This window comes from Mytilus galloprovincialis, chromosome 8 (genome assembly GCF_965363235.1).
Source record: "Mytilus galloprovincialis chromosome 8, xbMytGall1.hap1.1, whole genome shotgun sequence".
NCBI classification, from domain to species: domain Eukaryota; kingdom Metazoa; phylum Mollusca; class Bivalvia; order Mytilida; family Mytilidae; genus Mytilus; species Mytilus galloprovincialis.
In genome coordinates, this window is record NC_134845.1 from 77135631 (window position 1) to 77197368 (window position 61738).

At 31.5% G+C, this 61738-nt stretch overlaps 3 protein-coding genes, 1 long non-coding RNA gene and 1 pseudogene across 4 annotated transcripts in view; 2 read left to right on the forward strand and 3 right to left on the reverse strand.

The window, feature by feature from the left end:
* Window positions 1-9155: 9155 nt before the first annotated feature.
* On the reverse strand, window positions 9156-11658 carry LOC143043533 (BTB/POZ domain-containing protein 6-like; annotated as a pseudogene).
* A 12962-nt stretch (window positions 11659-24620) lies between these two features.
* LOC143042610 (uncharacterized) lies at window positions 24621-39752 on the reverse strand. Its single transcript, XM_076215013.1, has 6 exons — window positions 39494-39752; window positions 37115-37219; window positions 35925-36099; window positions 32956-33042; window positions 25466-25546; window positions 24621-25119 (listed from the first exon to the last, which is right to left on the reverse strand). The coding sequence occupies exons 1-6, from the start codon at window positions 39571-39573 to the stop codon at window positions 24850-24852; spliced, it is 798 nt and encodes a 265-aa protein (XP_076071128.1). The 5' UTR covers window positions 39574-39752; the 3' UTR covers window positions 24621-24849.
* On the forward strand, window positions 25570-30492 carry LOC143042611 (uncharacterized). Its single transcript, XR_012968066.1, has 2 exons — window positions 25570-27208; window positions 28143-30492. It is a non-coding gene; the product is annotated as an uncharacterized LOC143042611 (long non-coding RNA).
* Window positions 30781-32435, forward strand: LOC143042608 (uncharacterized). The gene has a single exon (XM_076215012.1). The coding sequence runs from the start codon at window positions 30906-30908 to the stop codon at window positions 31719-31721; it is 816 nt and encodes a 271-aa protein (XP_076071127.1). The 5' UTR covers window positions 30781-30905; the 3' UTR covers window positions 31722-32435.
* A 6091-nt stretch (window positions 39753-45843) lies between the features above and the next one.
* Window positions 45844-61738, reverse strand: part of LOC143043781 (uncharacterized) — a 21656-nt gene continuing 5761 nt past the window's right edge. Inside the window, exons 4-9 of the mRNA XM_076215959.1 lie at window positions 59134-59192; window positions 55438-55554; window positions 53455-53556; window positions 52163-52426; window positions 48296-48385; window positions 45844-46069 (exon numbers count right to left, since the gene is read on the reverse strand). Coding sequence (XP_076072074.1) covers window positions 45844-46069; window positions 48296-48385; window positions 52163-52426; window positions 53455-53495 — 621 coding nt within the window. The 5' untranslated portion in view covers window positions 53496-53556; window positions 55438-55554; window positions 59134-59192. The remainder of the gene's footprint in view (window positions 46070-48295; window positions 48386-52162; window positions 52427-53454; window positions 53557-55437; window positions 55555-59133; window positions 59193-61738) is intronic.

Consider the following 61738-nt stretch of genomic DNA (forward strand, 5'->3'; position numbering starts at 1 on the left):
AGGTTCAATCCACCATTTTCTACACTTGAAAATGCCTGTACCAAGTCAGAAATATGACAGTTGTTGTGTATTCGTTTGATGTGTTTTATCCTTTGATTTTGCCATTTGATTATGGAAATTCTATTTTGAATTTTCCTCGTAGTTCAGTATTTTTGTGATTCTACTTGGATACATTTTCATTTAACACTGTCAAGGACATTGAAAAGTCACGGAAATGTAAAATACTTATCTGTTTAAAACTAGATTTCCTTCCTGTTCAACTTTATTTGAAAAAAAATAATTATCCTATTTTAAATAAACTTATTCTAAGATTTGACCTATAAAGCACTGTAACTACATATGTATCATACGTTCATTTATATATATGAAATAAAGTACTAGATTGAAACCCATTTGTAGCCGACAGGTTTTGTTGATGTGTCAATGGCATTCACACATAACTGATTTCAATGCGGGGTTCGATTCCCCGTGAAGGCATATACAAATTACAAAAAGTAAAATCTAAGTTTTAAAGTCAGATCTATAAGCATTATAAGTGAACAGATATTAGTAAATAAGCCAATTCAAATTTAATGAAATAGGGCACACAGAGGAATCCAACGCTATTATTTGGTGAGTCCATTTCAGCATCAAATAACGGGAGCATTAATTCTAAAAAAAGAAACCACAGTTAATGACTAGGCTGACGTCACGGTAATGGTCTCAATGAAAATAGTTGTGTACGTGTAGAAAAGCCTAGCAGACCTTCGCAGCATTTACTTTACAAATGTGTAGACTTGTTGAATGTAAACCGTCGAAGCATTTAAATGACGGTTCGATCCATCTGTGCAATTTACTACTCGATATTGTACTCTTTATATTATGTCTTGTAACGAAAACAAATCTCATATAGAAAATACTTGGATAGTGGGTATCTATTCATGACTCAAAATCAGTGTCTACGTCGAAAAAAAGAGACAAAAAGCAAAGAAGCAGCGCTTTTATTGTTGTTCTTCATCTCAAAGACCTTCAAAAGGGAGAAAAAACACCTCTCATCTCACTGCAAATTTAAGGCGGCCCCTAGCATCAGTTTCAAAATCATAAAGCTAATTTGTAAACATCACTGGTCGGCGAATGGTTGAAATAAAAAAAAGATAGTTGATACGTTGACTATACAACCCAAAAGATCTTTTCGAATACATGTAATCTTAGACTACTTCATCTTGCAATAGAATTAAAACATTTGACTTGCCAATGATTTACAAAAGTTTCCCCATTTCAAACTATAAGATAAATTGAATGAGTTGTCCTTGCTTTGTGCGTTTCCGGGACGTGTTTTTAAACAAACAATCGACATTCTTACGGGAACCAACTTTGTCCCTTTTCTTGACGACTTGTTCCTTTATTCATAAACGTCTAAATTCATACAGGAACTTCTTAGGAAGAACGAAAGGAAAATATATAAGCGGTATCCTTTCACTTCACTTTCCGCTACATAGATGATGTTTTGTCACTAAATAATCCAAAAGGACTAGGTCCGGTAAGAGCCGATTTTTGGCCTCAAATTTCATGTTCATTTAACGAAAGATTTTGAACACTTTTTAAACACTTAAGTGTCTATTTCATTAGATGCAATTATATTGTGTGAAAGATTTTAACTGATTTAGTCATTAAAAACGCTCCGATTCAAACTTAAATATGAAAAATCTATCAAATATGCCACAAAAACGTCACTTTTCAGATGTTTTTTGTCAAAAATGAAAGTGGCCGCATCCGTGTTCATCCACAACCTTTATATATGTTATGTATTATCATCAAATACAACTTACATTTCAATATTATGAATGAACACGAATGCTGCATTCGTGTTCATTCATAATATTGAAATTTAAGACGAAAACCTACAAAAAACGTCTAAAATTTAACTAAAATTGTGAAGATTTCAGTAATTAAGCATGACTTAATGATGCTAGTACCCAATATATGTGCGTTGTATTGTCAAAAACAGACCATATCTATGAAGCAGAAGCATTCTACTTTCCAGTAAATAGCTAAAAGATTACATTTTCACAATTTTGTAAAACTGCTATATTTTGGGGCCAAAAGGGGGTCTTACTGAACTTACTCCTTTGGTGATTATATTAGACGCATCTATCACATTGAACTTAAGATAACGGATACAACAGACACAGTTAATTCTGCCTCATATATTGACTCGCATCTAAAATTCGACAATAAGGGTTAGTTGAAAACTAAATTTTATGTCATTTCAGCTTCCCAATTGTAAACTTCCCATTTTTATGTAGAAAAATAACAAGCAGCGCCTTAATACGGAGTATATATCTCCCAGTTGCGACGATACTCCATGGCTTGTATGTCTCATCGAGATTTTCGTGATAGAGAGTTCGTGTTTACAAGTAAGCTATAAAACCAAGAGTTCTAGGTGGTGAAATTGAAATCATCCCTGTGTTATTTTATCGAAGCAATCACCATGTTGTCATTGTATTTACATTTAAAAAATAAAGGATCTTATAAATGTTTAATTGTATAGAAAACCGCTAGCAAAGACCTTATAGAGATGAAGATAAATACTCAGTGTCAACTTTACAAACGTTTCAGTGATGGATTATATATGCTAACGGTGTTGTTTTATTTACCTTTGCAGTTTTCCCTTTAATGTCTATGTATTATCATGTCACTTTTAGACGAGGCTCGGTATTTATAACACGGCTTTCAAATGTTTGGCTTTCAGTGTTTGCCTGATTAAGGTAGACCAGTTTGGCGCCACGGCGTATGATATTTTTATAGTAATAGTTGCATATTGTGTATTCTCGTAGCATGGGTTCGAATCCCGGCGAGGGAAGAACCAAAAATTTGCGAAAGCAAATTTACAGATCTAACATTGTTGGGTTGATGTTTAGACGAGTTGTATATACATTATGTACACAGCCATGTATCACCATCATTGATGGCGATCCGATGGATACATCTGTTGTAGAGTTGTAACTGACTCAGACGTACTTATAAATATAATTATTTTCTGTGACTGTATATTACATTAATTTGTAGGATCCTTTACTATAGATAATTTAGCTGATCTGTAACAATAACATCTTCATGCCTTATATATCATGTACTGTAGTACGCCGCTAGATTAAAACTGACGAGGAAAGGTAACACACGGCCAGCGAAAGCTCTTATATTGAGAGCCCAGGTGGTCGTGTGGTCTAGTCTAGCGGGACGGCTTGTTGTATATATATACATTATCGAGAGGTTATGTAAATGCCATAATATTTGACTATACAGCAACAATTTACTATCAATTACAAACACTTAGATATTTCCGTCTTTATCAAACATGTCAAATGTAATTGTTAGTTTGCTGGAAGTTTTTAATTAAGTAAAGTTGTGTATCTGTGATGTGATCGTGTCTGATTAGGATTGCTCATGCGATTTTGTCAATATACCTAAAACTATTTGGTGTTTCACGAAATTTATATATTCAACAATAAAACGGCAATTTGTCTCATGTAAGATGTCATTCATCAACAACTGTCTTACAAATTGGTGATTGACGCCTGGAAACAATTTATTATGATGATATTCAAACAAGGGAGATAACAACATATATTTTAGGGTTCGTAGTATAGGAATATTTTCAACAATAAACATGTATTTTGCTGCAATTCTGGATAAGCTTCAGAACTATATCAAGTCCATTGTTTAAGGGTGTATTGGAATCTTCTTGACAACTGTGATTTTGAATTAACATGAATGTGCGGCCATAAATAAGTAATTCGAAGGATGTTTAAGTACTTTAGTGATTTTATTTTGTTTTAATCAATCTATCCAAAACTCTACATCGAAGAAATTGATTGAGGACTCATCTTTGAAATTTACGCCATATTGGTTTGTTTTACCGGAAGTGTTAACTTTGTATTTAAACATTTACAGCTGAATAGAATCAATGGTTTTGAGGATAACTGAAAGCCAAAAGATAAATGACCAGCACAAAAAAAAAAGTTTTTTTTTACATTTTGAAAAAAGTTGAATATCAAAGTAAAAAAATATCAATATTTTTATGTCCGCTATATTGGAAATCACTGGACAAAAGGGGTTTTAAAGACATATGTCTTATATGTTGTATCTATTAAAAGTACCAAAGAAAGGTTCCTGCGCAAAGTAAGGATAGTAGCAATACGTTAAAACACATTTCAACTACCCTCCCTAAAAAAAAGCTTATTTTAGTACAATGTCCACCATGTTGGATTTTACCGGAGGTTTGGTTTTTAACATTATAAGCTAGCTATCTAATCTATATAATATATCCAAAAGTAGTACATAACAAAGGTGTGTACCAAATATTATGATAGTAGCATGATAATAACACCTGTTCACATACTAGCCTTCATTATTGGGCTGATTTATGTATGATGGTCGCCATTTTGGATTTTACCGGAAGTGAGACATTTTTTTCTATCTGAAATAAATGAGTAATGGTTGAGGAAGGTCTATGCCAATGTTCATGCTTGTAGCAGGATGTGCACAATTTTTCACAAAGCCGCCGTACTACAAGGGTTACACTCAACTCCCCTTATCTCCACCTTTGGTGGAGAAAGAGGGAATTTAGGTTATAATTTTCATTTTTTGCATTTGTTACTGGCTAAATCGAATCAAATACACTGTTTCTAAACCACACCGGCAAAATTTGTTCGGACTCGATGGTATCTAACATCCGGCACAATGACGGAACATCAATAGACAGAAGAAAGATTGGTTTCTCCTTATTTTCTTATTGTTTTTTATGATATCGAAGAATATATATACATATACAACTATTTTCTATTTTGATATGCAATACTTTCTACAACCGTTCTATATTAACGGAGAAATATGTAAAAATGCACGTCAAAATGACGAATTGAGTGAACCTTGCCTCAAAATTGTTTAATTTCTCGTTTAATTGTTCACATTGTCTGGAAAGAAAGGTACGGGAAGATAGATACTGACACGGAGATTGCAAAACTTGTCATTATGGACATCTCAATACTTGTATTTTTGTGTATGAAACGAAAGAAATGGGTCATGTCAAATTAAAATACACCGGTTTTGTCATTGTTGTTTACTACGCAATCACCCGGTTTCGTCTATATATATCACCCGGTTTTTTATATTTTTTTAAAACCAACAATTTTGAAAAGCAACGTTAACACGGATCTGAACATTGTCTTTCGAAAGAATTTAAATATATATTTATTGTAAAGTAAACATGGCGTGTTTAAATTTATTTTAAACGGGCACTTTTGGACATAGGTAATTATAGTAATACGCATTTTCCTAATGAAAGGCGTATCCGTTATTTCATTGATCTTTAAATGGAATATAAATACTCAATAGCAAACACTGATATCTTATTATTTCATAACGTTATGATATTTCTTTTATATAGGTTTTGAGATACATCGCAGTATGTGTCCCCCCCTCTTTTACAAAAAAAAAACCCCAACTAAATAACGCTTAATAAACAAAATTTAAAACATCACCAAAAAATATTCAGAAGTTGAGATTTATATTACTAAGAAGTGTGTAAAGTTTGATGCAATAATGATAAATCGTTTTTGAGATATGGCGCGACATGTTAAAAAAAACCCACACTCCTGTTTTACTTACAAAGTCCTGTAACTCAAAAAGATTTAATTTGATTTTCACTAAAGGGTTTACAGAACGTTTGACCATTACAAGAAATAACTTTGATAAGTTTCATGAAAACTGAATAAGCTCAAGTTACGGTGCGACATGTTTACGCTGGACAGAAGGATAGACGGATAGATGGACGGACGGACGGACAGAATGACTGATAGATGGAGAAACGGACGGATGGAAAGAAGAACAGACGGTCGGAAGGATGTATATAATTATGACGGGCGTGTAAAAACGCAATGAAATAAAAAAAAAAACCCTCTTAATTAAAGGTCAATCAGTTTTATAAGGATATCGGCCAAGTCGATTTATTTGTATATCTTGACTTCCTAAGTCATTTTTGCTATATGACTTTTATATGTTTGAAAGTAATAGATAGAAATTGATAAAAAGAACTTCAAATTCGTAATTCCAAACAAAATTACACCGTTCTTGAATTAAATAAAAAATGTGTAACAACTGAACATTCAGGAACGAGATAACTTGATCGGCGTTTTTTTTTCAATAAAAACAATGAGACATATTATTTATATTTAAGTGTACGCACTGACAGGTCACAAATGCTTTGAATGATCGCAATTCAATTTATTACGAAGGTCTAAGATAAAAAAAAATGGTCACAGAAACTTAACCGATTGTTTATGGAACCATTTAAGTCGATGTCTAAAGAATCCTGCCAGACGGACATGAACACATTCTAATTATTAAAACCAACAACACAAAACCCTTAAAACGTTTACCAATCAATGAAGGAAATAAGTTCACGGTCACATGAATCGTCATGTGCATGGCCAAAGGAAAAATAATATAGAAATGAGGTCAAGGACAAGGGCAATGGACATATGGCAAATAGGAAAAAAGCGTTAGATCTGTGTTCCGTACTAGTATATGTTGCAGTCAAACTTTTGACATATGCAGCTTTATACAAATAGTTCAAAACGCTATGAATTCGAATCACTTAGTCTCGCTTGTTTAAAAATATCAATGAGAATGTTTATAATAAACATAATCAAACTCACATAATCCGATTTCGCTGGTGTCCTTGTTTTCTTATGTTTTACAATATTTTAATTCGTTATACACTTTATAACATAAATGGCGAATCTAGAAGACGTATAGGTTGCACGCCCCCGACCCCACCTTTAGTTGCCAAAACTGTATTGATTCATGTATTTAACGATTTTTTAAAGCAAATAATAGTTAAAATATTGTTCGACTCGCTACGCTCGACGGTATGGAAAAGCTGTTCGAATTACGTCCACTTTGAAATAAACTGAATCCGTCTGTCCGTATATATTGTCAAAATATATTGACCAACGTCAGTGTACGATCACCATTACACAATGTCGACAGTACATACCCGTTTTTTATAGTAAGGTTAACCATGGAAGTAATAGGTTAAAAAATATTTATTATTGAATTTTGTCGATGACCTGAGACTATTATACTAATTTATACATAATAGTTTAGTTACAATTAGTGATAAAAATTAATGCATGGTAGTTGTAATCCTTTACTTCCTATAAACATTCATTTTCTATGTCGATTATGCATGCATATATACATTTGTCTTATCATCAACGTTTATCCTTAAGAAGATTTATTTGTAACGATCATAGAAAAGATTACATACATAGAATGTTTATATTACTAATAAAGGTGTCCATTCTATTGTAATAGAAAATCATATATCAAGTGTGTGTTTCGATTTTTTAAGATCTATGCCTGGGATAAGAAAAGTTTTGTTAACAGGAAATTTATAAAAGGGACCACATTATTGATATTCATGTCAAAAAGCGGCTATAACATGATCACGCGTAAATGTAGAAAATGCAGGTATATACATTCTACATGTTGATTGTGCAACATGTCTTTAAGGTTGATTATAACGAACGAAACCAAAAAAAAAAAAAATGCCCATCTAAAACTAAGAAAGATTTTATCTTTCTAAAACACAAAATGCATTTAACTTTTATATATCTAGTGGATGCTAGGCATTAAAACTTCCCAAACAGCACAGGTAAGTCTGTACACAGAGTAGTTTTTGAGTTGAAAATACGGCTATATTTGTCCATTTGTTATGATGAACCTTAAGGCCCCCCTTTTTGTCCCCCTAAAAAACCATTAACATACGAACATGTTTAGAACGATTAGTAATACATATAATTTATCAATCAACTAATAGAAGTCTCTGTGTTTGTTTCTTGCAGAAATATTTTCGTTTTCTATTTCAATAACATTAACATGATTAACGGTACCAATGTTTCTGCACCAGTTTGTAAACTCTACACGCTTCTGTTTTTTTTCACATCAACACCGACAAGAGTTCCAGCGGTACTTTATAAAGCACAAATTACACGTTTAAGAGGGTCATATGAATAACAATGAAATGGGATAACTACAATATAATGAATTATGCGGATTGGGCGTGACTTTAATTAATTGATAGATTGTTAAACATTGTTATAGCAAATGTTTGCTTATTCTGCCAAGGGTGTAGAGCAGGGGAGTGGATCGTAACCCTTGGCGAGCGAAGATGGTGAAAAACTGACAACAGAAGAACCATGTAAAATTATGACTGATAAAGAAGTCATGTAATCCTGAGTAGGAAAAGGGGGAAAATAATTTACGGTCAATTTAGGCTGTAACACATAATTACGTATGAGAATGCATAGAAGCTATAAGAAATAGAAATCTGTTTCCTTTCGGTTATTTGTACATGCAAAGGTGACATGATGTATTTGAACCACTTAAAACTGTTTCCTATGAAGGGAAACATGTACAACAATCACTGTAAAGTGCTTTTCATGCAGATTTAGTGCACTTTTTATAATGGACTTCAACTTTTATGTACATAGCTCCTTACAATTCCAAACATTTCACATCCTTCAAACAGGCCATTAGACCAGGACCAGAAATACCAAAAAAAACCCAACATTTTGCATGCACATTTATTCAGTGATAATCTACTTTTCTCATCTTTCTCTCTATTCAGGGTTTACATGTGATGATAGAAACTTACAATAAAGCATAACCTCAAATATCGATACACGAAAACCTGCCTGCCAGAGAGAAATTCAGCTAGCTTATCATGCATAGAAATGAAAAGGGCTAAAAATGATTATTTCAGCCATATAATTCTAAAACTAGACATTTTCCCAGAACTTTTATTTGATATAGAAGAAAATTCTTTAATTTCAATTCAGTTTGACAAACTAATACCCCCAAATCATTCAGGGAAATATCAAACATACAGAATCTACACACAATGAATTCATCTCTTAGTTAGACAGCTTCAGCCATACTATTTTTTTACCTTTTCAAACTGAACAAAATCACTACTTTACCTTTAAATTTATCCCTCCTATTTTTTAACATCTAATTTTCTAACTTTAACTCACTATTTCATGTATGAAATATAAAGAAATAAATTTGGAACCTGAATGATTTTTTGGAAGAATTACACTGTTCACAGTCTTAGGACTCTTAGAAAAAATGGACGATAACCGTGTCCCCGGACCTAATAATCGCTTACTTCTTCAAATTCTTCATTATAATTCAATATTGCTCAGTCAGGAATCTTCGATATGGCTAAATAATAATGGCTCCCTATTTCTAACATACTTCTTCATATTGTTCAGCATCTTCTTCATATTGTTCAGCATCTTCTTCATATATTTCATTGTGAATATGTTTTTTCCTGTGCTTTGAGATAAAAATGTCAGTTTGTTTGCCGTTGAAGTGTTCATATACTCCTACCTTCTCCTTGTCGGTAAGTATTTCCTGAGATGAAACTTCATTTGTGAAATATTTTGGTGTCATTATCGGAAATCGGATGAGGTAAATCAAATCACCGAGAGTCTTCCTAACATTTTCATCAAAAGTCGGCATAGATTGCTCCTCGCATTGCAGTTTCGCCCATTGTACCATTCTTTGGTAGATTGTTGTTTCATCGCAATACAGTTGGTCGGATTCTAGAATCAATTTAAGGCAGTCACCGGATAAATATAAGAAATCGTCTGACACTAAACTAGCACTTCCGTTCTTGAAAATAAAATCCAGTGCTTCTTCTTTCAGATCGGTCATGTGGAAGTCATGTGCTGTTTGAAATACGGTACATGCGTGATCTTTATCTACACTTGAAGTTTAGAATTTATTACATTCATCTTTCAGAGTTTGTAACATATACTTTTCTGATCCATACAGAAGTCCTTTGATGTTTCTAGCGTCGATTTCTATTTTTTCGGTGTATATGTACCTGTTAGAAAAATATTATTAGTTACATAGTGTGCTAGTGACCTAATACGGTATATATGGGGTCAGTAAATTCCATATGGGGTGAGAGCGAAGCTCGAATCCCCATATGGAATTTACTGACCCCATATATACCGTATTACGTCACTAGCACACTATGTAACGAATTTATCTTACCGACTATCTTAACGTGTGAAATTAAGACTAGTGATTCTCAAAATGAGAAAGTCTACTAAGAAAATACTTCCATTGATCCTACAAAAACAGATGCCAACAATAACGACTTGTAAGGTTTAAATGTGTTTTATGAATTTTTTTCAATCTTAATCATCAATTTCTTCGTCTGTTGGAACTTTTAAGATTTTTTCTCAGTACCGTTTTTTTTAAAGGGACATAACACCTTTACTAACCGTGTATGAAATAAGCCCCGCCCCCTTCTTACCTAATAAGGAATATAAAGGGACGTAACTCCACTACTAACCGTGTATGAGATAAGCCCCGCCTCCCTACTAACCTAATATCAAATATACACGGTTTGCACGCGGACGCTTTTAACCAATCATATTCCTGGAAATGTATAGGAGGTAAGATAAGTTGTTATATCATTCTTTTTGCGTTACATGTAATACAAAACAATATAGTCTGATATAGTTTGATTTTTTAAAATACCCTCAACACTAAAATTTGTAATTGATGTATAATTATATAGTAATATGTTTGAAAAGTTGCTCAGTCAGGAATGTTCGATATGGCTAAAATAATGGCTCCCTATTCATTTCTATTTCTAGAATGATTTGAAAATTAGGATTAAATGGTTATGTTTAAAATGCATCGGTCTTTAACAATGACTAGATCAAAAATAGGAATTTGTGTTTGAAAATTGACGTGTCATCGTTATTCTCTTTAAAAGATCATAGATAGCATACAACTAAATTTATCTACAAGTTCAATAAAAACATGCGAATGTCTATACAGGTTTCTTGGTTCGAAAACATATAGCAAATGCGTCTACAATAAGAATGTTTTACATTATGTTTCTTGTGATAAATGAGTTGTTTCATCAATATTTTTTAGGCTGTGGAACCATGCCCACCAGTTGTATGTACCTACTAGTTGTTTTAATCAAAAAGACTGCAAAAAACAGAAAAATCATTAAATTTCAAACGCCAGTAGTGAACATGAATTATGACCTCCTAATACTGCAGAATCCAGTATCAAAATTAACATAAATATAAAAACATTGCGATCTCATGAAATTGGTATCTCATAGGTCTGTTTGATTTCATGTTATAGATTTAAAAATGTTAATTGACGTTTTTACCTGAATAAGAATTATTTTTTTCTGGATCAAATCAGTCGACGAAATGATTTACCTTTGTTTCCCTTTTAATATTAGAATTCTTTTCCCTTTAATGATTGAACATGATTATGCATGCAATGTTAAAATTACTGTAGAAACTTACTGTAACATCATATTAAAATATGCTGGTGTAATGTCTACAATATCAACATCACCCTTTTCTGATAGGGGTCCTTCAAACATCCTGTAGAATACAGGACTAGCAATCGCCAGCATGTACTTATGGGCTTTGATTGTTGACTTGTCTGATCCAACATGTAATGGGACGTCACACATTAGCTGATTATCTAACATGTATTTCATTCGATCTGACAGTGATTTTCCTATCTGCCAATCAATTTGAGCTTCCATTGTCATCTTGAATAATTCAAACAAATCAAACTGAATTTTACATACATGATTAATACATGCATGTGTTTACGTATTTTAGCCGAGGTCTCCGGTCATAGTGATAATTAATACAAGCTCGGGTTTTCTGTGCACTATTCAGACTCATTTGTGTAAATGTGATGCCTACTCGATGAAACAATTTGATATATAGTTGCGGCATCTTTGTTCAAATTTAGATATATATCTTACATATGAAAAATTAACACTCAGATTGATCTGTTCAGTTGTTGCTATTTTTTTAGACCGGCTAGTATATGCATAGAGCAGGAGCACAAAGTCATGAAAGCCAAGACTTTATTCATATGTATAAAAACAAAAGTAACAGACACATTTTACAAGTTGAAAAAAAGTGTATTCATTTGCAGGTACTGGTATTTTACAGATGCTGTCCCGACTATGCATTTATTGGACAGTCATGGAAAGACTGTACCTGGTTCTCTAATTCTGTTAGCAATTATAATTCACAGTTGTAAATTCTTTATTAAGATCTTTTATTAAGATCCAACCAGATAAAAAGTATTTACATCCTCGTGTGATGTATTTTCGTACTGATAACAATTTTCACTGCCTACTGGTTATTACTCTTGAGTTTTTATTTAGGTGTTTACTCAACTTCTTAAAGCATAATCTGTTGAATGATTTTGTGTGTCTAGATTTTTTTGTCCAAGCTCACTACGTTTTCTAATGTTTCTGATTACTTAGCGATTTTCTTATGTCAACAAAACGCTGTCATATGTTTTCGTATGAATGAAAAATTGGATCAATACAGGAACAGGAAATGGCTATAAAATCCGGAAATGAGTATTTTCTAAAGTCGTGGTTCTGGTAGTCGCTTGAATCATATTTTGTTTTTATTAAATACTTTTTAGTACCACAAATAACAAGTAAATAGTTTAAGGTTGGTGTTTTATGTGCTGAAATTGAAACATTATGATTACATTTCAGATTTGCACTGGGTTTCTACAAAGGACATTATTATATTATAAATGCAGTTTTCAATATTTGGGATTAAATGTAAAAAATAAAACTGTTTTCATCTTTATGTATCAAGGGTGTATACAAAGAATTGTCCATAGGATATTGAATAAATGAATTTTGAACAAGTATTTTATATAAGAACCATATAACTTTAACTCACTGGTTTGTAATGAAAATGATAAAAACACGACATGACAGTCACATGTATTGAGGACCCGGTGTCTGTAACTCCTCAGAATGTTTCTCTTCAACTTTTCTAATGATGCATATTTTGACATTAAATGAAAATGGCTGAACAGGTAAGTTTAGTATAATTAGTTCTAACATCTTTAAAAACTACTGTAAATATGTCATACATTTATACATTTGTCATGTTCTAGCGTTGTTGTTGTTCCAAATATAGAAACCGAAAAACACGTGTGCAGTCTAAACTGACGAAATGTGGTTGATACGAAAACATATGACATACGAAAACATATGACACGACGATTGTTTGTTCTTTGGTTTTCTATGTTGTGTCATGTGTACCATTGTTTGTCTGTTTGTCTTTTTCATTTTAAGCCATGGCGTTGTCAGTTTGTTTTCGATTTATGAGTTTGACTGTCCCTCTGGTATCTTTCGTCCCTCTTTTATTAACAGTCAACTCCTCCCCTTTTTTATTTGTTCGATTTTACTGTCGAACAGAAGAACATAGAAATAAGGAAACGTGCTTGTCATTTGAATAACAGTTACTTATACATTTAATACATACACACAAAGACAAATACTTGATTGATTGATTGTTGGTTGTTTAACGCGTATACTTGACGATAGAAGTTCACGTGAAGATATTGTTATACATATTTCCACTCAGAAGTCATGTAAGTTTGTAAGGTCAATAACGAGAACAATGGAATTGATATGAATTAATTATAAATATCCTTATTTTAATTACGTTGGGTTTCATTTTTAATAAGCACACTGTTTTGAAGTAAAAACTTTAAGTTAAATGTTAATCATTTACTCACCTTAAAGAAAACAAGATAATTGTGACAATTATTCAAACAGGAAGTAAAAAAATATTTTGTCACGTGTTTGAGTTTAAAATGGTTATAAATAGTTGCAATATGTATAGTGAATAAAAAATATGAAACTAATCGTGAACAAAATAAACGCAGGAAAAATACCCATTTCAATGAATGATCAAAATACAATTTTTCAATCGACGCCGACGACAAATAACGATAATTTGATTTATTAATTAACTACACTGTTATTGGACTAAATATGATGAAATCTGCCTATGCAGTATAAGGTGTAAACTCGACCAATACAGCATAACTCGGCCAATATAGATTTTTTTCTGTAATGGCCGAGTTATTCTATATTGGTCGAGATGACACAAATACAGGATTTCGGAACGTCTCTAGTTTTTATACCGAAAGTCACGATAAACACAAACTGAAAGTAAACAGTTGTTTGGAAGACACAGTTTTCCTTTAGTCATCATAAACATGCTGTAAAGTTCAGTATGGCATATATTTCAGGATAAAGACGGTCACATTAGTTTAAAAAGCATTTTGAAAGCAGACGATGGGCTTATTTCAGGTTTGGGGAACGAGTAGATTATCACACAGTTCATTTCTTGGCGACCTCATAATTTCACGATGGTACAAATACTTGTTTACATTCGCTTTTTTTTTGTAAACTGTCATTTATTTTTAAACCAGAACCAGGCATTTGCATTCTGTTATTATGCACATCTTCGTTCTTTGGTCATTTGGCTTATGGATAGTTGTATCATTTTCAACTCCTACATTATTTTTTTTAGAATATATTCAATTAGTTTCTGCATGACACATGCAATGGCATTACCTTTCCAATTACTATTCATGTGTTGACTCTAAATTAAAATTGTAACACTTTATACATGTTATAGTGACTGGAAAGTGTAGAAAATGCTGAAGACACCACGAAACAGCACCAGATCATTATATATTGCATCTAATAAAAAGAAACTGAGATTTGGATAGTTCCACTTCAAGGTAAAATATTTCTCTTGTGAAATGAAATTAAAAAAAATATTGTAACACTGTAGTTAATTAATAAAGATACTGTATTGGTCTTCGGTCAGCTGTATTGGACTTCGGCTTCGCTTCAGGCCAATACAGCAAGCCTCGGACCAATAACAAGGCCAATACAGAAATACTTACGTAATAATATCATATATAGCTGATTCGAGGGATGTATAGGGCGTATCATTTCAGTTTCTAATTGGAAAATAAACAATTGTTTTGCATGAAACTATTGAAAAAAATCAATAGATATTCTGTTTTGGTGCCCCTTTTCTAAAACCCTGTGTCTTTCCTTGTATAGATCACTTGATTTCGATAAGATCAGAAACTTACTGCAATATATTTTCTTTTCGTACAAACAATATAAAGTTTGGTTTTGTGCGTTTCGTTATTGTAGGGTCTGTGATTTATCCAAAACAATTATGAAACGTTTTAGATTTTTCATAATATTTCCGTTTATTCTCGTATTAAAGCAACAAACAAAACAAAAAAACGACCGATGAAAAATAGATTACAAATCAACAGAATGATTTCCAGGAACTGAAATTCTGACACAAAAATGTGGACGACAAATCATTAAGATTGTGAATATACAGTCAATACCTGAGAGAATTTCCTTCGTAATGAAAGATTTGACAGTCTTAAAGGATCATAAACAAAAACGTAGGACTCAGTACAACAAATAGTCACGCTTCAATCTTTTGCCACTGTTGTTATTTTAAAGAATTTTCCAAATAATAACATGAATAAATTATACCTATATTCATCTAAGAACCCTAAGGAGTCATCTTTATATTTAAGATCTATCTTTATCTTACCTACTATACATTTCCAGGAATATGATTGGTTAAAAGCGTCCGCGTGCAAACCGTGTACATTTGATATTAGGTTAGTAGGGAGGCGGGGCTTATCTCATACACGGTTAGTAGTGGAGTTACGTCCCTTTATATTCCTTATTAGGTAAGAAGGGGGCGGGGCTTATTTCATACACGGTTAGTAAAGGTGTTATGTCCCTTTAAAAAAAAACGGTACTGAGAAAAAATCTTAAAAGTTCCAACAGACGAAGAAATTGATGATTAAGATTGAAAAAAATTCATAAAACACATTTAAACCTTACAAGTCGTTATTGTTGGCATCTGTTTTTGTAGGATCAATGGAAGTATTTTCTTAGTAGACTTTCTCATTTTGAGAATCACTAGTCTTAATTTCACACGTTAAGATAGTCGGTAAGATAAATTCGTTACATAGTGTGCTAGTGACGTAATACGGTATATATGGGGTCAGTAAATTCCAGATGGGGATTCGAGCTTCGCTCTCACCCCATATGGAATTTACTGACCCCATAAATACCGTATTAGGTCACTAGCACACTATGTAACTAATAATATTATTTTCAAACTGACGAATCAAAAAGCCATGTTTCATTATCATAATATGAAGAAACGTATGATGTATGTGATTTTGATTTTTTTTAACTGGTATTGAAGTTGTATAAATGAGATGTAAATGATGGATTACATTTACCCTGCAATTAGCCTTCTATTCGACAGTTGTACAAATAAATTTTGCTTTATTTGTACATTGTATAGTATTCAAATTATGCATTATGCCTCGCTCACATGTTACCGAAACTATTTTGTCATCATCTTAACCTTGCGTGACCCCGATTGACAACTATGTAAACAAAACGCCGCTATCGTTGACTGGTTCGAAACATTTTTTAAATTGCAAAACGTTCCGACTGCGGAACCAGAATAATACTTTTTTTTTTTTTGTTTTTTGTTTTTTTTTTTTTTGTTTTTTTTTTTTTTGTTTTTTTTGTTTTTTTTTGAAGGTATATATATTTTATTGAAATCTTTACATTTGTTAGTTTAAAACATCGATTACCGGTACCTTATCCCGGCCTCGTTAACATTAGTAATGATATTTATATATAAAGGAGTTAGTGGTTGTTAGTAATATTCACCAAATATATATATATAATGTACCAGTATAAATACATGTAAGTTAGATGCTAACAAATATAAAGATGGTTCAATATAAATGTCTTATAAAACAAACAAAAAATAAACAGTTCTTCATAAATGACATATTATTTAGTTTTAGATTTTAAGGAATCAAACAAAGATTTTAAATCCATAGTAGTTTCATTTCTTTTTTCTCTTTCTCCTCTCTTCCCTCCCTTTTCTAAAGCAATAAATGTTTAAATGATTTTATTAAATTTTAACTCCTCCCTCACAAGAAAAAAAAAAAAATATAAATAAAAAAAAATTAAAAATAAATAGCTAAGATAAGCTTTAAAACACACTGAAAGTAATTAAGAAAAAGAAAAGCAACAAAAACCACAAAAAAAACCAAAATGGCCCTTATAGCCCCTAGTCCTTTATGAATATATAAATAAATATCAGGAAATAACAATGTAAAGAGGTAAATAGAAAAAAGAAATGAGAACCACTTGCATTCACTTTCACTTTCTCTCAGTCTCTCATACACACATACAATTCTTACTTACATACACACATACATTACTTAATTATGTACATAATTATTGTTCACAATTACATCAAAGAATAACCAAAATCTAATCAGAAAATTTGCTCACAGATTAATATCATACTCTATGGTGGAAATATATATTGTAATGGGGTCCAAAATTTTTCATATACCTCAACATTATTATATTTTTTTGCAATATAATATTCATATGACTGATACTGTTTTATTCTATTTTTAAAACCAAAAATATTAGGAGTAAGTTCCTTAAACTTACATTTATAAATATAGTTTTTTGCTACTATAAATAAAAGATTCATGAATAAGCTTTCTGAATAGAAACCAAGGAATATCTGATTTTTACTGATGGCAAAATCCCTGCTATACAATCTTATTTGCTGTAATAATGATGACCAAAATTGATATGTTATTGGACAATCATAGAAAAAATGTACAATAGTTTCGTCATCAAGTTTACAAAAAGTACATGAACTAGAATCTTTCTTCTTTATCTTGTACAAAAAAGAGTTTGTTGGAATTATTTGGTGCAGTATTTTGTATTGGAAGCTTTTTAAGTAGGTATCTTTGCAAGACTTCCTTAGTAGCATAAAGTATGTTTGCCAATTTTCAATTTCTGAGTCTAACAACTGCTCCCATTTCTGAAATTTTTCAAGGGGAGGTTGAAATATATGATCGATAAGACTCTTATACACAAATTTTGGTTTCTTATTATTAATAATCTGAGTACAAAAAGCATCAGAGATTTTGACATTTTCAATCTGTTGAGAACCACAATATTCTTTTATGTGATCTTTAATAAATTTTGTAATATTGGAGATTAGACTGTAATATTTCAGAAAATTATTTGTAAGAATCTTATGTCTAATCTTTTCAAATGTAAAGAATTCTTTGTTTTGACAATTTACAAGGTCTTTTATATACTGTACACCAAAGTCCTTCCATTGCATATAAATAGTGTAATCTGAAAGTGGCACAAAATTTAAAATATCTAGCGATAGTATATCATGTGTACAAGCCTTAGTATCAGGCTTTGCAGTATGTAAGCAAAATAAAACATCTTTCCAAAAAGGATTCTTAACATAGCCATGAACTTCTAGTAGTTTTTCTTTTTGTAAAGAAAAGACTCTGTCACCACCAAATTTGGTTAATTCAGACAATAATAAAGTCTGCCATGACCCCTCTAAATTCAAAAGAAGTCTTCTAACCCAGCTTATTTTTAGATATGTACTAAAAGATGACAAATGCACCATGTTCAAACCTCCCTGCATAAAATCCCCAATTAGTGTATTGCGTTTTATACGTTCTAATTTCCCATTCCAAATAAAGTTATAAAAGAGAGTATTAAACTCTTTAATTTTAATCTGGGATAGATTTGGTAAAGCTGTTAGCAAATGAACTATCTTTGGTAATGCCAGAGTCTTTACAACAGTAATTTTACCAAGTAATGTAAGTTTTCTGTGTTCCCAAGCCTTAAGTATTGATGACATTTCCTTGATTTTCTTTGTGAAATTTATATCTAACATAGCTTGTAAATCTAATGAAAAATCTATTCCTAAAAGTTTGAAATTTGACTTTGTCCATTGAAGATTATAATTAGGACAAAGTATATGGTCTGAATATTTTTTGGTTCCAATCCAAACAGCTTTGGTCTTGGATGCATTCATTTTTAGCCCAGAAACCCTGTGAAAAGAATCAAAACATTTTAAAGTCTCCTCTAAAGATTTTTCTTTTCCATCTAAAACAAGAAATGTGTCATCAGCATACTGGCTCAACAATAATTCTTTGTTGTGAATAGGAATACCATGGATGTCAGATGTAGATTTTAGTTTTAGCGCTAATAATTCAACACCTATAATAAATAAATATGGGGATAGGGGGTCACCTTGTCTACAGCCTCGCTCAAGATTGAAGAAACTTGACAAATTACCATTATTTATTACACAGCTTTTAGCTTCTGAATAGAGAGTCTCAAACCATTTGCATATAGATGGTCCGAAATTAAAGCTTTTTAGAGCTTTTACTATAAAATCCCACTCAACAGAATCAAATGCTTTCTCAAAATCGACAAGTAACAGTAAACCAGTCATATTATGCTCTTCAAGATAGTGCATAAGATCATATAATAAGCGAATGTTTTCCCCAATGAACCTATCTTTAATAAACCCATTCTGAGTTTCACTTATAATAAATGGTAATACTGGTTTGAGTCTGTTAGCTATAGCTGCTGAAGCTATTTTAATGTCAGTATTCAGTAAACTGATGGGTCGCCAATTACTCATATATCTCCTATCTTTTCCATCTTTTGGAAGGCAAGTAATGACACTCTGATATTGAAAACTAGAAAAATTTCTATGCTCATACCCAAAATATAAAGATCGATATACAAAAGATCTCTCCAAAAATTTTTATAAAAATCAACTGTAAATCCATCAGAACCTGGACTCTTACCATTTGTCATATGTTTCAGTGCCATAGCACATTCATCAAATGTCAAGTTACCCTCACACAGATCACTTTGTTCCTGTGTGAGTTTAACATTATGGTTATAAAAAGAGTTGTCTTCCCTGTCAGATCTTCTGCTTGAATACAGAGTTTTATAAAATTTCTGTTGTTCAAAAAGAATGCTTGACTGTTCAGAAATATGTTTACCTTGGTCATCAATCAATTCAGCCATTGTCTTTTTAATGAAATTACTCTTCTCTAATTTGCAAAAGTATTCGGAGCATTTTTCTCCATTTTCGTGCCAGTTTGCTCTTGATCTGAGGAGTAAACCTTCAATCTTTTGTTCCCTTTTATTTTCTAGTTCTAGTTTCTTCCCATATAAAGTAGCTTGAACATTAACATTTGGTGACATATTCATAATATTTTCTAATTGTTCAACCTCTTTTTCAAGCTTAGATGTATGTTCTCTATCCTCTCTATTTTTTCCAATACTATAAGAAATGGACAAAGTCCTGATCTTCATCTTCAGGATTTCAAAAAATAATTGATCATTACATGTAAGTTTAACATCGAGACAATTTTGAATGTCACCTGAAAGATAATACTCAGAAATAGTGTCTTTTATACATGTCTTAATTTTTTTCACATACTCAACATCTCTTACAAGTTGTGAATTAAATTTCCAATACCCCTTTCCCCGCTTAGCAAGACTGGCAGAAAAAGTAAAGACAATGGCAGAATGATCTGTCTTATAACCGGGTATAATCTTCGTGTTCTTCATAAGAGAATATATGTCCTCAGTGACTAAGAAATAGTCTAGTCGACTTTGTTTAATAGGAGAAGGTTGACGCCAAGTAAATTTTCTGTCAGTAGGGTGACATGTTCGCCAAGGATCTAATAATTCTAATTTTTCAATAATTTCTTCAATCTTTTCACGAGATTTGGGATTTCTTTTATGTAAAATGTTATATGTATCTAGATTGCAGTCCTGGACAACATTCCAATCACCACATAATAAAATACTAGTATTAGCATACAATGCTATTTTATATAATATATCAGCAAACAATAATGGTTCATCTGTATTATATCCATATAAACATACTAAAGTCAATCTCTGTTCAAATAAAGTGATATCAATAACAATATAACGACCATTCTGGTCAAATTTAGTGTCATGAATAGTAAAATCTAAACCCTTTTTAAACATGATACTAACTCCAGCGCTTCTATTGTTATGGTGACAAAAAATGCAAGTATTGCCCCATTCTTCTTCCCATATTTTTTCAACATCTTTACTGCTATGTGTTTCTTGAAAGCATATAATTGAAGCATGTTTGTCCTTTGCCCAATCAAAGACATCCAATCTTTTCTTTTTATTAGAAAATAAACCCCTTACATTCATAGATAGTATATTAATATTATTATCTATTCCCATAGGTTATGTATATAAAACAGATAGAACATAAACCCGAGAGCAAATAAGTTAATTGTAAAACAGTAATAAAGTACATATTGTAATCACATACACACAACACACATACAATAAAATGACACTGGCGATAATGTACAAAACACATCAGATTGGTTTCACAGTATTGGCATAAATAATGAACGGTTTTTAAAAATTAATAAAAAAAAAAAAGAACACAATAAAAAAAAAATGTATCAACATAGGCCTGAAGATTATCTTACTCAAAGTTAAAAAAATAAATAATAATGTTGTGATTCTAATAGTGATTTAAAGCAAAGAATGAATTGATTGCTTCGTTATTTCTTTATTTCTTTATTGAAGTCACAGAGGTGTAGCCTGGTAAAAGTAACTTGAATTGAAGGGGGAAACACCTGTTTGTTATCTTGAAAAATATATTGAATTATCTCCCAGAATAATACTGTCGTAAACAATAAACAAACACACTTTTTTTTCAACTGTATTATTATTATAACATCAACAAAAGAACATTGTGGAACATATGCATTTACAAAAGGGGGGTTTACTTGAATTGCCTGCTCACCTTAATATGCTGAATTATTTGATGATGATTTGATAGACAAAGACCTGCAAGACACCCTCATCCAGTTATATAGGCAAAATGAACAAGATTTTTTCTTTAATAATAGATATTTTTCGCTTTAGTCTAATAACTCGAAGATTTCTCCCAGTAATGAATGCATACAGACGTCTAATATATTTATATTGGAAAACTTTATCAAATCCTAATATTTCCTAATATATATATATGACTTTACCGTTTGAAGTTAAAAAAAATGAATTGGGGTGTAAAAGCGTTGACTGAAGTAAATTGTAAAAATGTGCGTACCGCACGGTCAGCGCTTTTACAACCCTATGAAATTACTAAAAGTGACTTTCGATACTTATTATTACAGTTTTTAGCTATGATCATAAAAACACCCCTATTTTTATTATTTATTTCTTTGAATAACCTGTGTACTTTTTTTGTGACAGCACGTGTCAGGCATGAATGATAAACTTCATTGGGATATGAAGTTGAATTTTAGTATGACACACATTCGTTGTTATCCAATCAATACACACTGATATCGTAAACTATTACCCGTGAGCTACACTACTAGTATACTATTTTTTGTGAGTGAACGTATATTTAAAAAAAATGCTTAAAACATGTCGAACGGCTAATATTTTTCGATATCTATATGTAGAAAACACGTTAACCGGTTCGCTCGTTTACTGATATTTTTTGCCTCCCTTATACTGTTTTACAAGCTTAATACCATCTCCTCGCTCATTGTGACGTCGCTGACAAAGTATTGACAGATCACTTTTCTCCAGATATTGTGACATCGCTGTTAATTCCTGCTCTCAAAGCCGGGATAAGAGAACCACAGAGCATGAGGATATTGGTGAAGCGACGAACAATAATTAACCATTCATTTTTCCACTAAAATTAAGTCAGATGATTGTTCTGGCCAGCTCACAGAGTTAATGTGCTATAGCTTCGTGATCATTGATATGCAATACGTGTCCTATAATCTAGTGCATTATCATCTGGGAAAAGACGGAAATAATTAGGAAAGTGCCTAACAGTTATGGAAAAATGTATCACAAAGAGCGTCATTGAACATACGGTACGACTTGAAAATATATATCAAAACGACATGGTTAAATTTCGATCACTTTGACCGTAATCCGTGCTCAAGTCTTCCATTTGCTTTTCACTCATATATAGACTTGATCTTCCAGAACACACTTGACAAAATCTCTAGACAAACTAGCTTTGGCCAATATCTCTTCGAAATTTCGTCCTAGCGTGAAATCTTGAAAAAAATCAATGAGCTTAAAACATTGTCTATGGTACGTTAATTAACGCGAACACGTACCCTTTACTATTTAAATTAACCAGTTACGTCAGCTTGTAGGTCTCATGAATGTATAAAAATTAAAATCACAAAAATACTGAACTCCGAGGAAAATTCATTTGGAAAGTCCCTAATCACATCGCAAATTCAAATAACGAAACAAATCAAACGAATGGACAACAACTGTCTTGTTCCTGACTTGGTACAGGCATTTTCAAATGTAGAAAATGATGGATTGAACCTGGTTTTATAGCGCTAAATCTCTCACTGTTACGACAATATCATCAACAAGCAACTGTCTCGTTCAGTAATGGGGATTATCACAGTCACTTCACTTGAAATACCTGTTGCAACGTGTGTGTTTCTTGATGGTACTATAAACAAATACATATGTTTACATCATCGTAGTTTAAACTGTGGTGAATAATTGTCTATTTAACAATACTGCCACATCTCCTTATTTGTCTATGAAATGATCAGGCCAGTACGAAAGATTAGCGTGTTCTTTACAGTAAAAAACATAGGTGTACTGGATAGAACTATGAAAAGTAAAAATTATATATTGGAAAAAGAAGAAGCATATTTCAATGTGGCTTTTTGAGTGAACTGAAAGTAATACAGTATAAGAAAATTCAGAAAAGACGAACAAATAAAATTATCAAAACAATAGTGTGTTAGAGTCTCTGGTCATTCTTTTGTCTCTATATCATTTAGCTTACTGACGTATTTTTGTTTCAATTTAGACGTCCTACACTTAATAGCAATTGCAATACATTGGAAATTAAACAAAAGCGTCACCATGGTCTTAAGCAATTCCAGTAGAACCGATCTCGATTGAAAACACAAAACACAGTTGTACGTATATTTAAATATACATTGTACAGGCATTTTTTGTTTAAATGTTTAAGTCAGTTGTGTTGTATGTCTGTAATGTATGTTTTCACAATTTTGGTTGCTGGATCCAAAATATTGCCTCATTAATCCAATTTGTTTGTTTTGGATGCTCACGTGATTTTTGTCAATTTAACGGAACTATTAATAACTAGCATACAGGGTAGCGTTTTATGTAGCTATAAACCGGATTTAACCCACCATTGTGTTCGAAAAATGCCTAAAGAAACTCATGAAGATGACAGTTGATTTCCGTTCGTTCTGTTGATCGATAAAGTTTAACGTTTGATTTTGTCAGTTGTATGGACTTTTTTGTTGACCTTGGAGCTCAAAACTTTTGTTAATAATTATTTCTCATCTTTTCAGTCTGAAATTATTGTTCAGATGATTAATTGTCGTAACCACAAACCCGTCTTCTTTTCCCCCGAATGGACCCTTCCCAGTTAGAATGATCACCAGGTTTTTACATACGAGTAATACAACTTGTGTATGTGAAGCAGAATCTGTTTTCCCTTGCGGGACACTTCAGATCACGCCGAGTTTATAGTGGGGTTAGTGTTTTATAAAATTCGAGAAATAATCAAAAGAAACAGATAAATTTAATTTGCAATGTATTTCACATTTTAATCTTAAAATTGAACATATTCTTTTTGGACAGAACAATTACTTTTTTTGACTATTTCTTTAAAAATTTTTCACATTCAATTCAGTTTCCTTGGTAACAATACAGCCATTGTTTGAGTTGACATTTTGCAAACTTAAAATTTTTCTTTTAATTATTCATCTTAGAAATGCTTAATATTTTCACTGACGGCTGTCCACCAATTTAAAATCAATTCATGATAACTTCATGTTTGAAACAAGTAATCATTTGTTTAAACAGAATGTTGTATCTACAAACTAATATATACAGTATCATATTTTAACCCAAAATAATTTCTAATATCCTTATTTACACGCGACAACTCCCTTTTCAATGATTGTTCTCCCTTCCTGCAAATACAGTACAGGACAGACCACATAGTCTACCGTGGAGCCAGTTTTATTGTAAGGCTCACATGTTGCAGGATTAAACATTGCTGGTACTTTTGTAGATATGACTAAAGGATTGCTCCGAGTAACCATAAGCCAGCTCAGCAGTGAAGTTTCCTTGATAAATGTTTGAACTGCCACACCGTATTTTACATATTGTCTTGCAAGCAATGTGGACAAAAACATCTGCACAAACATATAAGTATGATTAAATAAAACACAAACTTATGCAATTTTAAACTTGACTGGGACATTATAGGAAAATAATGACGAGCAACGTTAAGAGAAGCAAATACAAATTTCTTTCAAGTCTCTTTCCTTCAATGAATACGTGACAAGTCAACTTAATTTATAGTCTTATTATTAGTTTCGACTTAACAGTTTAACATAAATGATAGTATATGCATTTGTAGGAAAATATTGCATTGTAAAATTTAACAAATGTAAATAATGTTCTATACATGTACATGTAAATGTATCTAATGCAAATTATAAAAGTAAACTTACAAAACACACATAGTAATATACTCACTTTGTCCATATTGAGACCAAGAAACTTTGATACTGTTCTTATATGATCGGTGTTTAGTTTTACGAGAACACAATCATTCACCTGAGACGATATGAATAAGAATATAGGCAAGTTATTTTAATAACTTATTTTATGCAGATGACGGAAATCTTTAGTTTTATTCTAAGTTAATTTGCCTTTCCCTTTGGAGAGCCCCTGCCTAGATTATGTGTGTCAGTATTTACACTACACGTCACAGTTTACACATCCTTGATAAGCAACACGATCGATATTTATGTAAACAAGATTTTATTTGGGATTTTATCAATTTTTATCAGTTATTTGGACATTTAGACAATTTATATAATTCTTATTATTGAAGAACTACCAGGTAATATTTGTAATTGCAGTCGTTTGCACTTATTATTGTTGTTCAGTTAAATGCAATATTAATCAAAGAAGCAGAGCGTCATCGCCATCTTGGAAATTGATTGTGTACGAACATTAATTTGCAATCGTATGCATATCAAACTCATTTGAAGATTTTGTTTCTTTCCGTTAATTGAATAAACAATATTTCTATTTATATGAACATTTTCTTATTCAACGTATATTGTTTACTTCCAATCTAATAATTTACGGTAATTATTAAGTCGTAACTTACAAACTTTGTTGGAAGTTGTTTTGCGGTGCACCTTCTTTGGAGGAAGATACGTTAAGAAGTTACAGTTATTTTTCGTCGTTCTAAATATTGACATTGTCAAAAGTGAAAATGGATATTCAGATTACGCCAGGTCCGAAAGTTTTAATATTAGGACACAGCTTTATTTCTCGTCTAACACAAGCATTAACATACGAGCCGAAGTTATCACCGGACTTTAATTTAGCTCAATGCAGCGTGAGTTGTTATGGTATTAGTGGAGGTACAGTGGACAGACTAAAAAACAATGAAGATTTAAATGCTCACATTCAGCAATTTCAGCCCTCGGTAATTATTTTACAGATAGGAGGAAACGATTTATGTGATCCAAGTTTGAAAGCAGAGACATTAGCATGTAACATTGTGGATTTGATGTCTGATTTTCAACTACACTACAGCTTTGTAAATAAGATCGTTGTATGTGAACTTTTTACGAGGACTCAACCTTGGTACATAACCAGAACAGTATGAGAACAAAAGAAGGATAGTGAATCAGATGTTACCCATCCTGGTAGATGACAAGAAACATTTTTGGAAACATTTACGGCTGATGAATAGCCCATTGCAAATCTTTGCTTCCGACGGTGTTCATTTGTCGGCATTGGGAATGCAAAAATATTATAGAAGTTTACGTCTGGCAATTTTGCATGCTATAGAGTCTTAGTGTAGAGTAGATGTTTCTCTTCATTTAATATGCTCGTTGAGGTTAGTTTTACTAATTCTGCATGAACAAAGAATACTGACAAATATGAAAGTGGTGAATGTTGTCTTACAAAATGTATTTATTGTACTTTCAAAACATTTTACATCCAGGTTAAATCGTGCATGTTATAACAACATATTGATTCATAACAGATGCATATTTTTGTTGAAATAACTGTTTATTCAAATCTGATTTTACAGAATGAATAATTATTATATGTATTCTTTCCTGATTTTAAATTTAATATTTATCTAGTTTCTATATTTTCAGTTTTTGAGAGTTTTTATACTACAGTACAAGTTTGTATATTGTTCGTAAATATTGTGAAGAAGCTGTCTCACCTTTGAATTTGTTACATCAGGTAATCATTACATTTTAATTATTTAAGCTTGAATGGACTCAACATTTAGTAAACAAATCTAATCATGACGATAGAATCAATAAATGTTATTTATAGACCATGTATTTGGTCATGACCTTGAATTTGGTCAACAGCTGTTTTTCATAGACCATGTATTTGGTCAATAGTAATTGATTAAAGATTATTTATATTATTATAGACCATGTATTTGGTCGTGACCATGGGTTTGGTCAATACCTGTCTTTCATAGACCATGTATTTGGTCAATAGAAAATTGATTTTGATCATGTATATTATTATAGACCATGTATTTGGTCGTGGCCATGGTTTTGGCTAATAACTATTATTTTTAGACCATGTATTTGGTCAAATGAAAATAGAGTTTAGATTATGTATATTATTATAGACCATGTATTTGGTCGTGGCCATGGTTTTGGCTAATAACTGTTATTTTTAGACCATGTATTTGGTCAAATGAAAATTGAGTTTATATCATATATATTATTATAGACCATGTATTTGGTCGTGACCATGGTTTTGGTCAATACCTGTTTTTCACAGACCATGTATTTGGTCAATAGAAAATTGATTTTAGATCATGTATATTATTATAGACCATGTATTTGGTCGTGGCCATGGTTTTGGCTTATAACTATTATTTTTAGACCATGTATTTGGTCATGGCCATGGTTTTGGTCAATAGCTGTATTTATAGACCATGTATTTGGTCAAGTTGTTGTATATCATGGATATGGTCAAATGATTTTAATTATAGGCCATGGATTTGATCTAGCAATAGACCATATTAATTTGGTCAACGGAAATTGATGATTGATTGTTTCAATAAATCTTTATATAGACATATACTTTATTTACAATAAACTTGTATAAATGTGTAGCTTATTTATTTTGATAGTATCATGTATATTAACAGGATGCCTCCTAAAAGGAAGCCTAGTGAGAGGCAAGCCAAACTGCAAAAAAAGGACCAGACACAAGAGGATGCAATGACAGCTGCAATCTCAGCAGCTGTGACTGCCAAAGTTCTTGAAAATCTGAAGGAAAATGGCATATTGCCTCAACCCAGTCAGAAAAGACCCCACCCTGTTGAGATGGATGTCATCGAACAGGAAGAAACAACAGGTGAACCCACACACCACACACAAACTGCTAGCTTTTCAAGCGAAAACGTGTCTAATTTTGGCACCCGCAATACTCAAAACATAGTTCAAATACCTGCACAAAGCTTGGTTGCAGGTTTTGATCAGGTTCACCATGCCACAACTACATATAAACCAATAGGTAGACCTCTATATACTAAGATTAATTCTAAACTCCAAGAAAAAATTAAAAATAAGGAGTTTATTGATATGTCAGACATACTAGTTGACCACCATCCTGCCGAACTGGATTTCCATTTAGCTGTTCAGAACAACAGGGTGGGCCTGACATCAGGAAAGAAAAAGAGATATGTTAATATTGAAAGTTGGACCGATGCATTTAGCATTTTCTCTTCTGTAATTAGGAAGTTTAACCCCAATCACCCTACTTTATCAGAGGATTTAGCCATTTATATGGATTTGATTCGCCAAATTCAAAAGGATGGTGGCGACTGGTATTTTTATGATGTTAATTTTAGGCAATTAATGCAAAATGATGACACACTTTCTTGGAGTTACGTCGATCAAATTTTACATACAAGGTCCCTTAATAGATTTATTTCCAAAGCAAATAATACAAACACAATGAAAAGGACTCAAACAAGCAATAATGCAAAGCCCTTTCCAAACAGCGCCCCTCGTAGAACATGCAACAGGTTTAATGAGGGGCGAATTTGTGATGGAACTTGTGGATACTCCCATATCTGCAGTATCTGTTTCAAAGGTCATTCTAAGTCCCACTGCTACAAGAATAAAACAACAAACAGATCAAATGAGAATGGACCGTCCAGAAATTTTGAAAACACAGCTAACTTACAACGACCTACAGCTACTGCAACCAAACCTAAACAAATGTAAACTACCTACTCCTATTAAGACAGATAGATTGAAATTTCATTTGCAAGGTTATGACTCAGAAAAAACACTTTATCTTTTAAACGGTTTTAAAAATGGTTTTCGATTGGAACATAATGGACCTAGATCACAGTTTAATTGCTCTAACCTTAAATCAGCTAAAAGCAATCCTTTAATAGTACAAGAAAAAATTAACAAAGAAGTTAATTGTCAAAGAGTGATGGGCCCCTATTTAGAAAAACCTTTTTTAAATTTGAGGGTTTCACCATTAGGTCTTGTACCTAAAAAATCTAAATCAGCTTGGCGATTAATTCATCACTTGTCGTATCCAGACAAAAAGTCTAATTCGGTAAATGCTGGTATTTCCGACGAATCAGCTGCAGTACATTATGCAGGCATACATGAAGCCATTAATGAAATCAAACGATTACGTAGCCACAAATATCAAGTTTTCTTATCCAAAACCGATGTTAGATCGGCATTTAGAATCCTTCCAGTAAATCCGTCAGATTATGAATTATTAGGTTTTAAATGGAATAATAAGTTCTACTATGATTGTTGTCTCCCAATGGGATGTCGGACCAGTTGTAAAATATTTGAAGAGTTCAGTACTGCGTTAGAATGGATAGCATTGACGAAATTAGGTATCACTTCAATGGTGCATATCTTGGATGATTTTCTGATCATTGAGAAATCGAAAGAGGATGCAATTTCCAAACTCAAGGCGTTCGTCAATTTATGTGAAGACTTGGGGGTACCCTTATCAGCAGAAAAGACTGAACTCCCTTCTCAAGTTATGGATTTTGTGGGAATAACATTGGACGTAATTAAACAAGAAGCTCGTTTGCCTCCGGATAAGATAACAAAATGTCGACATCTTCTGGAAAAGTTCTCACACATGAAACGTTGTACTTTAAAAGAACTGCAATCACTTATTGGAGTCTTGAATTTTGCTTGTTCCGTTATTCAACCAGGACGGGCATTTTTGAGAAGGATGATTAATTTAACTATGACTGTATCTGATGGTCAAAATCATGTTTATCTGAATCAGGAAACAAAAGATGACATAAGAATATGGCTACAGTTTTTAGATTCTTTTAATGGGAAATCAATGTTTTTAAATGAAAGTTTCATGTCCAGTAATACTTTGGAACTTCACACTGACGCTGCACAATCTAAAGGTTATGCAGGCATATACGGGTCAAAATGGTTTTATGGTCCATTCCCAGAAAACTGGAAAAACATCAATATAATGACCTTGGAGTTTTACCCTATAATCTTAGCAATTGAGTTATGGGGGACTTTGTGGAGAAATCACTCTATTCTGTTATTCACTGACAATGAGGCACTGGTTTCTGTAATCAATAAACAATCAACATCTGATGGTCCAGCTATGCAAATGGTTAGATACATGGTTTTCAGATGTTTGCAATTTAACATATTATTAAAAGCAAAGCATATACCTGGGAAGAAGAATATTTTTGCAGATTGCCTTTCTCGTTTACAGGTAGAACAGTTTTTGAGAATATCCCCAGCTGCTCAACCCAAACCGTTCCACATCAATTACAGCCACAGAACTTTTGGAGTACGTTACAATCTTAGCAAATGCAGCTCTAGCTCCATCAACTCGAGCTACTTACAGCCGCGCATGGAAAACTTTTGACTCTTTCTGTACAGAAATAATGAACCAAAGCCTTCAGCCACCACTTTCTGTAGCTACCATTTCATTGTTTATTGCCTACATGTTTAAAAAATCATATGCTCCTAGTACAATTTCAACATATCTATCCGCCATAGCCTATGTTCACAAAATGATGTCAATGCCTGACAACACTCAGTCGTTTTTAGTTGAGAAATTAGTTACAGGCACATATAGATTATCAAAAACATTTGATAGCCGTCTTCCAATCACAATTCCTATTTTAAACAAGTTGATACAAAGTATAACATTAGTTGTCAAGTGTACATATGATCAAGTTTTGTTCAAGGCAATTTTCTTATTTGCTTTTTCAACTTTCTCTAGAGTTGGAGAATTGGTGACGTCAAAAAATGCCCCAAATGATAATGTTCTGCTATTGCACGATGTTTCATTGTCTTATATCCAGGGCAAAGCAGCAGAAGTTCAGGTTTGCTTCCGAAGATTTAAGCATAATGTTAGAGGAATGCCAAAGACCATTTCGTTTTCACATGGTACCGCAATGGAATCAGCCGTCGTTGCCATGGTTGAGTACCTGAAAGTGAGACCTTATTCCGTTCCCACAGAACCATTGTTTTGTTCTGTTGATGCCACTCCATTACATCGTCCAGTCTTTGACAGAATATTACATAAATGCTTAGCATCTTGTGGTCTGGATAGTTCGCGATACAAAGGACACAGTTTCCGCATAGGAGCAGCAACTGATGCTGCCGAGAGAGGTTTATCCGATTCACAAATACGATCTATGGGACGTTGGAAGTCTAACGCATTTCAAAAATACATAAGATCTCATTTAAATTGATAGGCAATTTTGGTACCTGCTTGGGCCGGTACAATCATTTTTATAGGAATATATACATATTTTTCAGCATCTTTACATTACTTGCTTGGGCTGGTAATTGGCAATCTATACGAATTTTATTTTTGATAAATCTCCAGTTAGTGTGTCATCATATAATAAAACATATCATTTTAATGCATTAGCAATTATAAAGTCAAAAGGTTTCAACGCATGAAGCTATGTATTCTAACAAAACTTAACTGCTTGGGCCGTTAAGTTTTTTAATGCTTATGCATGATATATTTATGCATACTTAACTATAATGCAAACTTTATCATTGATATATAGATGTTTGTGTGTGGCTCTTATATCTATTTAATTCTTACAATGACTTTGTCTGTTAACATTACGGTACTTGCTTGGGCCGGTATTGTAGTTATAGTTGTATGGTTAAATTAGAACTAATTATGATCAGGCATTAAGATCAAAGCTTTATTTTCTGCCAAGTGCTTGGCCTTTGTGGGGTAGGAAAGACTTATTTTATTGCATCTTTCCTGGTGGCTTAGTTGACCCCTTTTCTAGGCCAAGCTACTGTATTATGTAATATGTTATGTAATATGTTATTATTGATTTTATGTATTTTCATTCATTATTATCGTTTTGTACAGATGTATATATATTGTGTATTTTGATATGAAAGAATTTTTTACGAATAAGTAAAAATTTTGCAATTTACTCTCTAGTTTCTCCATTCATTTATACATTGCCATTACGATACCAAAAAGAACTTTTCGTCGGTTTCTGACCCTTACATCTTATCAGATGATTTGTTACAGTTGTAGGAAGATAGCATAAATATATATATATATACATATATACGATGCCAGTGTGAAAACTAACACAATTGTTCATTTCATTGTTTAACTTTACCGGGTCTTTGGGGATTACCGCATGGATTAATAATACAACATTTAAAGCAGGACTTGATCATCTTTCCGGAGCCTCTGTGACGAATAGAGAACATGTGTCTTATATAGCTTTATTCTGCACAAAGCAGTTGTTCCTTTTTGTATTCACATTTGTACAGCTGTTTCATGCATTATGATGTTATGTTTGATTCCGCAATAATGCAAATAAATAGAACGTTAGAAAAGCAAGTATACTAAACTATTCAAATTGAGTAGCATAACTATTTGTAAAACTTTTTTTACAGCGGTCAATGACCTTTTCAAATTTATTTTTAAATCAAACCAACCTGGATGTTGACATTAACAGCAATTAAAGATTTTCCTAAATTTTCCAAATAACGTTGTACCGTACGTTCAGAAAACAGGTAAGTTTCCTGTAAGTATACAATTGCTTTTTGTTACAGGTGTAGTACACATTATAAGAAAAAAACAAAATACACGTAGAATAAAGAGATGTCTCATTGGCAATTATACCTCATCTTTTTATTTTTTAAATAACTTGTTAATATCACTTAAATTAAATTAGTTCTGATGTCTCTGATTTCACGAACTCAGAAATAAAATACCTGTAATAATAAAAAAAAATAATAAAATGTTTACGAATGTCGCAGAGCTGTATAAAGGAATAATATGTGTGCCTTTGACAGTAATATTTACTCATGCATTTCATTAACAGTCCTATCCCCTCCAGCAAAAATTAAATACATGATAAATAGCACAAAATAAAGCATGATTTCCACTGTGACTATAATCGTTGTGTTTTGTTCAATCGTATTATGCAATGTCCATAAACATGTGTATCTACATTTTTCAGTTGATTTTCTAATTTAATATGAAAAATATCAGTTCTTTGTTTTTCAATAATTAAAAGAAATGTTTAAAATATTTGAGGTATAATTAGATAAAAATATGCGTACACCAACTTGATTTCTTTTACAAGTATTGCCAATCTTTTACACATACATGTATACGTTGCTTTTGTCGTCACCACCTGTTTTCGTAGTTGATTTACTATTGAATTTGATTTTTTAGCAAGTGTGTTTGTGCAACATAACCATGAGTAAAAATACTGATGGCACTAGTGGAACGTTAATTGAATATCTAAACGTAAACCCTTACAATGTATGGCTACGTTCATGGTGCTCCATCTTAAGTTTTGACGAGTTTTAAGTTTCGTGTATCTGGGATTGTGTCAATGAAAGTATCATAAGATAAGTCTTATGACCTTATTAAGGATGGTATTAGGATGTGTCTGACACATGTCTTAAAGTGTACAACAAATCAATCTTAGGACAGTCCTAACTATCGTTGTCCAAGGATCATCCTGACACATTTATTTGATTGAAAAAAATACGCAGAGAATTAAATGAGATATAAGTTATTGTATTTCAGTAAGTTTGTAAAGGGAGCGAGGTTGCATCTTTTATGATTTCTTTTTAACGTTATTTTAATAGATACTTTATTGTAAACTATAAAAATATATATATATGCATTAAATACAACAACAAAACAAAATAGTGACAACACTTTGTTATCGGTGCTATGCGTGCTGTAATTTTATCTAGATATTAGTTAATTAGAGTTTTGTCCTTTGAATTAGGTCCACTCGATTTCATTACATGTATTGAAGTTTAAATAGACGTCAGAATTGTTTTCTGCAAACCGATTTTTTCCCTTCCACATTTCAAATATTATTGCAATAGTTGGGTTTGGTGCAAACAATGTTGCTAAATAAATGATGATCGAATTTTCAAGCTTCCAAGGGCAATATGAATTAATTTAAATGAGCGTAATGATATGACATCGGCAGACATACTTTTGTGAGAGCTACGATTAATTCCAATTTCATATGATTTTGTATAAAGAAAGCAGTTATAATTTTTAAAGCCCTTCGCCAAATGAACGCGGTATATCTAAGCGTATTCATATATTATGTGCACCATGTAAGTTCAATACCACCCTAGACAAAGTTCTTATAATATGCTCATTATTCCAAAAAAAAAAAACCAAACTGAATACTAGAATTACTCTTTTTCGATATCTGGAAGTATTCAATAAATAAAATGTGTCTACAAGTTTACAATAACGAAACCCATCATAAGACGCCTATTTATTTAACCTAACTTAAGAACCAAATTAAGGATATATCTGATTTAAGGAGACTTTCGTTTACCTAACTTAGGACTAAGACGTGTCCTAAGACCATCATAAGACATGTCCTAGTCCAAGGACAGCGTCATTGACATGACCCCTTGAGATTAGCATGATATCACATTAATGTTGCTTTCAACTTAAATTCAGCTTTATTGTCGTTATGTCGAAATAAAGTTTGCACAAAAACTCGATAATATCCCTTAGACTTCTTTTTTATTCCAGAAATCGAAAAAAGTAAAATAAATTTAAAAAGCAAATACTCAAAGCAAAGTTTGGCACATTGAAAAAAAATACGAATTTCTTTGAAAACGAAAAAAATGATCCGCTCTGGAACATTATGATTTGTATAGTAAGATGAAAGGAGTATCAAATATATCCCCAAAACATACAGAGGTAAGCATTTAGTCAAACACATTTTATAGATTTAATAAGTTATTGGCAATTTGTCGGAGGAGAATTGTAAAAATTTACTAACTGTTATATGATTTGACAAGTTGCAATTTACCACAATTGTTGCCTAACCAAATGAAATAAAGCAGTTAATTAGCAATTGAAAAAAAAATTAAATATATAAAATCTGTAGACACCAGCGCCCGACGACGTTTTATAAACACTTATTATGGTTATATAAAACGTGGGAAGGCGGGTTGATTTTACAAATTTCATTTTTCGTGCCACAATGCTCTTCAGCTACTTTATTGATTTGTCTTTTCAATAGCTATGATTTGAACAGATCTGCTTAGCAATCTGTACTAAACTTAAGTTTCAAATTACCGTTTTCTCGTGTCGAACGCATGACATCTATAAAGAGTTATACTAAAAAGTCATCAATTTTTTATCCAGATAAAAAACCCCTGATTACACACCCAGGTTATTAGGGTGAAGGTGGATTTACATGTAGTTTGGCACATTTTTAAATTTGTAATTTTGTGAATTTTTTTTAATCTTTCGTTTGTTGCCACGGCATTGTCAGTTTCACTGCGATTTATATTGTCTATTTAGTAGCTTCCGTCACTCACAGTAATCAGGTAATATCTATGCAACTATTGTGCAATAGATCGGAGTAAAACGTACAACATGTACAATTAATTTAGTGTTATACCCGTAAAATATTTAATAAGAAATCAATGTTTTGTTTTTCGCCTCTACTTTCTTTAAGTTCAGACATGGCGTCTTTCCATTCATTTTTATACAAGTCTATAAATTGTTGTCCTAGTCTTGTAGGTCTATTTGGATCGCTCAGAGTTGACATATCAGCAGAGCTACCTACTTGGGAACTGAAACAAATCATTAACATTCCAAATTTGTAAACAGGAACATAGATTTATGCAGGTTAACCTGTGTCAAAACAAATATTAAACAGTAACACGTTTTGAAATATTAAACGAAGCACAATCAATTATGATTTTATAGAACGATGTATAGAATACTTTAAATTATGGCTTTATATCTTTATTTTTTGTCGTTTTGAAAATTCTAACAGTTAGTCCGGAAAATCGATATATGCTATTTGAAAGATGTCTTACTATTAGATATATATTTTTTTTAAATATTTGTTTATGTAAAACTAAGCTGTACAGAAGAGAAAATAATGACAAGTCTACGACAAAAAAGCCCTAGTCTAAGAGATGAAACTAAACACAAACGAATTGTGTTTTTATTTGTTTTAGTGCCATATCTTTTTAAAACACAGAGAATCGCATTTCTAGATGAGCACAAGCACCTAACTTACATGTCTGAGTGAAATGTGGATGTGTTTGTGAATTGGGGTTTCATTCTAAGAAGGGCTCATATTCAAAGTTTAAGTCTGTTCGTCCATCTCATTGTAAAATACATTCAATCCAAACGTGTAGACAAATATAGTGCACATCAAGAAATTACTATATTATATTAATAAGGAGGAATGCATGTATAACTTACAGACTGCAAAGATGTAACAAATTTGAAAAACACACAGTGCCGACGAGAAAATTTCAAGTGCAAAACCCAAATATAGATATCACTTTACATTAAAAATATGAGCGCCTACAGTTAAATTCAATCATGGAACATTATTTGTGTAAAAAACAGACAGGTTATTGCAAGAAAACCCACAACATAATTACATTTAATAGGTTCATTTCCTCCAGTTAACATACAAATGTTTGATAAATGTTTGTTCTCTTAAATTTTTTATTATAACATTTAATAACGTAACAGTAAAAACATGAGATAAAAATGACGTTATTAATTGTAAAATTTGATTAAAAGATACACACTAAGAATGCATGTAATTTTATAAATAATACTCACCTTGTTTCTGGTGCTTTTAATTGTTTAGATTTATCTTGAAGTCTTATCTCAAGTTCAGCAATTTTTGTCTGTAAGGAAGATAGCTTGTTCTTGCTGATGTTTAACCTTAAAAAAAGGAAAAACATGCTTTTAGATGTCAAATAGAATTATGAATTTGCATTTTTACATTATTGGCCATCCCAGCGGTAATGATAATATATATATAAATATTTATAATGTATATTTATCAAGGCTTATATACTTGGTTTGTTTTATTTTTAAAAGTAGAGATATATGATACCAATTTCAGTGAATACAACAAGTTGGAATTTTTTTTCTTCAGTATTTCAAAAAATATTAAGACATTTTTCCACTGCCTGCCTGGCGTTCAAGATAGCAGCCTTAATACGGAAGCCGTTTCTAGGACACACAAGAAATTAGAAAATATTTGTTTTCAATTCGAGATCACGATAAAACATAACCGTTCTACCGAGATCTCGATACAACGAAATTGTTATATAGAGATCTCGAATTATGATATCGTTATCTCAATTTATTATATCGAGATCTCGGATTATTATATCGTTATACCGATTATGATATTGTTATTTCGTTCAAACAAAACTGTTATATCGAGATCTCAGATTATTATATCGTTATGACGATTTATTATATCGAGATTTCGGATTATTATATCGTTATCTTGGTTAAACATACCGAGATCTCGATTAAAACATATCGTTTTCTCAATAAATCGAGACTGTATTTGAGAATTCGTCCTTTTGATCTAACAAATATTCAAATTTATAATGGGAAAAAAAATTCAAAGTACTCTTTTAAAATTTTTACTTAATTCATTCAGTAATTTAGTTTCGAAGAATAAACTAATGGATTTCCAAAACTATATTGAACAGAAATTCCTTGGTTCAATGTACGGACGACCTGATTACCAAAACATATATATAAATATTTAAAATACTTAACATTATCTTTATTTATTTTCACGTTATCTTTGCTGTTCTTTATCCTATATTAATAGACAAAACATGTCCATTGTGCCGTAATGACCAATAGAGAAGTAACGGAGGACCTTAATGTCAAATTACGCGTGAAAATTAAGAAATATCCAATTTTGAATACTAGGTGAATGGATATTTTGAATATTGGAGTAGACTGTTGCGACCCTCTTCTAATAGGCGTTGCGGAACATATACACTTGTTACACTTTGTTTTCTATATAAAAATAGCCTTCAAATGAGGTATAAGGTATGTATGTAATTAAAAAGGGACTGAAGGGTCGCAGCAGTCCATTCCATTATTAAAAATATCCATTCCATTATTTAAAATTGACCATTTTCATAATTTTCACGCGTATTTGGTCATTTAGGTCCTCCGTAACCCCTTTAATGGTCATTGCGGCACAATGGATATGTTATATCTATAAATGTGGGATGAAGAACAGCAAAAGTAACGTGAAAATAAAAAAAAGATAACGTTGAGTATTTTAATATTTATATATAATTCTTATATGATTTGCATACTAGGGAATACTTTGATATGATTGGTGAGAAGACAGCCAACAAATTATCGATAAAATTAGAGGAATTACAATACACGATTGTACAAGTTATCAGTGAACTTTATTCAAATTTTGAAAACGTTTAAATTTGTACAAAGTCAAAATACAAACTATAACTTGTACTAATTGTACACAACACATATATTACATTGTGTTACCCGTTTCTTGTTATCTTGATATGTTCTATTCATCATAGTCACATCAATATGCCCCTTTGTTTGAAAATAGAATTTAGAAATATTACAATTTCTTAATCTTACATTACCAGGATCTTCAATTCAGAGACTGGCGGTGCAGACAGAACAGAAAAGCCTTCAATAGCAACCGGTTCACAACCATGTGTATGGATATTGAACATTTGTCTTTAAATTAGTTAACTGATTAAGGAGTCCAGAAGCAACAACAGATATTTACATTTACCATATTCACAATTGCATATCTTTGTTGTATGTCGGAGCAATCTTAAATGTACATATCTTTGTAAAACAGAGTAAAAACTTTGTTTTGTTGATATTGTTAAATTTTGTTTGATTTATCACATGGCTGTATATATAGGGTTACTCCTCCTATCAACTATTAATGTCCATTTCCTTTCAAACTTGATTCTATATGCAAACTAATGTTTGGTTGCGATTTATTATCTCAACTTTCATGAGTATAACAATATCATGAATATATGTCGTCACGAAAATTTGATCTTTCCTTTTTGAACTTCTTCAAGGGCTAATCTCAACATAAGGTTTCCGCAAAAAATAATTGTTTTACAATATATTTTGACTAGATTTTGAATTAATTTTTATAATTTCATAACTATTTCCCACCTTGATTGAAGAGTTGTACTTTCCTTTTCCAGTCTATCCACCTTTTCCTTATCCTTGTTACACTCCTTAATAACTGACATTAGATCTGATTTTTCTTTTTTCAATTTATCAAGCTCAGCTTTTCTAAAAAACGCTCCAGAGTTCAACTGTTGTGACAATTCATCCCTTTCTAGAGTAATTGTAAGGAGTTGTAATTGTGCTTCTTTCAACTCCGTTTTAACACGATTGATTTCAGCTTTGCATTTTTGTATTGCTTCATCTTTTTCTATTGACAACAACTGTCTAATATACAATATAAATTAATACGAATGATTAAATGTATGTCAATAAATGAAAATATAAAAATATATTCAGCTAACAAGTTGTTTGAATGAAAATAATTTCTCTATATAAAATTAACTCAGAACTTTCAAAAATCATAATAAAACAAAAATGAAACATTATAAATTTCAAAAATCAAAATAAAACAAAAATGAAATATTATAACTTTCAAAAATCATAATAAAACAAAAATGAAACATTATAACGTTCAAAAATCATAATAAAACAAAAATGAAACATTATAACTTTCAAAAATCATAATAAAACAAAAATGAAACATTATAGAAAAGTGCAAACATACCTATAGGAAGAGAGGGGATATGAGGGCAACATTTTGTCTTGCTGATTATTTTTGCTGTTCAAAGTAGTTATAATAGAGCTTTGAACTCTTTTAAATGTAATGAACAAATTTTTGATCTGGTTAAGCATATGTAACTTTACGCGAAATTCTTTTCACAATTATAATACCGTTTTGCGTATTAGGATTTATTCCGAGATGTTAAAAGGCGGTAAACTTAAGCGTTGGCTGATGTTGATGTTATTTTAGATTGATTATGTCAATTTGAGCACGTAAATGATGACATTTAACTGAATTCACACCTGCCATTTCTCCATTAACGTATGTATTCGTAAACATGCAACAAATACTTATTTTGTCTGCAGTCGTGAAGTTGAGTTTTCGAGATTATTAGGTTGTCTAGCTCTCGACAACACAAAGGCAGATGTGAGCATTCATTTCGACATAACGGCGAATTACCTAGATGTTCAAATACTAGACTTCTCGAGCTTGTTAATATAGACTTGTTTAGATATAAATATCGGCGAGTCGAATTATTGATCCTATCATAACAACTATAACTACGACGGCAGAAATAAGCCTCCTTACTTATGAGTTTGGTATTTTTGTTTAATCGTTCTCCTTAATAAGAAAGATGTGAAGCCTTGGCAATTTTTCGAAAATGTTCCTTCTCATATAATTTACAATATACTTCTTTCTCTTCTTGTTTTACTGTAGCCAGACATGTTGTTATTAGTGACATAATAAAATGTTCAAAAAGGAATGAAAGTGAAATATGTTAACATGTTATCGTAGAGGACACGTACACATATGGTCTAATGATGTTTTATCGGCTATTACCTTTCTTTAAATTTCCTTTTTCAGGGTATATATTTCCTGCCTCAATAATTTGTTGTCACTATCAAATGTTCTGTTTTGGTGCAGAAGTTTGTCAATTTTCTCCTTGCATGAATCCTGCTGAAGAACTTGTTCGTTTTTTGAACGATTCAATTCCTTCTGCATCTGCTCTAATCTATCTTTCCAACCAACTGTATCTTGTTCTAAACGATTCTTTTGAAATAGTAGACTATCAAATTTCCTCTTGGCATTGATTTGTTCACTTTCATATCTTATAAATACAAATTTTGATATCAAACGTAGGCAAATGTTTATTCATGATATTCAATAATATACTTCCGGAAGACCTGAGACCACCCCCTTTTTTGTGGTGTTCGTGTTGCTAAGTGTTTGATTTTCTATGTTGTGTTTTGTGTTGTTCAGTCAAACCTGATTAAACTGGACACTGAATACACCAGTTTTCTGTCCATTCCGGCCGAAAATGAGAGTCCCATTTTTTTCCCTTCAAAGTGTTTGTTAAAATACCCTTTGTAAACCGGACCCTGTGTATTCCGAATTCCGGTCTAATTATGCAGTCCCAATACTCTTAATTACATTAATTATGACCTGTCAAAACCGGTTTGTCCAATTAATTTAAAAATCGATATGCAATCAAAACATATCTATTTATACAATATGGCTTTTCAGGATAATCAATTAGTCAGGTGTTAAACTGTGAACTGACAATCGTACAGGAGAGAGCTGTATTATTTATTAAAACATTATAAACGAAAAGACACATCGAATATATCTCTGATTGAACTTACGTTGTAACTTGGATGAACAAATTAAAAAAATTGCGGAGTAGGAAATTTACATCGTGATTTCGAAATCCTGGGTTCCCTGTTGTGAACCCCTAAACACATGACCTTGATAATGAAAAACACCCGAATGGCAACAATCAATTGATATTGTACACTGTACGACAACGTTTCGATAGTGATGAAATTATGTTTGATAATATTCTGGCTTTTTAATCGGCCATGGAATTCAAACGTTTCAAATTAACGATCATGGAAGAAAATCGACATTCTCGTCTCACAATCCAAACAACGCGAGTATTATGATGCAAATGCAAACAATGAAAAACGAAGTGAAAGTATTTTAATTTATCAGATATAATTTACAATCTGACAGAGAGAACGTTTACATGCAAAATATCGGACTTCACAAGTCATTAACTTCCGGTCAAAACGGAAACCTGAATAAACCGGCTCACTGTCCAAACCGGCTCTTTTTCAAAGTCTCGTAGCCGGCCGTTTTATACAGGTTTTTCTGTATTGTATTGTGTGTCTGCTGTTCAAAATGTACGTTTTCTTTTTTAACGATAGCGTTGTCTGTCTTTTTTTGATTTATGATATAAAAAAAGATGTGGTATGATTGCCAATGAGACAACTCTCCATAAGAGATAAAAAATCCGCAAATTCAACAACTATAGGTCACCGTACGGTCTTTAACAATGAGCAAAGCCAATACCGCATAGTCCGCTATAAAAGGCCCCGAAATGACAATGTAAAACAAATCAAACGAGAAAACTAACGGCCTATTTATGTATGAGTTTGAATGTCCCTTTGGTATCTTTCGTCCTCTTTTATCATATCAAATTCACAACGGGATTGTTGTCTTTAATTGTATAGGGTATCTGTAGCGGAATTTTTAAATTTCTGTTATATTTTGTTATAATTGTTTTTTGCCTTTTCGTTGTTTTTCTATTAAGTTATATAAGTCATCGTGGTGCTGTCTGTTTTATATAACTTATGATCTTTTATTGCCTTTCTGTTTCTTTTTTACTCTTTACTTCTATATTTACATACATTGTTGAACAAATTTCATAAATCAGAATTTCGAACATGTACTTGACCGATCAAACCAAATAAACACATATCTGTTTTACTTGCAGAGTAACGACTAGGTCTTAAACAATTATTCATTGCAAAGAAAAAAATGTATTATATAAGTTATTCTATGTTCAATGCAATATTTTAAAAATCTTTTAGAATATAGTACATGATATACAGTAAAACTTTTCCATCTTAATCACTTAGAATCGGATCAACAACCAATCAATTTAAATAAATTCCAGTCACAGAGTCTTTGGTCTCAGTTGTTAAATACAGCAAACAAGTATTTTTTGTTTCAAAACATTGCACTTATGAAAACAATTAAAATGAACACATTCTGTTGCAAATTGCGTTGTGTACATGTTAAATGTAGCCGTTAGTGCAATACCGATGCTCCTATCCCTTAAATCGTTCAAGAAGTTGAAACTGTTAAAATGAAAATACAAACTTTACGCCTCAATTTTTTTCATTACTTAATCTGTTATTTAATTAGTTGCTGTTGCGAATTAAACATTCTATATAAGTGTAAATGTTCACCTTTCTTTAAGATCCTTATATTTGTGTCTGCTTTTCTCTAAACGGTTTACTACGTCTGTGAGATTACATCTCAAGCTATCATTTTCTTTTTCAGTATCAGATTTACTTTCAACTTCACAATATCTAAAATTCCACACCAATGTTAGAATAGTTGAAAATTAACATCGTCAAATATAAAGCTTTACCTATGGAGGTTATGTTTTGAAGTGAAAAAATGTAAAGTCGCAAAAATGCAGGAAAATGTAATGTAGATATCCTTTAAAACATGTTTTATAAAATTCTAAGTATATCAGTGCATGTAATTAAGAGCAGATAGACATTGTATGACTTTAAATTGTTGGAACATAATTTATAGATTGTGCAGGAATGTATATAAGTAGCGAGTAATTATGTTGAATTCTTCAAAATCTCAGATAAGCACAAGCATATCATAAATCAATACATTGTTTTCAAATAGCTTATTTAAGTCAATTTAGTGCTAAGTTGTTTATGTGACTATTTACTATGTTGTTTTATGTTACATATGTTATTCAGGTTCGTCACTGATTTTTTTATTTAATGACACAATTTACAGATAATTTACAGATAATCTCAGCTTACCATCTACATTATCCATTATTGAAAAAATTCAATATTCATTCGTATCTTCTTGTTTGAATTTAAACATTGCTTACAAAATAATATACACATTCTCCCATCTCATTTATGTCATTGGGATTGCCATGTTTAAATCGTAAATTAACGTGCTTTTAAAAAAAGACGCTTAGTTAACTATTCAATTCACAGCATGTGGTATTTTGAATCGTGTAATGGTATTGAGTGTGTTCTATATGTATTGTAGCCCTTTCATTTTTCGCTTAAACTTATATACAATTTATTTTGTGACGCTGAATTCATCAAGATTGTCGGTACATCACGATTTAATGTTGTTCTGGTTATCACTCTTTGTGATGCGATATCTTTTATAATGTTTTTGATGACTTTTTATAAAAAAAAAATATTTTGATATAAATATGTGTCGTACTTACTAGGATTACCACTTTCGGATTAATAATAAATTATTATATCACGAACTTTAAGAACGTCACCAACTTAACTTCGGTTCTTGTTGTATAAACCAAAAGTCCAAACTTTCTAATTCTTTCAACAAAAGTGTTTTCTGATTTACCAAGGCAGATGTTGTCTCTTTATAATCATTACGTAAATGTTCTAGAGCGTGAATCGTGAATATGGCGTGTATAACAAACAAAAAATGTTTATCCTCGGAATACCAATGCTATCAGAATGTCATTTAACTACCGAAATGAATGATTGAAGTAGTGGTTATACTACACTTGTTTTACATTAGCAACAAGTTAATCAGTTTGTAGAAATGTTTTGAAACTTAAAATTATTTTGTCCATTGGTATGTTCATAGATATAGCCTCTTGGTTGTATAGGAGAGCATACCGAAGAATAAAAAAGTTATCTCTTAATACAGTTACTTCAATAATTTATTAACATGCATTCATTTAATATAACACTTTGCATCTTCCTTAAAAAAACTGTAAAATCCTTACAAAAAAAAAAAAAAAAACCTTAAAAAAAACTCAAAAAAACTCAAAATGAAAAAAAACCCAGACAACAAAGCAACATAACTTTCTTCAACCCTGAGCGCTTTTCATAATTAATCTTTATTAGAAAAGTTTTAGTTATATCAAAGACTGAAAGTCATGTCAAAATTTACAAAGAATACCAAAAATAATTTTATATATTATTCCGATCGTATTGGAACATTATTTCCATAAAAAGTTATCAATTGATCGATAGGGAATATCAGAAACGTTTCATTAAGACACTGACAACTAAGTTAACTAGCAGCAATATTTATTCACTTTAAGTAAAAACAAATAACACACTGTCCTTTATTTTTCTTCACATGAAACGAGCACATGCAAAATTTGAAAGGCAAAGATGTTTTGATAAACGAAGCTTAAGCAGTATTATGACCAAAAGAGACACAATTGGAACAGCAAAATTAACTTAACATTAATTTTGGTGGAGGGAGGGAAACACTGTTTTATGGAAAATATTTTGAACCTTAGATTAATATTTCCCGCGTTTAAACGTATTTAAAGTTTGAACATCCATTTGTTGGTTTTCAAAAATAGAATACGTATTACTTTGTCAATCAATTATTTACTTACATTTGTTTATTGTGTTTGATATTTTCTTTTCTCGAAGTAGAATTGATCTAGCATTGATTAATTGATTAATTGAAAGTATTTTGTTTACAATAAAAATCAGCAAAGAAACGCATACACGAGAACATATTAATTTATACTCTTATCAAACTCCATTCTATTCAAGTGTAATCGGCTAGATATTCTGTTAATGCAACCTTCCGATTTTGCTATACTGGTAAAACATACTGTACAATTTGTTATAAAAAACCCCGGATGCCTAAAAAAAAGAAGCATACATCACCTATACATCTATTACCTTATGGGTTCTGTGGATTGTGTTGCATACTGCAATTGCAATGTCGTTATTTCCGTCTTCAACTGAGTTCGCTCCTTTTGAAATTGTAATGCGTTCTTGTCTAATTCTGCTTGAATCTTTCTTACGTTTTCACTTGCTCTGAACCTTTGAAGTTTCAGATTGTTGATGTCAAGTTTTAAATCGCCAATTACACCCATTTTTTCTTTCTTTTCGTCAGCCATTCTTTAAAAAGAAATCATCATATCAAATCATAATTTGTTTAGCTTTTATATAAATACAAATAAATTAACTCGATATCAAGTGATCATCGTCCTTCCCTACGCCTATATCACCCTGCTCAGTTGCTTCGTTATTCTCGTATCACGGCTTCGAAACAAGGCATTATAACCGAGGCCAAAATATCTGAGGAGACGTTATCAGTGACGTCACAATATGAGGGGAGACGTTATCAAGCTTGCTTTTGTCAAGCGTAAAACTGTCTAACGGAGGGAAAAAGACCAGTTATAAAACAATTGGGAACAAAGCAATTCGATAAAGTATCATAAAGATATATTTCTCCATATGCTTCGGAAAACCTTTTTATCCGTTTTGATTCGTCTTCGAATTAAAATTAAACTTTCTTTCACTTCGCTTTTCATAGAATGTTTTTAGAAAAGGTTGTAGGTTGATACTTTGATGGTCATCATGGTTTACTGATTTTCTCTCTAACATGTCAAACTTGTCATTTTTAAACTGGTTGGTTTTAGACGTGCTTGAAGTGAATTTCACATTTCAAATATTTCATATAAATCGGGAGAAAAAATACTTGAATAAAGCATTCAGTTGTTATGAACCCAAACCTCCTAATGAAAAGTCATTTAGGAATAAAACAATTAAAAAAATGTCATAAACGATTTCCAGTCTAGATGAATATGCTTTCCATCAGACACAGTCTTCGTTTAGGGATAACAATAGTTGACTTGAAATACATTTACTTTTTATCATGTTTTAGCAATATTTATGAGATTTGCATTGAAATACATTACAAGATATGAAAGTTACAGATACAACTGCTTGAAACAAAAAAATAATTAGACTGCTAATATGCAATCATGTTGCTAATATGCAATTATAACTAACCATATGGTATCAGTAAATTTGCAAACTATATGAAACAAGAAAGCTTAATTCATGATTATATGAACTATTTGTCTTGTAGGGCCTCCTCGACTTGTTGTACACATTTCATTTCTATCGGTGCATTCGGAGAGTATTGTACATAACGTTGTCGTTAAACTATTATAATGTTTATCTGCTCTTGAACATGTAAGATGACAAGAGAAAAACTGAATTATTACTTAAAGACGGTATGTTATAATGTATATGTTTTTCTATTTACAGATATATTATTTTTACCATGATAGGTATCAACGAAATATAACGATCTACACTGGTGATCGCTGTATTTTAAAATGAACGAGTATTTGATTTGTTATCATTTATCATATACTTGAGTACAATGTTGTCTTTCTAGACAGATTTTATATAAAAAAAAATGTAAATTACATACACCCTTTGGTTTCAATGTGCCAACAAGCAAAATGGCATAGAATATTCATAAGAAAGACTAAAGCTATCTGAAAAGCGGGATAAATACCCTGCATATGCATTTTATGTTGCTGCAGATTAGCATACTTACATTTGATATGCAGACAATGTCAGTTTGACTTATTAACTTTTTATTTTATTTAGCCATTGCCTCCATGGTAGACAACGCCGTCATACTTCTATCAGTATTAATAATAGTGTCATATAATTTATTGAAGAGGGGACTTTACAAAATGGGGAACAAAACAATTCGATAAAGTATCATAAAGATATATTTCTTCATATGCTTCGGAAAACCTTTTTATCCGTTTTGATTCGTCTTCGAATTTAAATTAAACTTTCTTTCATTTCGCTTTTCATACCTGCATGTATGATTTTGTCAATCGACAAAATAATGTGGAATTTATTATCACTATGTATTGATACAAGAACGTTAAAATGTGTATATGAAGAGTCCTAATGCATAGCGTTTACTTTTACTCTATATGAAATCATACAATAGAATAATACGCTAACTGTTTGTATAATCAAAGGCAATGCCACTTCCAATATGAAATGTGTCAAAAGAAGACATGTCAATAGGTCTGGTCTGTAGCAGACATGTCAATAGTTCTTTAATAGCCCATAAAAGCAAAGCAAACAAATGCCTAATGTACAACACACAGATAACTTCCTTCTCTGCACAAAATGTCTTAAGTGATTTTTTTCCGTCAAGCATTTGATGAAATTTACATTTGCACAGATAGGCACTGCACCTCATCTGTATAGTTTGGCAAATTATTAAAACTGATATATTGATTAGGATAAAGTAACCCTACACTCTGTTACACAAATCTTCCTTATACAAATAATTATACTTACCTGGCTTGAATGTCATATATTTCGGCTCGTAATGATTCATTTTCTTCAATCAATATGTTGCAGTTTTCTTGCTCTTGATATGATCCATTCCTACAATACAGTTTTGTTGATAAGTGAATTCAACCAAAAGACTGTTTTTTTAGATAATAAAATGCAATAAATAGTAAGTTTTATAAAATAATATTAAACCCATCATGCATCTCAGTGAATCCGAAAAACAGATATATTCAACTTTTAACAACAAATGAACTACACGTGTTAAATGTTTGGTGATTAGTTTATCACACCCCAACAATTTGTTATAATTTCCAGAAACGTTCAACTTGAATATATATAAGAACAATAATACATGAACCCGATCATGAGTTATATACGTCAATGTACGTATAGTTTTGTTTATTATTAATCAATTCACAACAATTGATCGTACGTCTGAATAAAATGTTTGAAATAACCAATTTAAGGAAAGCTTTTTTTTAAAACATGATATCTCATTATAGGAGATGTTTATTATGCATGTTATGAGAGTGGCGACAAATTTCATGTTTATAAATAAAAAGAGTGTGTAGTTAGTTGAGATAACGTTCGCATACGCACACGTCTGTTGTGAAATAAGTCTTGTGACCTATGCGTTCTTAGCTGAATTTGTAAATTAATAAATCTGATTTATGGAACATGTTATCTACATGTTAAGACGTATATTTTTCTGATCTCATTCAATTGCGTTGTCGTCATAACTTTGCACATTATGATCATCATTGTCTTAAATAGTAAAGGTAAGGATTAGTCCAGTAAACTATATTGTAGATTATAATTATTGAATTGGAAAGGCATAATTATGAACATCATACATCTGTGAAATGGATTTTTTTATCTGATAAGGTTATGTTTACTTAATACATTGGGTGATGACGAATACTGTTGCACGTGTTTATCGTAGAAACTTAACGAATTGTATCTAATTAAATCGAAATAGATTACAACTTCAGCCATATATGAATACTTTATTTATGCCCCCTTCATAGGCAAAGGTGGAATCAAGTGTTACTCTCGACCGTCCGTTTTTCAGTTTGTCCTATTTTGGTTTCGAAACTTATGTTTGCCTTATGCAAATTTCATGAAAACTATTCAGAATGCTGACATAAGAAATTAGCAAAAAGATACTGTTTGAATTTGAATTTTAAGAAACCTCTTCATAATGCTAAGAATTTCAAAATCCAGACAGAATTAGAATTTGGGTTGTGCGTCCTATTCCGTTCTACAGTTTTGGTCCTTTCTAAGCTTGGAAAATTACAAAGCTTTAGCGAGGGCATGTTAGGTCACACATTCTTTTTTTAACTTTTTTATCAGGAAATAATTATTTATTTATAGGTTGCAATTTGGTAAATATAAACTATACAATTTCCCATATGAACTTTTTTGCAGCTAAAAAACTGTACCACTTTTACCATAAAGTATCGCGGGAAAATCAAGTTGATATGCACTACTGTTATTTTCAAAGGATTGTGTGGCATATTTTCTGCATTGATATGCCATGAACTTCTAGGGGTTTCAACTTATACTTAAATTATAATCTACCCTTTCTCCTCTTTTTTGAATTATTAGGAATTAAATTTAAGGCGCTACCATGTTTTTCTATACTGGTAACATTCTCAAGTTATGTCTCTATGAGATGAAACACATAGATCATATCTGGGAACCAGTACGTTAACATATTCATATATCTATGAATAGTATATACAAAAGAAATATGGCTTGTAAAACAGTTGTATTTACAAAGTCCAACCTATACAAACATTTATTCAAATTGAAAACTCTTGAAAAACACTTTTTCTCACAACAATACTTATTTATCAGATTTATAGCCTTAAAAAATTAAGAAATAATTCATGGGGGCTTGAATATATCGTGATTTTACCACGGGTTGGCCCTTTATGACAAATATTTTACCCCTGAGCGATAGCGAGGGGTAAAATATCGGCATAAAGGGACAACCCGTGGTAAAATCTAGATATATTCAAGCCCCCATGAATTATTTCGATTCTGATAGGACACATACGGCAATTCTTTTGGATTGAAGCGCTCTAGGTGTAGGCAAATATTTGCCGTTCCCATAAATAAACGCACTAATAAACTAGCGTAAACGAACGGAGCAAACTGCATTAGTGACATGCTTAAACTATTTAAAATAATGTATTTAGACAGTTTTGGATGAATTTGAATGATAATTTATTTATATGTCTTATATGATGTACAATAAAGGGCTTTTGCCACATTTTAGCATCATTTGTGTATGTTTCCTTGTGATGATTTTCGGATTCACAAGCGTGTATTTTCCCGTAAAATGCTTACATTCTAACGTCATTGTTCTATGACGTCGGGTATCTCATTCATAAAAAAGCATATGACGTGGGAGTACAATCGGAACAGCACTGGCAATATATTCATATTTTACCACGGGTGTGTACTCAAAGCGTTTGAAAGACGTCATGTTAGAATCACTGTATATACTCTAACTTTTCTTTTACATCACATTGCATACCCCACCCCTGTTTCAATTGTTTAACGACTTTGATATGAAATGTCTAGAACCTGCTCGAAACTCTTATAACAAAACTTAAACTTTATGAATACTATAAATGTAAAAATTAAGTAGTTTATAAGTCCAACATTGAAGATCATACAAAGAATCCTATCCTGCCTTTGTGGCCAGTCAACATCGTAATTTATGCCTATTTGGTCAAATAAAGTTAACAATTTCTACCACAAATGGTCAGTGTAGAAATGTTGTCACAAAAATATCATCTGTTACCATATATCTGAGCTAACATATGAACTAGAAGTGTTCAAACAAAGCCATATTTTTAAAAGTTGTATGTATGAAGTTTTCAGTCTAATGTATGACTTCACTAAAAGTTTTATAGAACTGACTGCTAACATATGTTGTTTTTTTTTTACATAATTTCAAAGTACATTTATTGTTATTTATACAAGAGACCTTTGAAATAAATAAAATCATAGCATTTTCAGGTTAAATTATCAGCTTTGCGACCCAGGGGTAGGCATTTTTCAGATTTTGGTGAAATTCTATATGTTCGTTTTTTTCACCCTAGATATATCAATGTTTGTTTTAATTTATTCTAATAGTTAGAATAATTATATTTGACTAGTATGTAATACGCCAGCTGTCATTCTTTGAGTTGTATTATTCCAATATTCAAAAACAAATAGATTCCAACATGTCCAAAGACGACAGTTTATGTTCTGTTTTTCTGTTCTGTTTTTTATCTTCTAAAATGATTTCATAGTAAGACAATCCGTTACCCCCTTATTGGATAACTACGAAATCCATAGTAAAAAAAAATAAACGGAACAAATGAAACTGTAATATACCTGTCTTGGTTAAGGCATTTTCTGAAGGAAATGGTCGATTAAATCTCGTATAGCTAGTGTAACCTCCCAGTTTAATGGCTGATGTTTTAGTTACAAAATTTTGAATATGATAACAATTATGATAACAAGATGTGATTAGGGACTCTCCGATTGACTTTTCCTCGGAGTTCAGTGTTTTTCTGATTTTACTTATTTTTAACATCTAGCAGCTTAAATAGTATAAACATATTTCATAACTAACTAAACTGTTAAACAATATTAACTAAAGTCTAACAAAGTAAATTTGACAAAGTCGCCGATACAAAAGTTGTTGTAGTTGATAGTACATACCGTTTATAGCACACACCTTATCAATAAAAATAAAAATAAAAAATAAATAAAATATAAATAGACCGGTAAAAAAGACGGAAACAACATTTCAGAACAATAAAACTTCTTGCGTCCGGTATTTTTTTCTCTCGCAAGACTATCTACCTGAATTGCAACTCTTTTCTTCTTCTGTTAATGTATTCTATTTTTTGTTTATATTCATTATTCCACTTTTTGTACCTTTGTACCTCCTTCTTGAGAATATGTATTCGTTGTTCAGCATGCTGTTTATGCTTTTGCAACTGATCTTTTTGAAACAAAAGTTCAGATACATCAGTTTTTGGTTTTTCCTGACATCTCTGTAATATCGCCTTTTGATACTCTGTTTCTTGTTCTGATTCTTTAAGTGCATTCTGCAGTTGCTGTTCCCTGAGAAACGAAATTCATAATGAATATTTTAAAGTTGTTACCGTTTGCATTATATTCATTAAATCCTAATCTCAATTAAAATAATAGAAGCTTAATGAGTCAGTTTTTTTTCACAATTCAAATGTTTGTTATTTTGTTTACTACAGGAACACTGTATTTCATATAACTTTAGAACGTTTATTCGTAAAAACAACTACTAATGTAAGACTTTCCATATTAAGACAGATCACAAAATCACAAGTAACAGAAATCCTTCTTGAATCTATACTATCTGAGATCTCACAAACATGTTTAACCCCGCCGCATTTTTGCGCCTGTCCCAAGTCATGAGCCTCTGGCCTTTGTTAGTCTTGTATTATTTTAATTTTAGTTTCTTGTGTACAATTTGGAAATTAGTATGGCGTTTATTATCACTGAACTAGTATATATTTGTTTAGGGGCCAGTTGACGGACGCCTTCGGGTGCGGGAATTTCTTTCTACATTGAAGACCTGTTGGTGACCTTCTGCTGTTGTTTTTTTCTATGGTCGGGTTGTTGTCTCTTTGGCACATTCCCCATTTTCATTCTCAATTTTATTGTTAATTATAATAAAATTCCTCAGTCCAGTGCTATTATAATGATATTTCTTCTCTTTCATTCGATTTTTCTGGCTTTATATGTAAATATTTTTAAAAAATTGGGTCCATAAACGGTACAATTCTTAAAATAGATGTCTACGAAACGAACAACTACCCAAACAATCGTTGTTGAAAAAGAGCGAGTGATTGAGAAGCAATACAAAATTTGGCTAAAGATTATCTTACCGTTGATACATGTAGCTGATAAACACATCTGATTCTAAATGAAGCAGTTTTATTTTATTTTTTTTATATATAAGAAAGAAGACACAATAAACACCAAATAATAGTATTTTGGTTAAATGTAGTGTCCAAGTGTAAGTTTAACATGACGTATCATGATAGGTTTGAAAATTAAATCTTCGTTGATATTAAATACTTTGTATTTGTTAAGGTAAATCCTTAAACAACCTTTTCTTCAGTTCGAAGATGATCTTTTTCTGGAACTTCATTGTATTCTCGAAACTTTTGTCTTTTGAGGATACAGTGTAGTCTGTCTCTAAAGTATACACCCTGTAAATAATTTAGATGCTTTTGTTATAATTGGAGGCAAGGCTTATCTGTATCGAATGTATTATCAATACGAGTTAGTAAAACAACACCAAATCACTAGTTTTAAAATCGTATCACTTTTAAAATTTATCAAACGAGAACTTTATCATAAGCAGTTCTTACTAATGGTACCTGAGTATTGATCTTCCTCTAACCCATTTGTTCAATTTTGAATATCTGATATAGTGAAATCAATAGCTATGTATTTTGGATACATTAAACTACTGAAGTAAAACTATAGTGGTTAACATTACATCAAATTATACGATTAAATACCACATCAAATCTATTCAGTGATCTAGATAAAAACATAACACATCGAAGTGTCAGAATCGATACAGAAAACACAATAACGAACATAATACCCAAAAACATTCTATATCAGTTAATTGACTTCTATGTAGCTACACAAATGTTTCTGTGTAGCAAATTGCTCCCGATTCCACAAATCACGGATATATCGAGGAACAAATATAGAATATGTACGAACGATTGCCGAGATAGGTTGTACATAATACTATATTGTAAACTAACAAATCACCATTCAAAGTTTGCAAAGATAAACCAAATACAAGTAAACGCGACAACAACTCTCAAGGCTGTGCAGAAATTTAGCATGTTGAAAACATATCACACTGAACCTACGTGAAGCAAAAGAAAAGGACAAGTGGTAAGCAACCAGCAAGAGACTCCTGACAATTACAGCATCAAATCATATATTGACGTAATGTTTAAAACTTTTAATTGTGTGACTTGGTGTTTTTGAAGACTTTTCCATTAATGTTTCTTTTAATTGTGCCCACTTAAAAAATAAACCAATGTTTTGGTGCCGTGTTTCAAAATCATGTCGTCTTAAAAAAATGAATCAAATGTACATAATGTTATTATACTCATCGGTGAATGTATATATGACTTAATTAAACATGAACAAGACAGTGATCAAGTAAATGGTTATGCAACACAAGCTTTAGTTAAAATCTAGCAATAATTTCCAAATGCAGATGTTGAAATTTGAAGTTTCATTCTGAGAAAAGGGAACAGTAAATGAACTCATCATAGATATCAGGATTAAAATTTTATATATACGCCAGACGCGCGTTTTGTCTACAAAAGACTCGTCAGTGACGCTCGAGTCAAAACATGTTTAAAAAGCCAAATAAAGTACGAAGTTGAAGAGCATTGAGGACCAAACATTACTAAAAGTTTTGCTAAATACAGCTAAGGTAATCTATTCCTGAGGCAGAAAAGCCTAAGTATTTCAAAAATTCAAAGTTTCGTTAACAGTTAATTTATTGTAATGGACAATGATAACTCAAGTCAACACAAAAGTGCTGACTACTGGGTAACCATTTCACCACTTTCAATGAAACAGATATTTCATTACAGATTTATTTTGATGGTAGAAATCACATACTAGATTAATCTAGTTATAAATGGATTATTAATTATCCTTTATCTAGTGCATATTTCAAGATACAATGTGGAAGCTACAGACAAATGGTGATGCAATATAGTTGACAGATAAAAATGTATAAACAAATTATTTATATAAAATAATCAATGAAAAATTAATCTTAACATATAACTGGTCGCAGTATGCTTTTCAGACGTGATGTTACATGACCAATAAAACAATTTTGAGACACTGATGCAAATAATATTGTTAACTCATATATATTTTGTTTATTTAACTTCTCGAAAAAGTTGCATAACAATTGATTTGATATTCCTTAAATTGTAGCTTCACTTTTAATTTGTATATGCTCTAACGCTTCATATAAACATGGGATATGGCCATTCGCTTCGTTTACATGGTTTCTGAGAAAATATTTCTTAACTTACTCATTATTTGGTTTTTCCAATATTTGTTTGTCATATCTAAATTCATTTGTTTCGGCTCTGTACCGTACCAGATTCTGTTGCTTTATTTCAATATTACCACATACCAATATACTTTCGCTAAAAAAAACAAATCATGTTTAGTAAATTCTCTGTCTAAGTGTCAGATGAACCACTTTTCTTTTTTCATCACAAAAAAAAAATCATTTTGCTAAATTCATTCATCATGTTCATAGAGTCAAAATCTATGATTTGTTTTACATGTTTTACAATATAAACTAAATAAAATTGAGAATGGAAATGGGGAATGTGTTAAAGAGACAACAACCTGACCATAGAACAGACAACAACGTTTTCATGTGTTCAACCGTTCACTGTGAAAGAATTTCGTTATTAGTTTTTCGATTAACGTGGATTATGCATGAGACAATCATGTAAGTTTATTGAACAAAATTTCATTCTTAACTGGTAGTAAACATAAACACCAAATGTTTGTATGATTTGGCCTGCAAAATACTATTTCATAAACAGGTTACAGGTACATCAGAATATAATATAGATAATTTTATCATTTAAACGAAAAATTGTATTTTTACTGTTTCAGGTGCTAATTATATGATCAAGGAAATGAACTCGTCATATATACAAAATTGAAAATGTGTACACCAGACGCGAGTTTGTGTACACAAACAGTAAAATATGAAAAATTCTGAACTATGAAAACCCAAAACGAAAATTCCATTAACAAATGCCAAAATCAAATGATAAACACATCAATCGAATGGTTAAAAACTGTCATATTCCTGATTTGAAACAGGCCTTTTTCTATGTAGAATACGATAAATTTAACCTTGTTTCATCGCAAGCTAAATCTCTCTTTTTTATGACAGGTGCATGGCATTACTTTCAATTGACAACAATGTCATGAATTTGTGAGCAGAACAATCAGACATAAAATGTAAAATGTCAAAAATAGGGGTATATCATTCAACACTAAGAAAAATTTGAACTTATTTCTCAGTATATATACATGTAATTAGTATCAGTAACCGCTAGTAGTCCATTGTTAATTTATGTACTATTGTCATTTTGTTTAGTTTCTTTCGTTACCTATTCTGACATTGGACTAAATTTTCTCTTAAACTGAGTTTTAATATGCGTATTGTTGTGCGTTTTTTGTTTCTACATTGGCTAGAGGTATAGGGGGAAGGTTGAGATCTAAAAAATTATGTTTAACCCCGCCAAATGTTTGCGCCTGTCCCAAGTCAGGAGCCTCTGGCCTTTGTTAGTCTCATATGATTTTTAAATTTTAGTTTCTTGTGTAAAACCCGCAGTTTAGTATGACGTCCATTATCACTGAATTAGTAACATATTTCTTTAGCTGAAGGACGCCCCCGGGTGCGGGAGTTTTTCGCTGCATTGAAGAACCATTGGTGGCCTTCGGCTGTTGCTTGCTCTATGGTCGAGTTTTTGTCTCTTTGATACGTTCTCCATTTCCCATTTTCCATTTTCAATTTTATGATAGTGAAACTTTTATCCTTATCCTAGGCACATCCCAATTTACTCTCATTGCGATTTGCTAATAAACATTTGTAAAGATATTTCATTAAACAGATTAATCGTACTATATTCATAAAACTAAATAAACAAACTGAATCAAATCATTGTCTTTTCAATGCATGAAATAAATAATGATATTCTAACAGTAAACGGGAAAACCACTGATATTTCAAAAAATATCAACAAAAACATACAAAATAAGAAAAGCGGAAAACCAAAAGAATAAAGACAAACAACAACAAAAAAAGGATTCGAACGGAATTCGCATGTCTCTTCTTCAAACTTGAATTTATAACTCATTTATCTTAACCTCTAGGCTACTTACTTATACTATAGGATTGCATGTTTTTTATATATCACGGTACAAACACTGTAGATCATATGTTCATTTATTCATTACATAGTCATCTATTTTGCAACCCATTGGTAGCCGAGAGGTTTTGTCATTGTGTTGAGACAGTCGCACATAACAGATCCAAACGAAGTGTTCAATTTCCAAGGAAAAGTAAAGTAACAAAAAGACCGAACTCCTAGGAAAACTCTAAACGTAGTCCCTAAGCTAATGACAAAATCAAAATCTCAAACACCAAATACGAAAGGATGACTAATGTCATATTCCTGACTTGGTATATAATTTACCGCTGGACGTTAAGCATCCATCCATCATCATCACCATTCATGTGGTACATTTAGAATGCGTTAATTGTAAAAAAAAAACACGCTGAAGTCTCGGAATGATTCAAACAGTGGGTACATAGATTGTGTAATAAACTCATTAGTTTTAAAGCTCAAACCCGTAAAATATTACAAGAAGATCATGAAGATGTCATATATATATTTACGATGTACACCTGTTAAAACGAAAATTGATATAGGATATTTTCTTATTTTCCAGACTTGGGAATTAAGTGATTTTTTCAGCAATTTGACGACAGGTACCAGTTATGTGTAATGATGTATGTCCTAGAATTTTCAACTTTGAGAGCTGTCATGTGTCACTTAAAGATTTAGTACAAATAGAATGTGACCATCTGTTATTTAAGAAATGTGTGTCCAATTTTTGAGAATTTTGAAATTTTGTTGATCCCAATTTACAACAGTCGGTACATTGTATAATCTTTGAATAATAGCTCCTCCTTCATTTTTCGATTTAGGTGGTTGAAACTTCACATATGATAGAGTTTTTGGATTTTCAAATTTTTTTAATGTATGTTTACTTATTAACTTAAAGTTATTTTGCAACACAAAATTTTGAAGGATTTAAAATATTTTTGTATTTATTCACCATTTTAGGGACTTTTACATAGATATTGCAAATCAAACGAGGTTGCGTGTCTTCTATAATGAAATTGTTTAAATGTTTTTTTCTCCCAATTTAATATCTTCTATACACCTATATTTGATGTTCCGTATAGACAATTCTCAATTATTGTTTAAAAAGAATCTGCTCAACACAACCATTTGGTTCTATGATCCATGTCTTACATTTTCCGAAGAATCGTTTATTATTTTGAAATACGATGATTTAACGATAGAAAAAAAGGATTATATTGCTTAATGCATTTTAAATAATAACTATCAAGCCTGTACCATTATACACGAATAACTGTTTGTTTACAGAGTACAATTATTGTACCACAATAGTAAACAACCTTTCATTATATATTGATGTTCTGTACTCAGAGAAAAAAATATGCCAAAAATGTCGTAAATAAGAGAGTATAGGTAATAATTGAGATCTTATTTCGTTCTGAAAAAAAAAGTTAAGTTGTATTTATGGAAGATAACTAGTTGCAAAACAACCAGGTTTGAACGTTATTAATAACAAAAATCTGCCATGTTCAGTAAAATACTGGCATAGTGTTATATTTGATTTCGCGGTGTAAATAGGTTTTAATTATCTTTATCCTATATTACATTATTAATCAGGCACCCTAGTCAAAAATAATTTCACCGTGCTAGATTAATGTCAAAATCCATCGTTACATCTTGTAAAAGTGCAATCAATTGTCACAATCATGTATAGAAACTAAGAAGAAAGAGTCTAGTCCAGATTGTATTGATTACTCTAAGTCCAATTGAAATATATCATTTCAGTTGTGTTACAAATAAGTTGGTCGTATAAGTAATCATACATACTTATAAACACTCGATTCGTCACGCAATTCGTTTAAATCAAGACTTGGTTGATCTTTTTCCTGTAAAAGAAAAAAAGAGAAGAAAACATAATGATATGAAAAGTGAAGATACAGTGTGTGAATCTTATTATTTTATTATTATAATTCATAACTCAATATCTGAAATACTCCAACCATTTATATGTTGTGTAGTTTGTTGATATCAGGCTAGTTAAAGTCATAAGGCGAAGGAAATCCCAATATTTGATATGATTAATTCTATTTTAGACGAATAATTGTATCTGACGATGAAAGGGATTAACCGTAAAATACAATATAATCAACATAAAACTAGTATTGCTCGGATTCATCATTCTTTTTTATTTTAATTCAAACTCAGTTGTTTTTGTTGGACTCGGTGTTGATAAATTCTTATGATAATAAATAATACAATAATGTGTCTGATTTTGGTGGTAATTACGAGAAAAAACGAGAGAAACATTAGAAACTTTATATCTGAGACGAACATCTAGGTGCACTAAATTGTCCGTATAGTCCTTGTTTTCTTAGTAAAGCCCTTTTGTAAATGCGCACAAACCTCTCATGTCTTTCTCTAGTCCACATATCATATATATCACAATTTAAAGAATTAAACGTCAATAATTAAAAATGTCATTTAGTGCTAAATTAATCCCAGAGTTTTTTGGGGTCTTTCGTGATTTTGTAGATTCATTTTCCTTACAAAAATGAAATTAACCAAGGGAAAACGTTTTTGTCTTTTTATTTAAGTAATTTCAAATGTATTTTTTTCTTATCGCTATTGCTTTTGCTTTTTGTACTTTGCTTTTTGTACTATCCTTCTATCTAAATTAAAAAAATGCAAGCAACACGTTACAAGTTTCATGCGTTCGACGCGCTTTTGTAGATTTACATCCATCAGGACCGAAAACGATGATGAGCTATAAACAAAAAAGGACTAAAATATGCCACATTCATCTTTGCCCGAGGGATTTGAAATCTTAGTTTTTGTGAAAATTTAAGAACGGGTAATTTTATATAGTTTGTTATGACTCATGGCAATACCGAAGAAATGACGACTGAGCTGATGATAACCTCAGGGATGATCGACTACTTGCAGAGGTATTGACTCAGTACTGTTAAAAATTAAAAAAAAAAAAAAACACCAAAAAAAAACCACGTTATAAATTGCATGCGTCCGACGCTCTTTCTTGATTACCGTTTTGCATGATTGAAGTCAATCAAGTATTGTTTTTAAATTTTTCAACTGTGGACATCAATATTTGTATAACGAGAAAAAAAAAGTAAATACAACAAAAACGGTAAAAGTAAATACTAATTTTGTTACCTTTCTAAATCTATATATATGAAATGCGATGAGGACGTGTATATTCTTATTTACAAACTAATTAATTTGCTGCCGTCTTTCTGTCATTTAATTTATAGGTTTGTACTTTTCATTAAGTTGTGTCTTTCAGATTGGTTACTAAATACGTTTCGCGCTAAACTAAGCACCTGTTTTTGTTACTTTATAGATTTGAAATAATGTGTACCCTTAAACAAATTTTGCACTATGAAATGTGTTATATTAGAATTTCAATTTAGATACAAAATATTGCGTAATCAAGGCTTGAACTTAAAACAAATTTTTCCAAAACGTAAAGGAGAAGTTCCGGTAAGGACCGATTTTGGCCTCAAATTTCAGGTTTTGACCACTTTTTAAACACTTACATGTAAGTGTCTATTTTATTTGAATTAATTAGTTTATGGGAAAGATTTTAACTGATTTAGTCATTAAAAACGATCCGATTTAAGCTCAAATATGAATATCTACCAAGTATACCGAAAAATGTCACTTTTCAGATGGTTTTTGGAAAAAATGGAAGTGGCCGCATCCGTGTTCATCCTCAACCTTTATATATGTTATGTATTATCATCAAATACAACTTACATTTCAATATTAAGGATGAACACGAATGCGGCCACTTTCGTTTTACACGAAAACCGTCTCAAATTTAACTAAAATGCTAGAATTGTGAAGATTTCAGTAATTTAGCATGACTTAATGGTGCTAGTACCGGATATATGTGCATTGTATTGTCAAAAACAGCCCATATTTATGTAGCAGAACCATTCTACTGTCCAATAAATAACTAAAAGTTTACATTTTAACAATTTTGTAAAACTGCTATATTTTGGGGCCAAAAAGGGGTCTTACTGAACCTACTCCTTTAAAAACCGTTTTGGTCATAGTCGTTCATTACAACTTGTTAATGACAGAATTACGACATATTCTGCACTAAAGTGTCCAAGATATCACCATATTTCTTTTATTAGACTAAAGCGAGGCTGTGCCAAGCATTTCTACCTGTTTCGAGCCGAGTACAAATAACAAATTGATATTTTGAGACAATGTATGGTTATTTTTTATATACTGCAACTCTTATAACTGTTCAAAATGAAGTATTTAGGGTAAAAAACGTCATTCTTTTATTGTGAGCGGACAACGTAAAATTGCCGCGAACCTGTATGCTTTATTGACGTCATAAATAAAACTCTACGGAAACGCATTGTCAACGTCATAAACAAGGTGATATACGGTCAGTGAC

Excerpts from the sequence above, each read along its gene's own strand:
- LOC143042608 (XM_076215012.1), top strand. The coding sequence starts at position 30,906 with ATGAACCAAAGCCTTCAGCCACCACTTTCTGTAGCTACCATTTCATTG.
- LOC143042610 (XM_076215013.1), bottom strand. The coding sequence starts at position 39,573 with ATGTCAGTTATTAAGGAGTGTAACAAGGATAAGGAAAAGGTGGATAGA. Across the intron at positions 37,220-39,493 it reads AGTACAACTCTTCAATCAAG|GTTAAACATCAGCAAGAACA; the intron begins GTGGGAAATAGT and ends CCTTTTTTTAAG. Across the intron at positions 33,043-35,924 it reads TCTTATTAAATATTTTACGG|GAAACTTACCTGTTTTCTGA; the intron begins GTATAACACTAA and ends GTATACTTACAG.